The sequence below is a fragment of the Triticum aestivum genome, chromosome 7D, assembly GCF_018294505.1.
Source record: "Triticum aestivum cultivar Chinese Spring chromosome 7D, IWGSC CS RefSeq v2.1, whole genome shotgun sequence".
Classification (NCBI taxonomy): Eukaryota; Viridiplantae; Streptophyta; class Magnoliopsida; order Poales; family Poaceae; genus Triticum; species Triticum aestivum.
The window spans coordinates 604,257,718-604,329,327 of record NC_057814.1 but is presented as its reverse complement, the minus strand read 5'-3'; the positions used below and the strand labels follow the sequence as shown (position 1 = coordinate 604,329,327).

The following is a 71,610-nucleotide window of genomic DNA, read 5'->3' as shown; positions in this document are numbered from 1 at the left end:
CTGCCCTGTCGCTCCGCCACAAAGATCCACTTGCGGGTACTCCTACGAGCCGACCCGACTTTAGTCATCACATGTGTCATGTATATAGTATATAAGTATATACCCGTGATCACCGCCCAGGTGATCACGGCCCGATAGTATAGCACAGCAGACGGACAAGAATGTAGGGCCACTGATGGAAAACTAGCATCCTATACTAAGCATGTAGGATTGCAGGTAAAGGTAACAACAGTAGTAGCAAGGATAGGCTATGCATCAGGATAGGATATCGGAAAGCAGTAACATGCTACACTACTCTAATGCAAGCAGTATAGAGAAGAATAGGCGATATCTGGTGATCAAGGGGGGGGCTTGCCTGGTTGCTCTGGCAAGTAGGAGGGGTCGTCAACTCCGTAGTCGAACTGGGCAGCAGCAGTGTCGGTCTCGTAGTCTACCGGAGAGAAGAGGGGGGAAGAAACAGTAAATACAATGCAAACATAAACATGACGATGCGTGACATGACAATGAGCAGTGCGAGGTGTGTCCTAACGCGACAGTAGGTGGTACCGGCGAAGGGGGGGAACATCCGGGAAAGTATTCCCGCTGTTTCGCGTTTCAGACAGACGGACCGGAGGGGGAAAGTTGCGAGTTCGATAGGTTAGGGAGGTGTGGTGGACGAACGGACTACGTATCCGGATTCGTCTCGTCGTTCTGAGCAACTTTCATGTAGAAAACATTTTCATCCGAGTTACGGTTTAAAAGATATGAATTTTCAAAGATTATTTGAATTTCTGGAATTATTTGAATTTAGCAAAAATGAATTATGACGTCAGCATGAGGTAACGCTGACGTCAGCAGGTCAACAGGTCGGCTGACCAGTCAAACCAGACAGGTGGGCCCAGTGGGAGCCACATGTCATTGACAGGGCACTAACAGAGTTTTATAACTAACTTAAACAAGGTTATTAGCAGGTAGGCCCCACCTGTCATAGTCTAATTATCTAAACTAATTAGTTTTAACTATTAAAACATTTTAATTACCGGATTAAGCGGTGGGGCCCGCACGTCAGTGGCTGGGGCCTGCCCAGTCAACTGGGACCCACGGGGCCCACTGGCAGTGGCACTGAGGTGGCCCCAGGCCAGCCACGTCGGCGGCCGGCATTTAAACGCCGGCGCACGCTCCGGCGACCACCCGAGACGGCGGTGTTGCGCGGAAACGGCGCACAGGGGGCCATTTGGCCCGCGGTTTCTTCCTACGGGATGGGCGCGACGCGACACGTCCGTTGGTGGCCGCGAAAAGCACGGGGATGGCCGGAAATGGCCGCTACCTCGACGGCGGCAGGTGGTGCATTCGAGTGAAGCTCGGTGTCGGCGCTACGGGGCTCGACGGAGTGCGTGGATGGGTGCATCTGGCCCGCACAGACGTGCTGAGCACGAAGCCGGGCTCAGCTGAGCTCGACGACGAGCATGGCCGCGACGGTGAAACGCCTGGCGGCGACCGGAGCTCGGCAACGATGGCAGCTATCTACGGAGCGCTAGGGGGCCAACGAGGAGCAGCAGGGGGAGGAGAAGCTCACCGTGCGGCACTCATGTAGGCCCTCGACGGATTAGTAGCTGCAGATCGGCGCCGGGGAAGAAAGGGATCGCCGGCGACCGAAGTTGAAGACGAGCTCGGTGTGCTCGTTGCAGGGGCTCCGGTCTCCAACGGGCTGCACCAGTCGAAGCAGCGGGCGACGGCGGCCCTTGGAGACACCGTGGGGCGGCGAGGTGGGCACGGTGGCCGTGGCTAGGCCGGAGGCATGGCGGCGGTGGCGTTCGGGCGAGGTGGGGAAGGGGATCGGAGAGGGAGGAGAAGTGGATCTGGGAGGGGGCGTCGAGGGGGGAGTGGGGCAGGGGGCCAGGGGGTGCAGGGCGTCGCCCTTATCCCTGCGCCGACGGGGACGGCGAGAGGGTTCGGCGGCGACCGGCGAGCGAGGTCGCTGGGTCGGGTGAACAGGGAGGAGGGAGGCGACCGGGGGAGGTGGGCCACTGGTTTGGGCCGCCCAGATGACTAAGGCCCAGGGAGGTCAGGGGGGTTCCTTTTCTTCCTCCTTTTGCATTTCTTTCCTTTTTATTTATTTTCTTTTCTTTTTTACATCATTTTAAAATATTTAGGCATTTTCTAAAAATGTGTTTACTTGACCATAATTAATTATGCCTTATTTGGCATCTCCGGAACATTTTTGTTTTAAATTTTGAAAACTTTTGTCGTTTGACTTATTTAGGATTTAAATTTGAAACGGTTTTGAATTAACCCGAGATTAATTATAGCGACAGAGGTGACGTGCCAACATTAACGTGAGATTACTGTAGCTTGATTATCCGGGCGTTACAATGACTCTTGTATAAGGGTAGAAGATAAGAGTAAAATATAGGCCCTTCGCGGAGGGAAGCAGAGGTTGTCATGTGCTTTTATGGTTGGATGCACAAAATCTTAATGCAAAAGAATGTCACTTTATATTGCTGCTTGTGATAAAGAACTTTATTATGCATTCCGTCGCTTTTATTTCTTCCATATCACAAGCTCCTATAAAGCTTATTTTATTCACACTAATAGATCATATATATTTAGAGAGCAATTTTTATTGCTTCCACCGATGACAACTTACTTGAAGGACCTTACTCAATCCATAGGTAGATATGGTGGGCTCTCATGGCAAAACTGGTTTAAGGGATGTTTGGATGCACAAGTAGTATCTCTACTTGGTGCAAAGGATTTAGCTAGCATAAGAGGGAAAACCAAGCTCAACATGTTGGAGGATCCATGAGAATATAACTTCTACTCGGATATAAGCAAACATAACCCATTGTGTTGTCTTCCTTGTCCAACATCAACTTTTTAGCATGTCATATTTTAATGAGTGCTCACAGTCACAAAAGATGTCCAAGATAGTATATTTATATGTGCAACCTCTCTTTCTTTATTACTTCTATTAATTGCCACAATGACCAAAACTATGTTTGTCAACTATCAACAAATTTTATTCATCATACTCTTTATATGTGAAGTCATCACTCTCCATAAGATCATCATATGATCCTGTTATTTCTTTTTATTTCCTTCTTTTATTTTATTCCCTCAAGATCATAGCAAGAAAGCAATGCCCTCAACTCAAAACTACTCTTTATTATATAACTCATGGACTCGATTACATAGATAGATCACAAAGCAAAACTCAAAACTAGATCATACTAAAAACTTTATTCTACTAGATCAAAATATTACCAAAAGGATCGAACTAAAAAAAACGATAAAGGTAAAGGTGTGATGGTGATACGATACGATACCGGGACACCTCCCCCAAGCTTGGCAGTTGCGAAGGGGAGTGCCCATACCCATGTATTTAGATCTCTTTCTTCGGAGGTGATGATGTGATATTCTTGGCGATGATGCCCCTTAGGATGCGGTTATCCTCCTCGAGTTTACTATTTTTCTGCTTAAGATCCATTACTTCCTTGCGAAGTTTACCCGTGACGGCTAGAGCTCCAATCACCCATGGATGTTTCATAGCTGCGGGGCAAAAGCAACGCTCTTTTTCATATTTTCATAAGAGAGAAATCTAGCATTGGGAGGGATGCCCGAATTTGGTATTGCTGAGCTCTGAAGTTCCTCCATCATGGCTCCAGGTTGAAGACGAGAGGTGGCTTCTTGATGCTCCTCCATGGCATCCACCCTTTTCAAGTCAGCCTCCATCTCTTCCTCCGTTGATTGCCCGAAGTGGTCAGCTTCGCTGTTTGCTCTTGGGCCCGGTGTCGGATGAGAGACACGACTCTCCCCTGCCGACTCTTGCGAAGACATCTTGCTCTAAATATCCTGCATAAACAACTCAAAACGAAAACAGGAGATATTGCCGTGGTACGTTGGTCAAAACCTTCGGGAAATTATATTATGAATTTTTACCGACCAAAAGGAGTATTGTGCAAGAAACGGAGTCTGGAGGGTACACGAGGTGGCCACAAGGCATAGGGGCACACCCAGAGGGGTAGGGCGCGCCCCTGCCTTGCCGCTGATAACCCACAAGTATAGGGGATCGCAACAGTTTTCGAGGGTAGAGTATTCAACCCAAATTTATAGATTCGACACAAGGGGAGCCAAAGAATATTTGTAAGTATTAGCAGCTGAGTTGTCAATTCAACCACACCTGGAGATTAATTATCTGTAGCAAAGTGATCAGTAGCAAAGTAGTATGATAGTTTTGATAGTAGTGACAGCAGCAATAGTAACAGTAACAGTGATAGCAGTGATTTTGTAGCAAGTGTAACAATAACAATAGCAGTAGTAACTTAGCAAGAACAATATAGGATAAATTCGTAGGCATTGGATCGGTGATTTGTTGGATGATACTCATCATGTGACAGTTATAACCTAGGGCGATACGGCACTAGCTCCAGTTCATAAATATAATGTAGGCATGTATTCTGTAAATAGTCATACGTGGTTATGGAAAGAACTTGCATGGCATCTTTTGTCCTACCCTCCCATGGCAGCAGGGTCCTATTGGAAACTAAGGGATATTAAGGCCTTCTTTTAATAGAGAACCGGAACAAAGCATTAGCACACAGTGAATACATGAACTCCTCAAACTACGGTCATCACCGGGAGTGGTCCCGACTATCGTCACTCCGGGGTTGCCGGATCATAACACGTGGTAGGTGACTATAACTTGCATCATCGGATCTAGAACATAGATATAATGGTGATAACATAAATGGTTCAGATCTAAAATCATGGCACCCGGGCCCAAAGTGACAAGCATTAAGCATGGCAAAGTCATAGCAACATCAATCTCAGAACATAGTGGATACTAGGGATCAAGCCCTAACAAAACTAACTCGATTACATGATGAATCTCATCCAACTCCTCACCGACCAGCGAGCCTACGAAGGAATTACTCACTCCCGGTGGGGAGCATCATGGAATTGGCGATGGAGAAGGGTTGGTGATGACGAAGAACGAAGATCCCCCTCTTCGGAGCCCCGAACGGACTCCAGATCTGGCCTCCCGATGAAGAACATGAGGTGACGGTGGCTCCGTCTCGTGGATCGCGATAATTTTTTCTCCCTGATTTTTTCTGGAAAAATAGGATTTTATAGTGTCGGTTTCAGGGTTCGCGGGGCCACTAGGTGGGGACAACCCACCTGGGCGAGCGTAGGGGGCAGGCGCGCCCTGGTGGGTTGTGCCCACCCAGGTGCCCCCCTCAGGTGTCTCTTGGCTCTAGAAATTCTCTTTTATTGTATAAAAAAATCCTCGCAAAGTTTCGTTCCATTCCGAGAACTTTTATTTCTGCACAAAAACAACACCATGGTAGTTCTGCTGAAAATGGCGTTAGTCCGGGGTTAGTTTCATTCAAATCATGAAAATTAGAGTCCAAAACAAGAGGAAAAGCGTTAGGAAAAGTAGATACGTTGGAGACGTATCAGCCGCTTCCTCATGCACTCTGCGGACTACTTTAAATTTTCCTAATTTTTTTAATATTCCAGAACGGAGAAAAAATGCCATTGGAAACGTTTTAGAGTCGGTTTTCTTGCCATACCACATACCTATTCCTTTTCGGAGTCTGAAACGTTCTGGAAAGTATCCCTTATGTACTCCTCTGGTGTTATGGTATTAATAATATTTGTCTCAACATTTATGGGAGTACCTGAGATATAATGTTTGGTTCTTTGACCGTTTACCACCTTCGGGTTAGTGCCTTCGGCGTTGTTAATTTTGATGGCACCGAAATGATAAACTTCCTCGATGATGTAAGGACCTTCCCATTTAGAGAGAAGTTTTCCTGCAAAAAATCTTAAAAGAGAGTTGTATAGCAAGACATGGTCACCTACATTAAATTCACGCTTTTGTATTCTTTTGTCATGCCATCTTTTAACCTGTTCTTTAAACAATTTGGCATTTTCATAGGCCTGGGTTCTCCATTCATCAAGTGAGCTAATGTCAAATAGCCTCTTTTCACCAGCAAGTTTGAAATCATAGTTGAGCTCTTTAATAGCCCAATAAGCTTTATGTTCTAGTTCAAGAGGTAAGTGACATGCTTTTCCATAAACCATTTTATACGGAGACATACCCATAGGGTTCTTACAAGCAGTTATATAAGCCCATAACACATCATCAAGTTTCTTAGACCAATTCTTTCTAGATCTATTAACAGTCTTTTGGAAGATCAATTTAATCTCTCTATTGCTTAATTCTACTTGACCACTAGACTGAGGGTGATATGGAGATGCAATTCTATGGTTGACATCATATTTTGCAAGCAATTTACGGAAAGCACCATGAATAAAATGTGAACCACCACCAGTCATTAAATATCTAGGGACTCCAAACCTCGGAAAAATAACTTCTTTATGCATTTTAATAGAAGTGTTATGATCGGCACTACTAGTTGGAATAGCTTCTACCCACTTAGTAACGTAATCAACATCAACTAAAATATCTGTATACCCATTAGAGGAAGGAAAAGGTCCCATATAATCAAAGCCCCAAACATCAAATGGTTCAATAACAAGTGAATAATTCATAGGCATTTCCTGACGTTTACTAATATTTCCAATTCTTTGACATTCATCACAACACAAAACATACTTACGAGCATCCTTGAAGAGAGTAGGCCAATAAAAACCAGATTGCAATACCTTGCGTGCAGTTCTATCTCCAGCATGGTGTTCTCCGTAGGCCTCGGAGTGACACTTGCGTAGGATCTGTTCCTGTTCTTGCTCAGGTACACAACGTCTAATAACACCATCTACTCCTTGTTTATAAAGGTGTGGGTCATCCCAAAAGTAATGTCTTAAATCATAGAATTTTTTTTGCTGGTATGTGAAACTAGGTGGTATAAATTTAGCAACAATGTAATTAGCATAATCGGCATACCATGGAGTATTACGAGAAGCATTTATGATAGCTAATTGCTCATCAGGAAAGCTATCATTAATAGGCAGTGGATCATCAAGAACACTTTCTAACCTAGACAAGTTATCTACTACGGGGTTCTCAGCACCATTTCCATCAATAATATGCAAATCAAATTCTTGTAACAAGAGAACCCATCTAATAAGTCTTGGTTTAGCATCTTTCTTTTCCATAAGATATTTGTAACAGCATGATCAGTGTGAACAGTTACTTTGGAATCAACAATATAAGATCTGAACTTATCACAAGCAAAAACAACTAATTTCTTTGAGCATTGTCTAGAGTTTTACTAGCATAATGAATAACATTCAATTTCTTATCAACTCTTTGCCCTAGAACAATACCAACAGCATAATCACTAGCATCACACATAATTCAAAGGGTAAATTCCAATCAGGTGGTTGAACAATAGGTGCAGAAATCGAGGCTTTCTTAAGTATTTCAAATGCTTCTACACAATCATCAGCAAAAACAAAAGGAACAACTTTTTGCAGGAGATTAGTGAGAGGCCTAGAAATTTTAGAGAAGTCTTTAACAAATCTCCTATAGAAACCAGCATGACCAAGGTAACTTCTTATACCTTTAATATCTTTAGGACACGGCATCTTTTCAATAGCATCTACTTTAGCTTTATCAACTTCAATACCTCTTTTGGAGATTTTATGCCCCAAGACAGTACCTTCATTAACCCTAAAGTGGCGCTTTCCCCAATTCAAGACAACATTAGTTTCTTCACATCTCTGCAAAACTCGATCAAGGTTGCTCAAGCAATCATCAAAAGAAGTTCCATAAGCGGAGAATTCATCCATGAAAACCTCAACAATCTTTTCACAAAAGTCAGAGAATATAGCAGTCATACATCTTTGAAAGGTAGCAGGTGCATTGCATAAACCAAAAGGCATACGTCTATAAGCAAAGGTACCTAAAGGGCAAGTAGAAGTAGTTTTTTCTTTATCCTCTTTTGACACAGTTATTTGAGAAAAAACAGAATAACCATCAAGCAAGCAGAAGTGTGTATGTTTGGACAATCTTTCTAGCATTTGATCAATAAAAGGTAGAGGGTAATGATCTTTACTAGTAGCTTTGTTTAATTTTCTAAAATTAATCACCATTCTATAACCTGTAACAATTCTTTGTGGAATCAATTCATTCTTATCATTAGGAACAACAGTAATACCTCCCTTCTTAGGGACACAATGAACATGACTTTCCCACCTACTATCAGCAATAGACAAATTATACCTGCTTCTAGAAGCTTTAGTATTTCATTTATTACCACTTCTTTCATCTTAGGATTTAACCGGCGTTGGTGATCAACAACTGGTTTAACATCAGGCTCCATATTAATTATGTGCTGACATAGAGTGGGACTAATGCCCTTAAGATCATCAAGAGTATATCCAATAGTGGCACGGTGCTTCTTTAGAGTTTTCAATGATCTCTTTTCTTCATGCTCTCAAAGGTTAGCACTAATAATAACAGGATATATCTTCTTTTCATCGAGATAAGCATATTTCAAAGTATTATGTAATTATTTAAGCTCAAACACGGGATCGCCCTTAGGTGGAGGAGGATCTCCAAGGATTTCAATAGGCAAATTGTGTTTCAAAACATGCATTTGGTTAAAGAATATTTCATCTAATTCCTTTCTTTCATTCATAAACATATCATTTTCATGGTCTAGCAGATATTGTTCTAAAGGGTCGGTAGGACGCACGGCAATAGAAGCAAGACCAATAATTTCATCCTTACTAGGCAATTCTTTCTTATGGGGTTGTCTATGAAATTTGGAGAAATTAAAATCATGAGACACATCCCCAAAACTTACAGTAACAATTTCTTTCTCATAGTCTATCTTAGCATTAACAGTGGTCAAGAAAGGTCTACCAAATATAATGGGACAAAAATCATCTTGTGGGGAACCAAGAACAAGAAAATCAGTAGGATATTTTACTTTCCCTCACAAGACTTCAACATCTCTAACAATCCCAATTGGTGATATAGTATCTCTATTGGCAAGCTTAATAGTCACATCAATATTTTTTATTTCAGAAGGTGCAATATCATTCATAATTTCTTGATATAAGGTAAAAGGAATTGCACTCACACTAGCACCCACACCACATAAGCCATGATAACAATGATCTCCTATTTTAATAGAAACAACAGGCATACCAACAACATGTCTATGTTTATCTTTATCATCGGGTTTGGCAATTCTAGCAGCTTCATCATAGAAATAAATAACATGCCCATCAATATTATCGACCAAGAGATCTTTAACCATAGCAATACTAGGTTCAACTTTAATTTGTTCAGGGGGTGTAGGTGTTCTAGTATAACTCGTACAAACCACAGTTGAAGCTTTAGCATGATCCTTTATCCTAGCAGGGAAAGGTGGTTTCTCAATATAAGCAGTAGGAACAATAGGATCAACATTATAAGTAATGGTTTCTTCTTCAACTTTAATAGGTTCTACTACTTTCACTTCAATGGGAGGATGATATTTAAACCACTTATCCTTAGGGAGATCAACATGAGTAGCAAATGATTCACAGAAAGAAGCTACTATCTCAGAGTCAAGTCCATATTTAGTGCTAAATTCACGAAAAGCATCGGTATCCATAAAAGATTTAACACAATCAAACTTAAGGTTTATACCCGACTCCTTACCTTCGTCGATTTACCAATCTTCAGAGTTGCGTTTAAATCTTTCCAACAAATCCCATTTGAATTCAATAGTCTTCTTCATAAAAGAACCAGCACAAGAAGTTTCGAGCATGGATTGATCATTACGAGAAAGCCGAGCATAAAAATTTTGAATAATAATTTCTCTTGAGGGCTCATGATTGGGGCATGAATATAACATTGACTTAAGCCTCCCCAAGCTTGAGCGATACTTTCTCCTTCATGAGGCAAAAAAATAAATATAATTCCGATCACGATGAACTAGATGCATAGGATAAAACTTCTGATGAAATACCAATTTCAATTGATTGTAGTTCCAAGTCCCAATATCATCGCATAGCCTATACCATGTCAATGCCTTTTCCTTCAAAGATAAAGGGAAGACCTCCTTCTTGACTTCATCCTCAGGCAAGCCTGCAAGCTTAAATAATCCACAAACTTCGTCCACATAGATTCGATGCATATCAAGATGTAATGTTCCGTCTCCTGCATAAGGATTAGCTAGTAGTTTCTCTATCATACCCGAAGGAATTTCATAATAAATATTTTCAGTAGGTGCAGTAGATTGAGGAGCAACTCTTTGATCTTCCGGTCAGGGTGAAGATACCCCGAACAAGCCCCTCAATGGATTATTTTCCATAGTGACAAGTAACAATAAATTTCAGCACACTATATAAATGTTTCCTTACCAAAGGCGCTTCACTCACTGGCAACGGCGCCAAAAAAGAGTCTTGATGACCCACAAGTATAGGGGATCTATCATAGTCCTTTCGATAAGTAAGAGTGTCGAACCCAACGAGGAGCAGAAGGAAATGACAAGCGGTTTTCAGCAAGGTATTCTCTGCAAGCACTGAAATTATCGATAACAGATAGTTTTGTGATAAGATAATTCATAACGGGTAACAAGTAACAAGAGTAACTAAGGTGCGGCAAGGTGGCCCAATCCTTTTTGTAGCAAAGACAAGCCTGTACGAACTCTTCTATAAAGCAAAGCGCTCCCGAGGACACATGGGAATTACCGTCAAGCTAGTTTTCATCATGCTCATATGATTCACGTTCTTTACTTTGATAATTTGATATGTGGGTGGACCGGTGCTTCGATGTTGTCCTTACTTGGACAAGCCTCCCACTTATGATTAACCCCTCTCGCAAGCATCCGCAACTACGAAAGAAGAATTAAGATAAATCTAACCATAGCATGAAACATATGGATCCAAATCAGCGCCTTACGAAGCAACACATAAACTAGGGTTTAAGCTTCTGTCACTCTAGCAACCCATCATCTACTTATTACTTCCCTATGCCTTCCCCTAGGCCCACATCATGGTGAAGTGTCATGTAGTCGACATTCACACTACACCACTAGAGAAAAGACAAGATACATCTCATCAAAATATCGAACGAATACCAAATTCACATGATTACTTAAAACAAGACTTCTCCCATGTCCTCAGGAACAAAGATAACTACTCACAAAGCATATTCTTTTTCAAAATCAAAGGATTATTAATTATCATTAAGGATCTGAACATATGATCTTCCACTGAATAAACCAACTAGCATCAACTACAAGGAGTAATCAACACTACTAGCAACCCACATGTACCAATCTGAGGTTTTGAGACAAAGATTGGATACAAGAGATGAACTAGGGTTTGAGAGGAGATGGTTCTGGTAAAGATGTTGATGGAGATTGACCCCCTCTCGATGAGAGGATCGTTGGCGATGACGATGACGATGATTTCCCCCTCCAAGATGGAAGTTTCCCCGGCAGAACAGCTCCGTCGGAGCCCTAGATTGCTTCTGCCAAGGTTCCGCCTCGAGACGGCGACGCTTTGTCCCGAAAGCCTGTGCCTGATTTTTTTCTAGGTCAAAACCCTTCGTATAGTAGAAGATGGGCATCGGGGGCCTGCCAGGTGGCCCACAAGGCAGGGGGCGCGCCCAGGGGTAGGGCGCGCCCCCACCCTTGTGGATGTCTGGTGGGGCCCCTCTGGTACTTTCTTCGCCCAATATTTTTTATATATTCCAAAATAATTCTCCATAAATTTTCAGGACTTTTGGAGTTGTGCAGAATAGGTCTCTCAGATTTGCTCCTTTTCCAGTCCTAAATTCCAGCTGTCGGCATTCTCCCTCTTCATGTAAACCTTGTAAAATAAGAGAGAAAAGGCATAAGTATTGTGCCATAATGTGTAATAATAGCCCATAATGCAATAAATATCAATATGAAAGCATGATGCAAAATGGACGTATCACATCCAAATAATGGCACGACCGATCCATATGCATCGTGAGGCTATTGTCCAACAAAGGCCCTTACCATCGGGTTAATTACTAATGCCCTTTGAGATCCGGTTTGGATATCAGAAGGCTCCCGTAACTTTTCCCAAGGAGTGACCCTATATTATCAAACCTACAAGAGGATGTGCACTATGACAAAGAGTCAAACAAGTTATTGTTATCGAATGAAATTCCAACTTTTTAACCGGACCTTTAACAACATTTTTGGATTTAAATATTGATATGCAAATAGACATGGGTATGAGTTCTTACTCTCACAGCCTTATATTTATGCTTGGGATCTCATATTGATAATAAACATAGCTCTAGAAGACAACCACTATGATGTGCTTGCTACACGATGAAGTGGGGGATGTGTCCAAAGAACGTCTTGACGTGTCCGTGACGTGCATCAAGAGTCAGTTGTCCAACCAATGACCCTTGCTCTCGCGTGGGGTTACCTTGGTTATTAAGAATTACTTCAGACAAGAGCATTGAGCATATAATGACTATACCTCATTTATCCCCAAGGAATTGTTTTCCGCTATGTACAAACCCCTTCTCTAAGTACTGTTAAATAACATTCCATGCATCCTCGCTTCTTACCTCCTCCTTTGTTGATCTACATGATCCTAGGTACCTTCATGGCCTTAGAATGAGAAGAAAACAAAAAGACAACTCTGTTGCAATCAGACACATACAAATAACGTCAAATGCGCAAAGTCATTCCAACGACCCCATGCACAAATACATATGGTCGCAAGGCATTGCCTCAACACATTGCCTTACCGAATTAATTACTCACACATGGCGATCCGATTGCAAGATGAACTCATTGAACACGACATAAAGATGAATGGTTGATTGATAATATGTATTACAATTGTTGTCGGTTGCGCCACCGATTACAAGTATGACTAACTTGGAGAGAATGGTTGCAGTGATGAACGTGGAGTCGGCTATGGAGATGAAAAGGGAAATGGAGGCATCTAGAATTGGAAGATGGGTTCTGCTTCTCTATTTCGTGAATGGTGGCTCTCCTGTTATGATTCTGGTGTCGACCACTTTATAGAAGTTGATCAGGAAGACGTCCTGGAGTTGGTCACGTGTGGTACAAGCGCAGGTACTAGTGTGTGTTCTCATACCTTGTGCCGTCTTGCGCTCTGGATGGCATGTTTGTGCCTCCAATTTCCTTTCCTTCTTCTCCACACTTCTTGTTTCCTCCTATATGATGATATTGTTCCATATTTGAGCCCATCTCTTGTGGAAACATAATAAACAAATGATTCTACATTTTCTTCCATGCATTCATTAATGGAAATATCAAAGTGATTATCTCAAAAATTCTGGGATTATCTGGTCTAAACAATGGTAGAATGAGCGCAAAATATCGCTCATCAGTTACCTAAGTTATTAAGGATTATTCCAAACCAACGGATTGGGCGTTTAATAACTGCACCTCATAGTACCCAAGGAGTTTCTCCCGGCTACTGTACTGATCCTTATGATTAGCGGCATTTGGCTTCGCTTTCCATGTGCCCTCGCACTTTACCTCCTCCTGGATCGATCTAAGGGATTCCGGGTACCTGCGAAGTCTTAGAATGGGAAAGAGACAAGAGACAAATCTGTTATGAATAAGACATAAGAATATATGCCTTAGTCCATGGCCAGAGGGGATTACTCATGCATCGTAATCATTTTTTAGATGGAAACCGTTGTAGATGGCATTGATATATGAATGATTGTATAGAGTCCTACAATGTCACCATATGAGATGGATCGATTACAAGTTTGCAAAACTACTGGGAGTATGGCTATGGAGATGGAGATGGAGATGGTTGCGACAATGGTGAAATCTAGCATTTCTAGGAATAGTGGTGGTGATCCTATTCTACTCTTCACAATTCTGGGGATTATTCTGTTGTGAATGGGGCTTCAGGACTTTTATAAAGTGTGTCAGGGATGATGTGAAGGAGTTGTTGGTAGGCAGTATGACCACTGGTACGACCGCTCATGCTCGTACCAGATGTCTTCTCCTCCTCTTGATCCTCTGTTACGCCTACAGTTGACTTGACCTGATCTCCACACTTTATATTTCCATGTATAGCTTCATTACCTTCCATTTTGTGGTTCATTTCCTGCATAAACAAATTATGTAAACTGATTTGCAATCTTTTGCACTAGTGAGTCATTAGTGATAAGATTAGAGTGATTTTCTTAGAATGTCGAGGATTATCCGATTTAAACAATGGTTGAATGAGTGTAAAAAGATACAGTCATCAGATACTCATTTCTAGTTGAAGGATATGGCCCAGGGTATTTCCATAGTTATTCATGTAGGCATTATTGTTGAAGTTGGGTCTAGCGACAAAATTGGCATCTACTTCATTTTTAGTTTATTCAACAAGTAGACCTATAGAAATATCATGAGAGGTGATGAGGCATTATTTACAATAAGCTTGGTCATAAGCATATCAACCTTGGCATTTAAGATCTCAACCTCCTCAATAGAATTGAACTTTTTAGTAGTTATAGCCCTTTCATGTTGCCATTAGGCAAATGGTGGGGACAATGTTAGGGAAGTTGGGACTATAGCCCTAAGTCTAGCAACAATAGCCATTGCAATTCCTTCTTACTAAATATACCAAAACACTAGAGTGCATCACTCAAGTTAGATTACTCTAGGCATAATCCGATGCTAGATCGTACATTGCATTGGGCATAGTTTTCCATCATGTTGTCCAAGAGTGTCATGGTCATGTGCCACCCATAGTTGAATCTAGCAAGTTTCTTGATATATGGTCAAGTCTAGCCTAAAAAGTGTGCAACATCATCCATCATGTATTCCATGTGTGGAACAATTTCTAAGCATAGTTTTCATGCATCCTCTCCAACCTTGAGCTAAGTTTCCATTATAAATTTTTCTAAAATTCATGATAAGATTTCTTAGTTGAATTATCTTAGCCGGCCGATAGTACTTTCCAATGAAATATCTTTGCATTTGTTTGAAGAATCAATACTAACTATAGGCAAGGACAACAATCATTCTTTAGCTCTTGACTTTAATGATAAAGGAACAATTTTAACTTGACATAATTAGCTTCAACTTCCTTATATTATTTGCATATCAAAAACTTCTACAAAGATTTCCAAGTGTGAAGTAGTGCCTACATGAAAAGTAACATGAAATTGCTCTTTTATTAATAATTCAATAATGCAGGGCTAATTATTATTTTCAAGGGAATCAACCTTAATTGCAAAAGAAGTGTACTCATGAAATCATCATTACCATTAGTTCTGAAGTCACACAACTTAGTATTCTCAGTAGAAGAGCCTCTAAAACTAGATAATGGAAAATAAATCATGTGCTGAATTTTTGTGTTTTTTGGGTGTATACATAAAGTAGAAAAGTACTCTGGGATAAATAAAATCAACTAAGCAAAGCAAATAACAAGGAAGATGAATAATTGTAATGGGTGCCTACGAGCCTTGCCTAAAAAGTTCAATAGGAAAATAACTAAAGCTTTGTGTTTTCTTCCTGGCAATGGTGCCAGAAAGTTACTTGATGCTACAAGGAAATCAATCTTGCAGAAATTGTTGGGCCCCAAGCATAAGGGTTTGAAGCAAGCACCAAGTATACACTAGTTGACAAACCAAGGTATCAATCCTTAGATACAACTCTCTAGTCTCAACCAGCACCACTATCCCCCAAAACTCTAATGAATTTGTGAATTTCACTAGCTTTACTAACCGCAGCAAGTTATGAGCTTATCGTATGGTTGGAAGTGTTTTATATTTTTATAATAAATAATTACGAATAATAAGTGCATGTAGAATTCAAGTTTTGGTTGTTTTCATGAGGAAGATTGGACCGAGGTTCAAAGGTTCACTAGCAACATCTCTTCAAATAAAGGAGGCATGATACGTCTCCAACATATCTATAATTTTTTATTGTTCCATGCTATATTATATTCTGTTTTGGACATTATTGGGCTTTATTATACACTTTTATATTATTTTTGGGACTAACCTATTAACCGGAGGCCCAGCCCAGAATTGCTGTTTTTTTGCCTATTTCAGAGTTTCGCAGAAAAGGAATATCAAACGGAGTCCAAATGGAATGAAACCTTCGGGAACGTGATTTTCGGAATGAACGTGATCCAGAGGACTTGGACCCTACGTCAAGACATCAACCACTAAGGCACGAGGTAGGAGGCGCGCCCTCCACCCTCATGGGGCCCACGTTGCTCCACCGACGTACTTCTTCCTCCTATATATACCTACGTACCCCCAAACTACCAGATACGGAGCCAAAAACCTAATTCCACCGCCGCAACCTTCTGTACCTGTGAGATACCATCTTGGGGCCTTTTCCGGAGCTCCGCCAGAGGGGGCATCGATCACGGAGGGCTTCTACATCAACACCATAGCCTCTCCGATGATGTGTGAGTAGTTTACCTCAGACCTTCGGGTCCATAGTTATTAGCTAGATGGCTTCTTCTCTCTTTTTGGATCTCAATACCATGTTCTCCCCCTCTCTTGTGGAGATCTATTCGATGTAATCTTCTTTTGCGGTGTGTTTGTTGAGACCGATGAATTGTGGGTTTATGATCAAGTTTATCTATGAACAATATTTGAATCTTCTCTGAATTCTTTTATGTATGATTGGTTATCTTTGCAAGTCTCCTCGAATTATCAGTTTGGTTTGGCCTACTAGATTGATCTTTCTTGCAATAGGAGAAGTGCTTAGCTTTGGGTTCAATCTTGCGGTGTCCTTTCCCAGTGACAGTAGGGGCAGCAAGGCACGTATTGTATTGTTCCCATCGAGGATAACAAGATGGGGTTTATATCATATTGCATGAGTTTATCCCTCTACATCATGTCATCTTACTTAAAGCGTTACTCTGTTCTTTTGAACTTAATACTCTAGATGCATGCTGGATAGTGGTCGATGTGTGGACTAATAGTAGTAGATGCAGGCAGGAGTCGGTCTACTTGTCGCGGACGTGATGCCTATATACATGATCATACCTAGATATTCTCATAAATATGCTCAATTCTGTCAATTGCTCAACAGTAATTTGTTCACCCACCGTAATACTTATGCTCATGAGAGAAGCCACTAGTGAAACCTATGGCCCCCGGGTCTATTTTCCATCATATTAATCTTCCAACACTTAGCTATTTCTTTTGCCGTTTATTTTGCTTTCTTTACTTTGCATCTTTATCATAAAAATACCAAAAATATTATCTTATCATATCTATCAGATCTCACTTTCGTAAGTGACCGTGAAGGGATTGACAACCCCTTTATTGCATTGGTTGCGAGGATTTTATTTGTTTGTGTAGGTGCGAGGGACTCGTGTGTGGCCTCCTACTGGATTGATACCTTGGTTCTCAAAAACTGAGGGAAATACTTACGCTGCTTTACTGCATCACCCTGTCCTCTTCAAGGGAAAACCAACGCAGTGCTCAAGAGGTAGCAAGGCACATAAAGATAAGCATAGGTATTTGTAATGAACGATAAAATGATTGATGGCAAATAATAGCATATGTTGTGATGGCTTTACATAGCCACTACGTCATGTATCTATGGACCGCCATCCATCTGCATCTATAGGTAATACTCCACCCAGAGACGGAAATTCATCATGCATCTTGAAGTACTAACTAATGAAACATAGCATTGCATTGAGTAATATGATATACGACAGTAGATAATAATATTCCTCTCACTCAACGCTTATCATCGTGGAAACAAGTCAACTATCCTTAGTGAGGTAAATCTGTGTAATAGAACATGCCTGGAATTAGGTCCTCGCGCAGCCGCCTCGTCCCCAAAAAACCCCTAGGATTCTCTGCCTCCCGTCGGCACCGCCGCTGGTCCGCCTCATCTCCGGTGGCCTTTGGGCCATGGAGGCGTGGTGAATCCCGGCCCTTCCCGGCGGGAGGGCACTGGTTTGGGATGTTCCTTGTAGTTTTGTTAGGGTTTGTGTCCTGCTCAGGAAGACAAGACGACGACGGATCCATGGATATGGAATAAAATTCTCCCCGCCTAGCTCTTGTCCCAGTGGTACATCTAGCATCGTTGATGGGCGTGTAGAGGTGTGTCTACAGCGGATCTATCCTTGGTGAATTTGCTCGGATCTAGTGGTAGTTCATCTACGTTCATTTGTCTTCAGGTTGTATTCTTTGATCTACGTTACTCTTCAGCAGTGACGTTTGTTGTTCTAGTGTGTTGGTCCTATGGGGCCTTAGCACAACGACTTCCCGACTATCTACTACAACAAGTTTTGCCTGGCTCCAGAGAGGGAGGGGTGATTACGGCAGCGTGCCTTCGTCTTGCTTCAGTGCTTTTCATCGTCACTAAGTGGTCTACGGATCTGAAGTAAATTTTTATTATTTCTGTTGTTTGTTGTACTGCCATGATTGAAGATGAATAGATCAGAAGTTTTCCCCAAAAAAAGAGGTAAATATGTGTAAGCTTTTTTGCTCTTGCCATCACCAGAAGTACTTCGCTTATAAAGACATACTCCATCTAATGCACATCACTCCCACTATTGTTATTTCATCTAAACTGGCCAATGATTAGTCTAAAGAATCAAAGAGCAATATATATATATAATCAGACCATACAATACTAATTCATTATGTTGCAATAGATCACTAGAACAATTTCATCATATGGATCACAATCATATTAGGAAGCTATTGTGATCATTGTGTTCAGGCATGGCCGAGAAGACGCTACATAGCTACTCCTACGAACCCATAGTCCAAGGTCGAACTACTCACACATCATCATGGCAGCAATGTAGATCAGTGTTGATGGAGACAGAGATGAATCCCCCTCCGAGAGAGTATTGTATCAGGATATGAAGATAATTTCTGCCTCAATGTCATGAACATACGGTGAAGTAAAAATGCATGATAAATACGATGGAGGTTAGGAGGTATTTATAAGCATCGCACAGAAGGGTGGGCAATGGAGGGCGCCTGATACCTCCTTTTATTGATTCGGTAATGGAACAGAAATGTGTATCTCGCACCTATTTCCCCAGAGGTGACTGATACGTCTCCAACATATCTATAATTTTTGATTGTTCCATGCTATTATATTATCTGCTTTGGATGTTTATGGGCTTTATTAAACACTTTTATATTATTTTTGGGACTAACCTATTAACCCAGAGCCCAGTGCCAGTTCCTATTTTTTCCCTTGTTTCAGTGTTTCGCAGAAAGGAATATCAAACGGAGTCCAAACGGAATGAAACTTTCGGGAAAGTTATTTTTGGAAAGAAAGCAATCCGGGAGACTTGGAGTGCACGTCAGAGGATCAATGAGGAAGGCACGAGGCAGGGGGGCGCGCCCACCCCCCCTGGGCGCGCCCTCCACCCTCGTGGGCCCCTCGTGGCTCCCCTGACGTATTTCTTCCTCCTATATATATACCAATATACCCTAAAACGATCGGAGAACAGAATAGATCGGGAGTTCCGCCGCCGCAAGCCTTTGTAGCCACCAAAAACCAATCGGGACCCTGTTCCGGCACCCTGCCGGAGGGGGCCGGGATCCCTCACCGGTGGCCATCTTCATCATCCCGGCGCTCTCCATGACGAGGAGGGAGTAGTTCACCCTCGGGGCTGAGGGTATGTACCAGTAGCTATGTGTCTGGTCTCTCTCTCTCGTGTTCTTGATTTGGCACGATCTTGATGTATCGCGAGCTTTGCTATTATAGTTGGATCTTATGTTTCTTCTCCCCCTCTACTTTCTTGTAATGGATTGAATTTTCCCTTTGAAGTTATCTTATCGGATTGAGTCTTTAATGATTTGAGAACACTTGATGTATGTCTTGCCGTGCGTATCTGTGGTGACAATGGGATATCACGTGATTCACTTGATGTATGTTCTGGTGATCAACTTGTGGGTTCCGCCCATGAACCTATGCATAGGGGTTGGCACACGTTTTCGTCTTGATTCTCCGGTAGAAACTTTGGGGCACTCTTTGAAGTACTTTGTGTTGGTTGAATAGATGAATCTGAGATTGTGTGATGCATATCGTATAATCATACCCACGGATACTTGAGGTGACATTGGAGTATCTAGGTGACATTAGGGTTTTGGTTGATTTGTGTCTTAAGTTGTTATTCTAGTACGAACTCTAGGGCTGTTTGTGACACTTATAGGAATAGCCCAACGGATTGATTGGAAAGAATAACTTTGAGGTGGTTTCGTACCCTACCATAATCTCTTCGTTTGTTCTCCGCTATTAGTGACTTTGGAGTGACTCTTTGTTGCATGTTGAGGGATAGTTATGTGATCCAATTATGTTATTATTGTTGAGAGAACTTGCACTAGTGAAAGTATGAACCCTAGGCCTTGTTTACTAGCATTGCAATACCGTTTACGCTCACTTTTACCACTTGTTACCTTGCTGTTTTTATATTTTCAGATTACAAAAACCTATATCTACCATCCATATTGCACTTGTATCACCATCTCTTCGCCGAACTAGTGCACCTATACAATTTACCATTGTATTGGGCGTGTTGTGGACACAAGAGACTCTTTGTTATTTGGTTGTAGGGTTGCTTGAGAGAGACCATCTTCATCCTACGCCTCCCACGGATTGATAAACCTTAGGTCATCCACTTGAGGGAAATTTGCTACTGTCCTACAAACCTCTGCACTTGGAGGCCCAACAACGTCGACAAGAAGAAGGTTGTGTAGTAGACATCAGTGACCCTGAGTTATCGAACCCAAGAGAGGAAGATTTCCTTGAAGCGATGGTCTCTAGCAAGCTTTTGTCAAAGTGTCAAATTCACTTTTGACCGGATCAACAAGCAAATAGTGAATTAAACACTTATAATAAAAAGAGGTACGTGTATGAGGTATTAATGCTTACAACCTTGTATTTGCACTGGGATCAAATAGAGATGTGCTTGTTATGGATCGAAGTGGGGGATGTGTTCAAATAACATCTTGACCGACACGAGTCCTGCATCAAGAATCAGTTGTCCTACCGCAGACCCTATCCGTCGCGTGGGGTTACCTCGATAATTAAGATAATGAAATCAGACATACTAACCTAATTGTACTTTTAGTAAAACTGCACCAAACTTTTATTTTCACATTCTTTATTATCTAGCAAACTTATCCCATTACACCTACAAAGTAGTTTTATTCTTATTCTAGGTAAAGAGAACGTTAAGTGTGCGTAGAGTTGTATCAGTGGTCGATAGAACTTGAAGGGAATATTAATTCTACCTTTAGCTCCTCGTTGGGTTCGACACTCTTACTTATCGAAAGAGGCTACAATTGATCCCCTATACTTTTGGTTTATCATGTTCCTACATAGGTCCACCATGACAAAGAGAGAGGACATCATTTTAGTCATCCTTAGGATGGCTGCAGGGCGTCTGACTCAACCTCTAGGTCCACCTCAAAGGGAATCCAACATGAACCCCAAGGCATTTGTGGGCCCTTTTACAAGATGACTTGTTCTCTAAGCTTTTGGATGCTCTCACCTCCTCAACCGCTCAACATTCTAGCTAGATTTTCCTTTTCAACATGCCTGGCCTGATATCGGAAGGACCAGGGTCTGGCAATGACATGATTCAATGCCCTTCATAACTTGCTTGAGGTTGATGCCAATTTCCATGAGGCGTTCATATTCGAGTTTCAATTCGACCACTTAGATCTGGCGCCTCCATTGGGCTTCTAGTCGGCGCGCTCGGTCTCTATTTGGCGGGCCTCGAATTAGGCAGGCCACATTACTATATTGGAAAATGGAGTTTGTGGAACCGCCCGATATAACCACTTGACCAGGAGCTCACTCTGATGAGGTCCTTAGGCCACCAAGACAGTCGAGAGTTTTTTAGGAGGTCATGGCGGTTCACGCCACGACAGGTGGATACTGAACACAAGAAGTGAGAACCCTTGCTTTCCCTCCAAATCTTCTATATCTAAATAGCTAGCCCCCACTAACCTATTTCTCTCAACATGCAAGCATGCCACATCATCATTGAACATGGATGGAAAAGGCCCACCTTAACATGCACCCATGCATAAGTAAAAGCTACCTCAACATGCAAACATGCGTGATAATTTCAATTTATTCATATTTAATACCAAATATTTATAACTATATAGTATTATTACACAACAAATCATTTGTATTTTTAATTTTAGTTCTCCTATTATTTCAAATATTCATGTTCCATACAACCAAATATCATTAAAATATATTGCAAAATATTCCCGCAACAACGTTCAGAGTTTCATCTAGTTGTAACAACTCATATCTACTTGTCCGTTGCCGCAAATGTTTCCTTTCGAGAGGCTGGATTTTTTTTTCTGGATATGAGTGGACGCAAAGTTGCACCCATGCATAAGTAAAAGCTACCTCAACATGCAAACATGCGTGAGAATTTCAATTTATTCATATTTAATTCCAAATATTTATAACTATATAGTATTATTACACAACAAATCATTTGTATTTTTAATTTTAGTTCTCCTATTATTTCAAATATTCATGTTCCATACAACCAAATATCATTAAAATATATTGCAAAATATTCCCGCAACAATGTTCAGAGTTTCATCTAGTTGTAACAACTCATATCTACTCGTCCGTTCCCGCAAATGTTTCCTTTCGAGAGGCTGGTTTTTTTTCTGGATATGAGTGGAAGCAAAGTTGCACCCATGCATAAGTAAAAGCTACCTCAACATGCAAACATGCGTGAGAATTTCAATTTATTCATATTTAATACCAAATATTTATAACTATATAGTATTATTACACAACAAATCATTTGTATTTTTAATCTTAGTTCTCCTATTATTTCAAATATTCATGTTCCATACAACCAAATATCATTAAAATATATTGCAAAATATTCCCACAACAACGTTCAGAGTTTCATCTAGTTGTAACAACTCATATCTACTCGTCCGTTGCCGCAAATGTTTCCTTTCGAGAGGCTGGGTTTTTTTTTCTGGATATGACTGGAAGCAAAGTTGCCAGTAAGTAAAGGATTAAGGAAATAAATCAAAAAAATGATGCGTAAGTGTTTTCCCGATATTCAGATAGTTGGTGCTATCCTACTGCTCATTGGTGGAGGTTTGAACACAATGTCCTAAGGCTTGCTACCACATATTTGAAAGCCTCGACAATGTCGCCCACAAAGAACTCACAAAGCGTATGCCCACCTATACCACCATGGCTTTTAGCACAGGGGTCAAACCCTCACTCTTGGCGATCTCTATTCTTCACAAACTTCTTGGTTACTTCATGCCTTCAAGGTTCCCAAGCACACCTAGCCTATCTAGGAGGCACACATCATTCAGAAGTAAGAAGATAGATGTTGCTTGGTGATGAATTCCTTGATTGTTCTTTAAAAGGTTATCTCATCCACACTCAAACTCTCACATGATGGATCCTTTTTTTTGGAGAGGTTGGGTGTTCAAAGGATAGGCTTGGGTAACAAAGCGGAGAAGAGTTCAAAGGCTTTGCATAAGGGTTGGTGTTGAATGCCCTTCGAAACTCAGAACAAGACTTGATAGATCTTGAGTGGAAAGACAGATAAATCTGATTGTTTCACATTTCTTCCATACAACCCATAGGTTATGGTCCCTTGGAGGAATCAAACCAAACTAAACGTGGTAAGTTTTTAAATACTCAGAGGGCCCGACTGAATCGCGTTTGGTGGGCCCAAACGGTTATAGATACATGGATTGTGCTATTGGATGCCTTTCGGAGTGTCTGGGTGAATCTCACTCGGAGGGACCTAGTAACACGTTGAGTTCAAGTTGGCTGACTCGGAGGTTCTGGACAAAACTCACTCGGAAGAACCGAACATGAGTTAGTGGTTTCTATAGCATCCTCAGATGATCGAATAGCTCTTGGATCATGTTAGTAGGCTACCTCTCTTAAAGGTAGTCAGTGGCTCCACATGGAATGGAGTTGGAGAGTCGGAACAGTTCAAGACACGATGAGATAGGCTAGGAAGAATGAGATGGAGGGGGTTTGGAGATTGATCTCTAAGCAATTTGCAAGAAAAGCTTCGCCTCACAATCTCGACATCCCCATTTGATAGTATAAGTATACCTAAGGACTCAAGTGATCTTTGATCACTAAAAGTTATGAAATTGTCCTTAACCATGCCAACACTTGATCCTTTAATACTGAGGGGCTCAAAAACCATCTTCGAAGCATACTATATTTTTTGGACGTAAGTTGATCATCATGTAGAGAAAATGTTTGTAATGGATCATTAAAACCCAATAGGGAGTCAAGCGGTTAGACATAGGTTGAGGCCCTGAAGGTGGGTAACAACCTTTACTTCTTGTGTTCTGGCCTTCTTATATTCTCTCAAAGTCTAGTGAATGGCTAAACTAATATCAGTGAGTATGGTGATGTTGTGCTTTTTTGGGTAGAAGTTGTTCTTCTATGGCCTCCAATTTCTTTTATAGGGCCCTTGTCTTCCAACTATAGGTCTCTTTTGATCTGGTTTCGTAGTTTGTATAACACCCCCCCCCCCCCCCTCACTATGGATACATTCGTCTCGTTTAAACTCCACATTCCTTGTGATGTAAATCCACTCTAGATCGATAAAATCTTAGGAAAATGTCTAAATTTAGCTAAATTCACACTGGTTATCTTAGGAAAATGTCTAAATTTAGCTAAATTCACTATGGATATCTTTGGAAAATATCTAAATTTAGCTACTTATAAACCATACGCACACGGATTTTCCGAACACATTACCGGAGCATGACCGCCAGTGGATTTTCCGCTACTCGGATAAAAACCGCGAGGGCAGCTCTGTGAAATTGTTGGAAGTAAATTAATTCATTAGAAAAGGAGAAGTATAAATAGTAGAAGGCAGCCAGTAGCCATTATTCAAAAGGCGGCATTGTTCTCTCTTTGCACCGATCGATCACACTTAGTGGCCCCACGTCAAAAGTAGTGGGGATTGAACCCAAGGGTCATCCCTAAGCCCCTCCCCTTCGTCTCCCCGCAGTATAAATATGACGCCGCGCCCCTCATCGGAGCAGCAGCAGAAGCAGATAGCCATTGAGAAGGCGGAAGAGGCGAGCATGGCCGGGAAGGTGGGCATGGAGAGGGCGGCGGTGGAGGTCACCGTGAGGGAGCTGGACGTGGAGCGGGACCTGCCGGCGGTGGAGGAGCTGGAGCGGCGGTGCGAGGTCGGCCTCTCCGGCGACCAGGCCGACGGCGGCAAGAAGAAGAAGAAGAAGAAGAGCATGTCGCTGTGCGTGGAGCAGATCGGCGACCCGCTGGCCAGGGTCCGCCACGCGCCGGAGCACGTCATGCTGGTACGTACGTAGCAGTAATTATTAACTAACTAATCGCCTTCCTTGATCATGATCCTTAGATTAATGCAGGCATGCTTGACCCCTGCTATAGCTAGTAGCACTATAGCTAGCTCGTCGTATATAATTGGCTCGTGATCGATGTGCATGCGGTGTAATTAAGATCGGTAACTACTCGCTAAGTAAATAACTAACTTGTGATCGATCGATCCATGGATGTCTTGTGCGTACAGGTTGCTGAGTGCGGGGAGGAGATGGTCGGTGTCATCAAGGCCTGCATCAAGATGGTCAGCCGCGGCGGCAGCATCGGGTCGTCTTCTTCCTCCGGCTCGGTGGGGAAGCAGCCGGCGGCGGCGTACGTGAAGGTGGCCTTCATCCTCGGCCTCAGGGTCTCTCCCTCCCACAGGTACTTTTGCTTACCTCTTTTCACACGGCCATGGCAGCCGGCCGGCACGCTTGCGCAATGCATGCGCCGTTTTTTATTTCTTGCTTGCTTACAAGTGCGCTTTCTCTTCTTGCCTAATCGCAACTGGTAGAAGTTTCCTCTTTTGAGCAATGGCGTGCTGACGGCGGCTGCGTTTTGTTTTGGGTTGTGTTATAGGCGGCTGGGGATCGCGACGGCGCTGGTGAAGGCGGCGGAGGAGTGGAGCGGTAAGCGGGGCGCGGCGCACGCGACCATGGCGACCACGGTGTCCAACAAGGCGTCGCTGGCGCTCTTCACCGGCCGGTTCGGGTACAAGCAGTTCCGTCGGCCGGTGCTCCTGGGCCGCCCGGTGCACGCGCGGTGGCTGCCGGTCACGAGCCGGCACCGCGTGCTCCAGCTGCCGCCGACGCTGGCGGCCGCGGCCTACGCGCGCCTCCTCCCGGCGCGGGACACCGAGTTCCTCCCCGCCGACCTGCCGGCGCTCCTCGCCCACAAGCTCACCCTCGGCACCTTCGTGGCCATCGTGAGCTCCGAAGGCCGCACAGCAGGGGCCGGCGCGCCGTCGCCGTCGTTCGCCGTGCTGAGCGTGTGGGACCAGACCCGCTCGCTCCGCCTGCGCGTGGACGGCGCGCCGGCGCTGCTCCGGCACTCCCTGGCCGCGGTCCGGGCGCTGGACCGCGCCGCGCCGTGGCTGCGCGTGCCCTCCGTGCCGGACATCTTCCGCCCCTTCGGCGCCTACCTCATCTACGGCGTCCGCATGTCCGGGCCGGAGGGCCCGGCCCTGCTCCGCACGCTCTGCAGCCACGCCCACAACATGGCCCGCAACAACCCGGCCTGCGGCGTCGTCGCCGCCGACCTCAGCCCCGACGACCCGGCCGCCGCCGCCATCCCGAGCTGGCGCCGCTTCTCCTGCGACGAGGACGTCTGGTGCATCAAGAACCTCTCCGACAGCAATGCCACCTCCTCCTCCTCCTCCGACTGGCCGGCATCGGCGCCGCCGGGCAGCGTGCTCTTCGTCGACCCCCGCGAGTTCTGACGTAGCCGCCGCAATGCCATTGGCATGCACGGCGCAGGCAGGAGCAGGCAGAGTCGTCCTCTGCCCAATTTTGACAGACATGTACAGTGCACCCGGTGGCAATTACCCTGCCTTTGCCACCGGTGGCATCAACTCCCCCAGGCTTAATTCAGTCGTGCTACTCAAGTAGAAATTTTAAAACTAGCTTAAACTTGATTTATTTAGTTTGTTTTCCAAGCAGCCAGGATGAACAATGCATCGCTAGCTACCTTGTTTATGTTAAATTGTTCATGGTGCATACATGGCAGAATGAGTCAATATTTTCATCTTAAAACCGCACCGCGCAGTTGCAATTTTTCCCCAATGAAAAATTAAAAGGCAGCGCTCCTGTCAATTCCTCGAAGCAACGGTGATCGAATACAATGTGTAGTGAGCCAATAAGAAAGATATCTTCCTACAATCACCTCCAAACTACTGGGCTGGCTCATTTTTCATCTCAAACTTTTTTTTACTCACTTAAACCCCTAAATTACCGTATCCACAAACTCTTATTTCCTCGACAATTTCACTATCGCATAAACAGCTTCTGGAATTCAAAACTTTGAAACAATTTTATTGTCGCGCATGCATGATTCAAAAATATGAATTGGTATGATGATCAGTGCATAAAAATAACCTATAACCTATTTACCGCACCAGTGCATAAAGATAACCTATTTACCGCACCAGTGCGATTTTCCTTGAAACCAAAATGTAAAATGCATGTAATTCGTTCTGTATAATATTTAAAAACTTCTAAACTTTATTGTGGTACTTCCTAGAAAACTAGTCCGGAGTCCAACGAATTTGAAAACAAAAGCAAGCCAAGTCATTGGACTACTCAGATTGTGCCTCTGCATAAGAACAACACAGGATTGCATCCTGCACTAGTGGACACTTCACTAGAGATAATGCACCCAATTAACTAACCAATTAACCATTTGGGTTCTGTGATGAGCTACACAGGACAGTGACATACCAAGATGCCCATCATATACTCACCTCACAGGAAATCTAATCTAAGAACATCAAAAAGACACATTCAACTACGCGCTAATTAATCAACAGTTTTAGGGAAAAACAAGCAGGATTCACCCGACTAATTTAACATATGACATCAGACAAATCTACCTTTGACTAATCAACCAGACCACTTGAAAGAGGTGATGCTGGACTTGACTGGCCACTAGGCCGGTCCAAGTCCCATCTAGTAGTAGTAATTAAGTGATTCCAGCTACTAGTAACAATTAAGAAACTTAACCACCCCTCCTACCTACCTGGTCTTGCACACATTCATATATCCCAGTTGCAAGAGGCAGATCTTCTTTAATCCTGCGCAAGATCAAACAAATATTCCAAGATCACGCGGAAATCTCAGCGCCGCGCCAATGACAAGCTCCATCAACTTTCAGTTCATGGAGGAGATGATGATGATGATGCCATGATGATGGTGGCCTGATGGTGATGATCTGATCAATGCCTGGTCCACTTGGACAAGAACCAATGAGCCAAGTGCTCCTCGTATGGATCCTAATATGGAATAGTATTATTGAGGAGCTCACTCACCTGCAGGATGGTCCATCCTATGTCCATGCATGGACCTGTCTATGGCAAAAGCAGGTGAAAATTACTTGGGTTTAGGGGAAATGCTTAAGGAATTGCCGCGATTAATGGTCCTGGGCTTCCAGCCAATCGATGAACCTAGGCGAAAGATAATTTGGTTAACATATATAACAATGGAGGCTTTTATAAAGTGGAAGTGTTTTTGCACAAAGTTGCAGCCATTCAGGAGCAAGGAGGAGAGTAAGAAATGTCATGTTCATGTGCTAGGGTTCTTTCTTCCATCTTTGGTCCCCAACAAATTACAAAACCCAGGAGGGGCCTACATGGCCACCTCACCAGCAATTAAGCGGGCGGTGCGGAAATTAGAAGCCGGGGGTTAAGGGTATGAAACGTGGGAATTTGAAACCATCTCTTGTGATTCTTTACTTGTTGACATCTTCCCTGAAAGGAGGTTAGAGGAACTGAATTAGCATGTAGAAATATGATGGTGGGACAACAGCTATGGGAAAGGGGCAGCAATCTTATAGACAGATCAGTATGTCATTCACTCAGTGTCATAGAATCCTCTCTTTTTACAGCATTCTCATAGAATCCTTCTAGCTTTGCCTAACAGAACAAATAGGTTAAGACTATATGTGTAAAGAGCTGGCATGCACCTAGGACTAATAAACATAAATAATATTGCAATTAAATAAAAGAAAAATAGAACTGATGATCTTGTCAAAAAAGAACGCCAGAGACATAAATCGCCTTCTACAATCAGGTTGCGGGTGCGTGAAGAATGAACCGACCAAAGAAAGGGCAAAATTCCTAATAGAATATCAAAGATATGTTGGAAGGAATATTAAAAAGACAAAACAAAAGGAATATTTGAACCCTTTTTAATGTGACATAGTTTTCCTTATGCTCTTTCAAAAGAGAAATCTAATGTCATTACCAGACAGGAACATCTTAAACGAAAATTTTCTAGACCAGCAGGAGGAACATTCCTTTCTGTTATGCAGTGTTTTTAAAAGGAAGGCACTCCAGCTGCTGCATCAGAAATGCACTAGGGAGCTAAACTGACAAGAGATCTATGTCTGCACTCAAATGATTTCTTCAGGTGCGTTGAACAAGAATCTGTGGAGGTTGCAAGAACTGTGAAAAGGTGGCTGAACCACACCACTTGCACAGTAAATGTATTGTCCCAATGAGGAATCAGATGCACAGATCACACTTGCAGGGCACTGTTCAAAGCAGCAGTTCTAATGTCTCATCTCACCGTATATTATATACAACTTGTTATAGAACAAAAACTGTAACAGACTGGATTCTTATGTGATGATGGTGCCAATGGACACTTATCAGTGGATAGGCATGAAATAATGTCTCTGTTTCTTTTATTTTTTTAGGGAAAAATAACATCTCTGTTAAATGAGAGGCATCAGATGCACAGATTCCTGTCCAAAGTTGTTGTTGGTTCTAACTGTTTATAAATGACTACCATCTTAGAATTGGATTCACAACTGTGGAATCCTATTTGATGATGCCAATAGATGCTTTGCACAGGATAGTCATAGAAAAAGCCTTTAGTTCTCTGTAAACCGATCTCAACTTACCAACCTTAAAAACCTTATACGTTATGATCAACTGATCTCATTGCTATACTATTGGTGATCACATGGAGTTGCTACAATCAACCATAAGAATGAGATCTTGTTAAGAAAAGGTTGTAGAAGATATGATTCAGAGCAACCAGAAATCAGATGACAACAGATAAGCATATAGTTCAAACAATTCCATCCAAGTACAGGTGACAGCTGACTTCACAAATGCGTCAATTACATGGCACTTCAATCAACCGGCAAATTCACAGATCTAGGTCTGCAACAAGTTTTGGTAGAAATGGCCTATACGGCCCACGTCGACTTTGCATCTACTGACCGCCCCTCAGAGCAAGCACAAGATGGAGCACTGAACCACCTTCAATGTTGTAGTCCTTAGCAGTTTTGTCATCAGCGAGTTGCTTCCCAGCATAGATGAGCCTACACATGAGACAGATTTATTAAGATAAAGTGATTGCTAATGAATGTGAAGCTTGAAACACAAGCTTAAATGTAGATTTTTCAGCATCATTCATAATTAGGGGCATCAAGACTACCTCTGTTGAACAGGTGGAATACCCTCTTTCTCCTCAACACGTTCCTTGATTCTATCGATTGTGTCAGTGGGCTCAATATCAATCTCGATTTCCTTCCCAGTAAGTGTCTTCACCTTGATCATAGTTCCACCCCTGAGCCTCAGGACCAAATGGAGCGTCGACTCTTTCTGAATGTTGTAATCAGCTAATGTTCGCCCATCTTCCAACTGCTTTCCAGCAAAAATTAGCCTTTGCTGATCTGGGGGAATGCCCTCCTTGTCCTGAAGTAAATAAACCATGTGTGTCAGTCACTCAGTTGTATCTTTGTTATGAGGAACTCTGTTGTATTTTAGTGATGCAGTTCCAGACAATGGCTCTGTATAAAGGATAAGCAGGAGCACAAAAACAACTCTCCATTCAAGTTTGATTCAACACTTGGCATCAAGATCTTTATACAAAGAAACTCAATAGCAAATACAGTACTTCATAACAAAAGATAAAAACAACGAGAAGTTACGAAAATAGCTCAGTCAGCGGTCATCACTCAAATTACTTGTATTCTCCCCTACTCGCTTCCCACACGTTTCTCCCGTGCACGCCCCCCCCCCCCCCCCTCCCCCTGCCCTGTTTCGATTTTTTTCCTCCCAGCAGTTTTACGTAGCCCCCACACTTGTTGGCTTACCAAATAACATCCTGTTTTCTTGGGCAAGTCAATAAGTATTGATTAAATTGGAAGATTAAGTCAATTTTTTGTACATAATCATATATATCGATAAAATGGCAGGTAATCAAATATGGACAGCCACCGTGGCAATGAACATGCAATTACCTAGTGCTGGTGTAAAAGACACGAGTGTATGAATAAGCTAAGGCTGTGCATTTATAGCATATCAAAGGGCAAAAATACAAAGTTGATCTCTTGTCCCAAAATATACGATATGTAAACAAGCCAAGCACGAGCAAATACGACTAGAGAGCTTGGCTCGAGCTGGATTCACTCTGCAAGCCTCAAGAAAAGCTCGAGCTCGGCTCGCCAAGCCTGAAACTGAGCGTGAGCTCAGCTTGTCTATGGTCAAGCGTGAGCTCGGCTGGTGCAAGATCAAGTTAAATTTGTGAACAGCCTTCATGCTTGCTCAAGAATTTTGCATATGCATCAACAAGGCTTGTGTTGAACAGTCGAGAAAACAGTTCTTCAGAGACACTGCCTAGCCAACACCTTGTGTTCAATCACTTTCGCTAACCGTCATCTCAGATTCAGTCAGTTTGATTGATCACTATTGGTGTATGGATTATCAAAACTACTTTAGCATCCGAAAACCGGCACCTACTGGCAATCATATAGACACATCCTAAGGCCGGCCATGCTCTCCCCAAAAAGGACTAGAGTCCAGGGCCATATTAGCACATAGTTGGTTCCCCCAATTTCTTTGATGGCTACGTCGCTACAACATCGCACCACGGTTAGCACGAGCACACAATTCACAGCGCAGCAGAGCAATGGGAGCGGGCAGGTCACAAACACCAAGCACCAAAGGCTAATTCTGCTTGCAAGGCGCCAAAATCGATGGTCACCGCGTGTAACGCCCCCGTCGTAGACGAAGATCCCCAGAAACCATCTGCCGCGGAATCACCCCAATCCTACCCCACCCCCCGGGGCGGATTAAATCTAGCTGCGCTGGCGATCTAAGGAGGCGTGATTCGCCGCTGACTGGGTGCGTGGGCGAAAAGGGGAAGGGAGAGGGGCGGGGGGAATCGGACCTGGATCTTGGCCTTGACGTTGTCGATGGTGTCGCTGCTCTCGACCTCGAGCGTGATGGTCTTGCCGGTCAGCGTCTTCACGAAGATCTGCATCTTCGGACCCACTCCCTCTCTCCGCTCTCCGCTCTCCGCCTCTCCGCGAGGTCGATGGATCCGCTAGGGTTTTGCGCGGAGACGGAGCGGAGGTTTAGGTCGCTCGCTCGCTGATGATTGATTGATTGGGGACGACGACGACGATGATTGATTGAGGGAGGGTGCGGCCGTCTGCTTTCGCGTATATAGGCCCCGCTAAGCCCAGGTCGGGCGGGCATGGGCCGGGCCGACTGGGTAGAGAGGCCGGTCACGACAAAGGACATGTTTAGGGAGTGAAAAACGAGCGCCACCAGTGATGGCCAGCCCAGCAGGGACGTGAACGTTGGTCGTCTCCCTGACGTCACGCTAATTTCATTTTTTTTCCTTTTTATTTACTAGGACAATGGCCGTGCGTTGCAACGAGATATAAATATTCTGGTAATACCATACTTGCTGATTACCTGACCAGATTAATGTGAATGTGTAAATAAATGTTTGCCAAATCCTGCCCATGCACACACACAAAATCCTAACAGTGATTTACTTTCATAAGAAATTTTATAGGTAAATTTTAGTGAAATTAGTTCAGAACGTAAGTACAATAAGATGGTTGATTATTATATAGAGGAAAGATTGGATTGAATGCATGGTGGCAAGAAAAGTTAAACAGCGAACCTTATATTATTTTTAAGTAGTATAAGTAGAGATATAGGTTTGCTTTTTAAATGAATATATTTGGAAAACATATTTAACTTTTAAAGAAATAGTGATTTTGATTTTTTGGAAGCAGTATAAGTAACTTTTAAAGAAATCCGTGGGGACCTCGGATCTTCAGGACCTCTATATTCGTCAATGCCTAGTGACCATCATAGCTTTGTGAGAATAAACTTCCTCTCATTCTTTTGGGAGCGCCATGAGGTTAGAGAGTTTCCTGTCCTCGCGGACTCTACTATTCAGATCTGATGAGTTTACGTTGCCGTGTCAGACTTTTTTGTTGGTTTAATTCTTTGTGGAGGTGAAATCTTTCATCGACACCATGGTGAAATATAGTGATTCGACGACCTGCACTTCTAGGGGATCATCCCGGCCCAAGTACGTTCATCGCTCTAAGGCTTCCCATCTTTTTAGATGGACGACTCAAGGCGCTTTCAAAAACCATTATTGGCAATGTCCGTGTGGGTGAAAGAGTGACAACATCATTGCTCCCAGTCAAATTGCAGCCTCTTTAACAAAGTCTTTGGAGCATTTCTTTGAGCAGAGATTGATACCGCGAAGAAGGAGTTTATAAGAGATTTCATTGTAATTCTTAGTCATAGGAGTTACTTTGTATTTCTTGGATTTTAGGTCCAAAACAGTGTATCTGTAGTTGTTATGAGTATTAATAAAGTTGCAGGTGTTTTCTAAGAAAACCGTTAAAAAACAGGAAAACCAAATTATATGGAAGAAAAGAATCAAAGAAAACTAATGAAAATGAAAGAAAACCATAGAATAATAAAACAAAAAGCAAAGAGAACCCAACCCAAACAATGAAAAAGGACAAAAGAAAACCAACCCAACAAATTAAAAAAGGATAAACAAAACACAGGGAAAAAATCCTGACAGTGATTTACTTTCATAAGAATTTTTATAGGTAAATTATAGTGAAATTAGTTCAGAACGTAAGTACAATAAGATGGTTGATTATTATATAGAGGAAAGGTTGGATGAATGCGTGGTGGCAAGAAAAGTTAAACAACGAACCTTATATTATTTTTAAGTAGTATAAGTAGAGATGTAGGTTTGCTTTTTAAATGAATATATTTGGAAAACATATTTAACTTTTAAAGAAATAGTGATTTTGATTTTTTTTTTAACCAAAGTAGGAAAGACATTGTTGCCATGAAAATGTTCCAAACAATGGAAAAAAATTCCTGCAATTGAGAAAATGTATATGCCCTTTTTACAAAATGTGTATACAATGCAAAAAAATGTTTTGTACCATTAAAATTTGCAAGTGGAAATATAAATAAATGCTCGCGCGTTGCAAAAAATATGTGTGTGACATCCAAAAAGTGTTTATGTAATGTAAGGAAATGTTCAAGTAGTTTTAGAAAAACAATTATTACCATAAAAAATCCGCATGTATTTAAAAAAGTATTGACTATGTATTCAAAAAGTGTTCCAAACATGTATTAAAAGAAAAATGTACACAATGTTTTTAAAATATTTCAGCATGTATCAATTTTTTTACGTGTACACTATATATATATATATATATATATATATATATATATATATATATATATATATATATATATATATATATATATATATATATATATATAGGCAACATATTTGGTGAATCCTACCTAGTTCGTGTATCCGTGTAGCCGTTCCGTTTCAACCCCACGATCTCAATCCCGAGCATCACGTGCAGCCTAGGGACTAATTACGTTTAGACGCCCGCTTTGTAATCTAACAACCATCTTACTTCACAGAAAACCTCCAAAACCTTTTACCCAAGAGTAGCCCGACTGCTTCTGCGCGTCTTCCGCCGCCGCCGCCGTCGTATGCTCCGATTTCCGTCGACTCGATCCCGACGTCGTCCGGCGCCCGTGACAAAGCAAACCAAGCGGATGCCTCGACGGCGGGTCCATGACGAACTGACGTTGTTCGGCGCCGGCGACGAACCGGCCTAGGCGGTCGTCTCGGAGGCAAGGCCATGACGAACGGTCGTCTCGGAGGAAGGCTGTAACAGATGAACTTGTGCAAGTACTGTCCTGTAGCATTCGGCTGACTGACATGCACATTACTAGTGCAAAAGCCCGTAGCAGTAAACTGTATCAAATTTTGCAGCATAAGGAATGGCAATGGCAGGTTCAAATCAGAGGCTTTGCTTGAGCTTTTTCCTGTTAGTTTGCTTGGCATTTGGTAAAAAAAGAGTCCTCTTTGCTGTTGCCAAGAAGGCTAGTGACTTATTGAGTTATGCGTTAGTAAAACAGGCGACCATTTCAGTAAAGCTTTGAAGTACAGAAGAGGCCTGCGATGGCTATGCAGTCTTGCGATCAAAGCTATAAGCAAAAGTCACCATCATAAGTTTTCTGAACACCTACAAACTTCATTATGTGCTACTGGACAATGCAAGTCTGATCAAAAAAATGGGAGGAAATAAACGTGCAGTATTGCCACAGTAAAAGTTTTAATATTATAAAAAGAAATTTAATCATGCTTGCATAGCTAGTAAAAATGTCTGAAATTGATAAATATGTTTGATATTCTGTAGCAATTTGACAAGCATTAAACTTGTCAGAAATCAAGTCAACTTTAATTTGACACGACGCAAATTCTCATCCATTACATAATTCACTGCATCAGAGTGTGCATGATAATATAGATAAAATCATTCTTTGCTTGGACTATATCAGGAGGCACCATTTGGCTGCATATCTTGCAAAGTCACACTCCCTCCTTTTTTGCTTGGACAATTACGACTATCATGAAATACCATTTGCTTGCACGTCTTGCACAAGCGTGCGACCTTTGCCTTGCCTTCTTTGTCCTTATTTTTCTGAACCCCCTCCTTGATCTCCTTTCCTCGCTTTATTCTTTTGCATCTCCCCACGGTACGAACATCAGTCGGCGGATGAATATGAACTTCGGTGGGAATATTGCAACCAATAAAAGCCTCATATTCCTCTTGCCTAGTGCTTTGGGTGGCTTCAGGGATCATTTGGCCCAAAGGCGCCTCAATGTTCATCACACTTGATGTTAAGAAGTCCAATGCTTCATCTGGATGTTTTGCCTTTTGAATAAGCTCTTCCATCTTATCTCGTACAACTGAAATCTTCTTTCTTGTGGCCGCATCAAGTGAATCCATGGGCTTTTCTTCTAGTAGGTTCCCCTGTTCATCATAAACATTCTCCCTGCAAAACAAAAGAATGTTGCTAGTCATATGATTATGGAATAACAATAAGAAATTGGTTGGCATGCATTACTGTTTTTACCTTTTGCACCTTTTCTGCCATCTTTTCATAATGTAGTAGCTAGGAAGCTCATTTTGGTTTTCAATCCTCAAAACTTGGATAATACGGCGACATGGAATACCGAGTGACTCAAATAACTTGCACGAACAATTTGCTATCATGCTTCCAATGTCATAGCAAACCTCCCTAATCTTACCAGACCGACCTCCCAGGGTCACATTTTTTACCCCCACACCTTGTGTAATATTCTGAACACAACAATGGTCTCTAGCAGCAATAACTTGTAGCTGAAATTTCTCGAACACCTCATATGTGAATACCTCACTACCTTGTTTCTCCATTGTCCATGGCGTAAATAGTTGTGGGGTGGTATGTATGCTTCTGTTGTCTGCCATTAATTCTTCCTCACGTTGACATTCTAAAGCTGTGTCAAACCTAAGCCAAAACTCAACAAAAGCAAGCCTTCGATGAATGAAGCGGTTAAAAAAGGAATTTGCACTTTCTGATCTTGAAGTGGTTCGGAGAATGCCCGCTAGAGATATATCCATAAAGTACGCCGGTATCCATTTATCTCGAATGCTAAACCTTTTACTCAACCACTCATTTTCCTCCAACCCAAAATCTGTAATGATGGAATTCCATTGTGACTCAAACTCTATTGAAGTTTCCGAACCCCAAACACATGAGTTCAATCTCGTCCAAAATTCAGAATCTTCTCTAATCACAGGTCCAACTTTTTCAGGAACCTTTTGCATTATATGCCACATGCACAACCTATGAACGGTTGTTGGAAGAACTTCGTCAATACCATTCTTGATGCTAGTGGCTTCATCGGTTATAATGAGTCTAGGTGCTATCCCTCCCATTGCAATTAAGAAGGTCTCAAATAACCAAATGTATGACTCATCCTTCTCATTTGATAAGAATGCAGCAGCGAAAAATACACTTTGTAAGTGATGATTAACCCCAGTAAATGGTGCAAATATCATGTTGTACTGATTAGTGGTGTATGTAGAATCAAAGGATATGACATCACCAAAGTGACTATAGTTCTTCCTGCCCGTGGCATCCGCCCAAAACACACGCATTAGCTTCCCCTCATCATTCACATCAAAATCATAGAAAAATGCTGAATTCACTTCCTGCTTTCTAGCTAATTGGGCCACAAACATTTGAGCATCTGCATCTCTAATTTTATACCTGAGTGCTTGGTAGTAATTCTGCAAGTCCCTCTTTGAGCAGCCAACATTCGGAATTCCGCCCTCGCTAACTTGCATGAGCCTATATGCTTGAGAGGTTCCAATGCTTGCCTTATGACATGTGTATAAAGTATTCTTTGCCCTCTCACTAACTGTACGATTCGATCTGATCAAATGACGCTTATCAGGTGATACAAGACCATGAACGTGGTGCTCAACCCATGAGTCTATCTTGTAGGTGTTATCCCCACAAAGTCTAACAAAGATATGGGCATCACAACCGCATCGCGTATTTGTCTGCTTACGCCTCTTCTTCAAGGGGTCATCTATCTCCTTACTATCTTTTGACTTGAATCCTTCCCTATTACACATGAAACGCTTAGTCCGGACCACCTTATTATCAATCTTTTTCTGTTGTCCGATTCGAACACCAAAACCTGATTCATGTGCATATGCCTTGTAGAATTTCTCTACTGCCTCGAGTCCTTCAAATGCCATACCCACTTTAGGCTTCAAGTGCTCATCACATTCAGGTGTAAAAGATGAAGACTGCAATGTCAGGAATAAACCAGAATAAGCACTTCATGCATAGTTTCAGTTGTTAGTGCAAACTAAACTTACAAAGAGGGGTACGTCAGTGTTCTTTTGGGGTGTACTAAGTCCTCCATGGCTCATATGCATTTGAACGTTATTGATTGGATCGATACTGCTGCACACATGGCCACATGATTAGCCTTTCAACCTACACTCACACGTGTATACACACAGACTGAATTTGTGTGTAGTTTTACCTGAAACTTTTGATGCCCTCCGTGTCGCTGATTGCAAATGACATCGTTGTACTTGCTAGTTGCTCAACGGTAGTTGCCGCTGCAGCAAAGTATTACCAGTTATAGGGGAGATAGGTCTACGTAGAGAAGTACATGCACAACAGACTGATGCGTACGGCGTTTGCCGATGGTTGTCAGGTTCATGTTAACGTGGGATCAGACAAGCATGTACAAGACTGGGACGGTACCTGCCTCTCGTGGGTGCCGGACGACGTCGGGATCGAGTCGACGGAAATCGGAGCACACGACGGCGGCGGCGGCGGAAGACGCGCAGAAGCAGTCGGGCTACTCTTGGGTAAAAGGTTTTGGAGGTTTTCTGTGAAGTAAGATGGTTGTTAGATTACAAAGCGGGCGTCTAAACGTAATTAGTCCCTAAGCTGCACGTGATGCTCGGGATTAAGATCGTGGGGTTGAAACGGGACGGCTACACGGATACACGAACTAGGTAGGATTCACCTGATATAAAACTTTGTGTTAAAAAAAGAAAAAATCTACAAAGAAAACAAAAAAGAAATGGCGAGAACTGAAGACCAAGAAAAAACAAAGAAAGCCAGCATATAACAAAGGAAAAATAAATAAATAAACAAAACCTAGTGATCCTGCAATCCTGCTCCAATCAATCGAAGGCAGAGGGTTTCTCGTGCCACGGTTGTCATCGCCATCTAAGAAATTTTGGTCCCCTCGCCTGCAACTGCCACCTTGCCGTTGAGGGGGGGGGGGGGATCTTCAAGACCTCTATATTCGTCAATGCCTAGTGACCATCATAGCTTTGTGAGAATAAACTTCCTCTCGTTCTTTTGGGAGCGCCATGAGGTTAGAGAGTTTTCTGTCCTCGCGGACTCTACTATTCAGATCTGATGAGTTTATGTTGCCGTGTCAGACTTTTTTGTTGGTTTAATTCTTTGTGGAGGTGAAATCTTTCATCGACACCATGGTGAAGATATATTGATTCGACGACCTGCACTTCTAGGGGATCATCCCGGCCCAAGTACGTTCATCGCTCTAAGGCTTCCCATCTTTTTAGATGGACGACTCAAGGCGCTTTCAAAAACCATTATTGGCAATGTCCGTGTGGGTGAAAGAGTGACAACATCGTTGCTCCCAGTCAAATTGCAGCCTCTTTAACGAAGTCTTTGGAGTATTTCTTTGAGCAGAGATTGATACCGCGAAGAAGGTGTTTATAAGAGATTTCATTGTAATTCTTAGTCATAGGAGTTACTTTGTATTTCTTGGATTTTAGGTCCAAAACAGTGTATCTGTAATTGTTATGAGTATTAATAAAGTTGCAGGTGTTTTCTAAGAAAACCGTTAAAAAACAGGAAAACCAAATTATATGGAAGAAAAGAATCAAAGAAAACTAATGAAAATGAAAGAAAACCATAGAATAATAAAACAAAAAGCAAAGAGAACCCAACCCAAACAATGAAAAAGGACAAAAGAAAACCAACCCAACAAATTAAAAAAGGATAAACAAAACACAGGGAAAAAATCCTGACAGTGATTTACTTTCATAAGAATTTTTATAGGTAAATTATAGTGAAATTAGTTCAGAACGTAAGTACAATAAGATGGTTGATTATTATATAGAGGAAAGGTTGGATGAATGCGTGGTGGCAAGAAAAGTTAAACAACGAACCTTATATTATTTTTAAGTAGTATAAGTAGAGATGTAGGTTTGCTTTTTAAATGAATATATTTGGAAAACATATTTAACTTTTAAAGAAATAGTGATTTTGATTTTTTTTAACCAAAGTAGAAAAGACATTGTTGCCATGAAAATGTTCCAAACAATGGAAAAAAAATTCCTGCAATTGAAAAAATGTATATGCCCTTTTTTAAAATGTGTATACAATGTAAAAAAATGTTTTGTACCATTAAAATTTGCAAGTGGAAATATAAATAAATGCTCGCGCGTTGCAAAAAAGATGTGTGTGACATACAAAAAGTGTTTATGTGATTTAAGGAAATGTTCAAGTAGTTTTAGAAAAAAAGATATTACCAATAAAAAATCCACATGTATTTAAAAAAGTATTGACTATGTATTCAAAAAGTGTTCCAAACATGTATTAAAAGAAAAATGTACACAGTGTTTTTAAAAGATTTTCAGCATGTATCAATTTTTTTAGGTGTACAGTAAAAAAATATTGTGTGCTAAAAGTGTAGATTTGTGTTAAAAAAGAAAAAATCTACAAAGAAAACAAAAAAGAAATGGCGAAGAACTGAAGACCAAGAAAAAACAAAGAAACCCAGCGTATAACAAAGGAAAAATAAATAAAAAACAAACAAACCCGGTGATCCTGCAATCCTGCCCCAATCAATCGAAGGCAGAGGGTTTCTCGTGCCGCCATTGTCATCGCCATCTAAGAAATTTTGGTCCCCTCGCCTGCAACTGCCACCTTGGCATTGAGAGGTGGTGGTGGTGGGGGGGGGGGGACCTCGGATCTTCAAGACCTCTATGTTCTTCGTCAATGCCTAGTGATCATCATAGTTTTGTGAGAATAAACTTCGTCTCGTTCTTTTGGGAGCGCCATGAGGTTAGAGAGTTTTCTATCCTCGCGGATTCGGCTATTAAGATCTGATGAGTTTATGTTGCCGTGTCAAGCTTTTCTGTTGGTTTAATTCTTTGTGGAGGTGAAATCTTTTATCGACACCATGGTGAAGATATAGTGATTCGACGGCCTGCACTTCTAGGGGATCATCCGGGCCCAAGTATGTTCATCGATCTAAGGCTTCCCATCTTTTTAGATGGACGACTCAGGCGCTTTCAAAAACCATTATTGGCAATGTTCGTGCGGGTGAAAGAGTGACAACATCGTTGCTCCAGTCAAATTGCAACCTCTTTACCGAAGTATTTGGAGTATTACTTTGAGCAAAGATTGATACCGCGAAGAAGGTGTTTATAAAAGATTTCATTGTAATTTTTAATCATAGGAGTTACTTTGTATTTCTTGGATTTTAGGTCCAAAACAGTGTGGCTGTAATTGTTATGAGTGTTAATAAAGTTACATGTGTTTCTAAGAAAACCGTTAAAAAAGAGGAAAACCAAATTATATGGAAGAAAAGAATCAAAGAAAACTAATGAAAATGAAAGAAAACCATAGAATAATAAAACAAAAAGCAAAGAGAACCCAACCAAAACAATGAAAAACGGACAAAAGAAAACCAACCCAATAAACTAAAAAAGGATAAAGAAAACACAGGAAAAAACCGGCACAAACTGCTACAGTAGTGGTCGGCCATGTCATGCCACGCCTAAAAAAAAGCTCCTGCAGGGAAAAAAGTCAACAATCCGAAAGATGCGCCATGTGCTCTGAGAATATGCTGGGCGTAGAAGAACCTGCCACGTTTTCTCCAAAAAGAGAAGAAAAGAAAAAGAAGAACCTATCACTTTTCGAAATGAAAGAGTGCAAGGAAGAAATGAGATGCACAGCGCCGGCATGTGTTGGCTTTGCTTTTTGGTTTTTGCTTGAGGAGAACGGCATCTTCCAAAAATGTACAGTATTGTAGACCTTATTTGAAATTTTGCCGACTTCGAAGGCTGAAGGAAGAAATCGAGTCACAAAGTAAAATGGCACAATTGATCAAATTTGAAGAAAACGAGTTTTTCAATAAATTCAATCAAACTTTACAGTGTTTGATTTGAGACAAGAATTTAGGGAACCACGGGAGGATGACTTGGCACCCTTGGATTCTCTCCGGGCCCCACTTCCCACTGTGCAGCTCCGTTCACACCCCGCGCTGCCGCCGCACACACACAGAGAGAGAGAGAGAGAGAGCGCGCGCGCGCCATGGCTCCTCCGCCTCGTCGCCGCCGGCGCCTCCTCCTCCTGCCCCCGCTCCTCCTCGCCGTCGCCGCGCTGTGGGGAGCGCCGCCGGCCGCGGGCGCCGCGGAGTCGTGCAGGGCGTGGCTGGTGCAGTCCATCCCCACCGACATGCCCCACCTCCGCCGCGTCCCGGGGGTCCTCGCCACAGGTACCCACCGCCCCGCCCTCCCCCAAGTCAGCGCGGCCGTTCTCGCCGTGGATCCACGCGGTTTGGCTCCCGGGGCTTCGGTTCCTCGATTACCACGCCATTCCTCATCGACGTGTAGGATAAGGCATTTCGAACGGTGTAAAAATGTCAGAGTTCTGTAAGATGGCATTTTGTTTCAGCTTGCTGTGAATGCAAATGCGTACTGAATTAATAACCCACCTATTCCATGGATGGGTTCGCCTGTCCGGTCAATCCGCCGTGCCCCATTGCAATTTCTGTTTGCAACAGGGATTTTGGCTGTTATTGCCAGTGTGAGTGGTGTTGTTTGGTTTCAGGTTAGCTCGGCGCTTCTCGCCGCGCGGTAGTATGCGTGTTGTTGACATCACGTGTGCGTGTGTTTTCGTCATGATTGATCCTGGTCCGACTTCATACGAAAATTTTGTGGAGGAATGGAATGGATTTTATCTGTTTCTGTTATTATACTTGCTTTATTGATAGTTTGATGCAGATTGGCTGACTTTTGTTCTTGCTGCTGATCCGCAGCGGACGTGCTCCAGTGGCTCTCGGGGAACACGACGGAGAGCCTTGACATCCTTGCGCAATACTGGCAGTTCATAGCACACCCGAAGAACCCGAAATCAGGGGAGTACGGGTTCTCCGAGAGCGAGATGGCGAAGTTTGGGGCTGACGAGGGGCGCCGGGTTTACAAGGCACTGGAGAAAGCGGCAGATCGTAAGGTCAAAATCAGGCAAGGGTTGATGTCAAATTTTCCAGTCTTACGTGTTAGTATCATTACAGTGATTTTTGTGCCATAGGAAGTTAGTTGTCCTGATTATATCAGTGAATAGCAACACTGGTACATGCCATGACAGTGATTATGCTGGATGGCACTGTGCAGTTAGCTGCCATGGAAGCATTCAAGCGAAAGGAGTTAAAGAACGATAAGAAGGAAACTTAGTAGGTGTGTGCAGAAGTCTAATTCATTTTGTTAACGACGGTATCATCTTTGCAGGATCGCGCAGCACGCCGGATTTGCTCCTGATTTCGACCAAGAGAGTGCTAACCTCGCTGCAGGAAGGCCAAATGTTCAGAATGTAACCGTACTTTTTGAGGATTGGTGGGGATCCGGCGTTCTGCATGCAAAAGTCTGGATATCCGACAAAAAGGATGTGTATATTGGATCTGCAAACAATGATTGGAAGTCCCTTACCCAGGTACACTGGAAAGCAAACTCTGTATTTACATTGTAGTAGTTTCCAAAATGGTTTTGAATCTGTTTGATACTAGTTTGACTTACTGCAGGTGAAGGAGCTGGGGATTTATTTCGTTGGTTGTCCACAGATAGCAAAAACTGTTGAGGTGTATTTTCAAAATCTTTGGACACTTTCAACACTCAATTCAACTACTTACACCAAAATTGCCTGGGATAAGAAGTGGCAGACTTTTAGAAAGGTGCCATGCTGGTCACATTTCCTACAACCTGAACAAAGATGCAGGTTTGTAGCCTTATTGGTAATTGATAATCAGTTACTACCCAGTATAAAAATAAACTATCTCCTACGTACATGACATCATTTAATCGATAACTTCCTGGCAGTTGTACTTTGTATGTTGTGTACCTGTGCTAACATTTTGGTCAAACTGCTGACAGCATTTAGCTGTGTTCCTTTTATGTTCACCATTGATAATGTGCATACTGTTGCTTGATGTTAAACGGATACAATATTTACTGTTATTTACTTGAAGGCATGTTATGGTTTCATAAATTTCCTAAACATTATTAGTAGGCATAAGTACTCTAATTCTTCTGACAGTTTCCCTGGGCTGAATAATTGAAATATCCTCCTAATATGCACCAGGTCACCTCTGCCACTTTCTGTCGATGTCCCGTATGTTGACGGCTATCCATCACTTGCCAATCCTGAACTGCTTGATGTTTTAATTGAAACCCCTGGGCTCAAGAGATCCACTAAAGAACACCACTTGAGCTATCTTTCGTTTGCTCCACCTGAGGTAATGTCACATATTTTGTTCTTTTTAAAGTGAAAGGAAATAGCTTTCATTAGCTCTATGATTCATTTGGCATTAACAATCCATTTCCAGTTCACGTGGCATTTTATCATGCTATGTGAAATTAAAACACGTGGATCACTTTTCCAAGGAATAATCTAGTAAGTTGTAACACATGTTCTGATGCTGATTCAAGCTGTTCATGTTTTCCAGCTGTTGTTTGATAAGTTCCAGGCAGATGAGCAAGGTTGGGTCGACACCATCAAATCTGTCAATTCTGGGGGAATGGTGAGGATAAGTACTATGGACTGGCTTGGACAATCACAGTATGCTTCTGAAACTGTGTTCTGGCCATCTTTGTCATCAGCGATATCAGAGGTATTTAAAGCTGCATTTGTTATGCCAATTATGCGGGCAACACAGGGCCTCCTGTAGTTTCAGTAAAATCGGGATACTTGGATATAATGCTACCTATTCTGCAAGGTGACATTTAATATACAGGATCAAATTTGTATATTGACTGAATTTTTCTGGCACTATCATGACTACATGAGCACCATTATCAGTACTATCCAGTTGGCAATTTGCCATAGCTTCAACACCAGAACTTTGTGGAATTGTACCTTACATCGCTCTAGTTAGCCTGGTGACATTTTTTTTCATTCAAAAAAAAAAAACTCCTGGACAGTTTATCCCTGTACTTGTCAATGCTGAATTCATCCACTAACTGAATATAAACTGATGATTGATAGGTAATATTCTCCAAGAATGCAACCGTGAGGCTGCTCGTAGCCTACTGGACACACTTCATCCCGAGCACCGAGAAGTACTTGAAGAGCCTCCTGTACTCAAACATCCTCTGCGCATCCTCCAAATACAACCACTGCGGCGGCAAGGTCGAGGTCAAGTACTACTTGGTTCCCGGGTACAACGAGACCGGACCTGCCTTGGCTCACGGCGCCCCGACAGGGAACCGTTACCCCGACTTCACCCGGGTGAACCATGGCAAGTACGCCGTCAGCGATGTGAGGGCGAACATCGGCACCAGCAACCTCATCTGGGACTACTTCTACACAACGGCTGGAGTGAGCTTCGGAACGTACGACCCCTCCATCGTCTCGCAGCTGCAAGACGTCTTCGATGCGGATTGGGATTCTCCCTACACTATGCCCGTTAAACCTCTGGAGGCGTCCAGGTGAAGAGATCAGTTCGTTTTCTTTGCTTAGTCAGGTAATCATATTTCTCTTATTAATTTGCTTAGTAGTACATTGTAATACCTTGTAGTTGTTGCCCCATAGCAAGTTGTGGCTGTGAGCTTCACATATGTTGCTTCTGAATGAATGGCTGTGAACTTGTTCAACCTGCTTGTGTCCTCTTATATTCAGTAGTACTATATAACAAGGGAAAAAAACTCAATGAGTAAATAAAAAAAGATAAGTAGAAGAAAAAAGTCAAGTGTGTCAACTGCTTTGCTGAACGACCATTGGACTCTACCTATATGATAGTACGATGGGGACTTGATTCTGTGTAATCTAATAATAGCCTTAACTAGAAAATTTCAACGACAACACCTTCAATGTTCCTTTCGTGTGATACATCATGCACTAATTTTATGCTTTGAATTTGACCTTGACAACTAACTACTCCCCCAGTAGACCCATTCCCTATTTCATGATGCTCCTCATGGCTCCTCCCTCCCAGGCACCACGGCAAGCCATGGGCTCTCGCCGTCGTCCGACCACCGCCCTAGTCCTGGCGTCATTGCTATGCCTCTACCACGCGCTGCGCGGGGCCTTCTCGCTCTCCTTCAGCCTCGACTTCTCCGACGCCGGTGCCGGTTCGTCGATCATCGTGGGTGGCGACGCACTCATCAGACCACCAACTCTCCAGCTGACGAAAAACAGCCGGGCGTCGTACCGGCACAAGGTGCCGCTCTGGAACGGCGCCACCGGCGAGGTGGCTAGCTTCGCCACCGCCTTCTCATTCCGGATCACCCCGGACAAGGACAGCCCGCCGCAGCAGCCAGGCGATAGGATGGCCTTCTTCCTCGGCCATTTCCCTTCCGTGGACGTCCCGCGCAGCAGCAGCAGCGGCCTCCGCCTCGGCCCGGCCATCGTGGCGGTGGAGTTCGACACTTTCCTCAATCATGTCCGCATCGACATCAGCTCCGCCAACTCCACGGCCTCCGCGCACACGACGGCGACATGGCCGAGCAAGAACCTCACGACGTCCAGTGTCATGGAGGCCACCGTGAAATACCACAGCGACTCCAGGATGCTGGCCGTTGCTCTCCTCATCGACGGTGCCCTGTACCAGGTCAATGCAACCGTTGATCTGCGCAGAAATCTGCCGGAGGAGGTCGCGGTCGGCTTCTCCGCCGCCGCCTTTGCCGGGATGCACGGGATACTGTTGTGGTCGTTCGGTTCCACTCTGCCGGAGTCCAAGCAGGAGGCATCTCCTCAGCCTGCTGAACCTCCTCTCCCAACCAGCAGCTACGACCACAAGAAGATAGCATTGGTCCTACTATTCTTAGGAACGATCACGACGAGGTGTGTCCGAATCGGATTTCAGTTTCGGTTCAAGGCATCACCGGGGCGTGTTACCTTGGCTGTCCTAGCATAGTACAGTAGGAGTATTTTACATGCATGTAAAGAACCGCTGTAAAAATGCCCGCGGGAAATAGAGAGAGAAACAAAAGAGTTTTATTTTGAAGTTATACATCACCCTCGGCATACTGAATTGTGTGGATCACGGCTTTTGGCATGCCATAAGCATTAATCATTTGATGCCAACTTGGGAGGATGCGATTTGAATAATTTGTGAGCTTTTATGATGCATCATTAATCAATGGGTGACCACTGCAATTGATACTGCATCATGACAAGTACTAAACCCTTGCAGTATGGTTATAGTATGAACCAAAAAATGCATCTTTGAGTAACATATCTTCTCAGATCTAAACCAAGTCGTGTTCGATAAATCCTCTACCAATCTATAGCGTAACAGCACATGACAAACATTTCAAAAGCAAAATTTTCGCAACGGATGATCAGCTTGCATAAGGGTTTGAGGAGAAAAGCACAGTTGATGTGGAAGAAAACGCAAGTAGGGTCAAGCAAAACACTGTCCTCGTCTTCCTTCCCTAATCCTAGGCGGCTAGGGCAAACTCTCTCCTCCAAACGCCGCTGCGGCAAGCCTGTGGATTCGCCTCTCCTTTGCCCGCTGCTGCGGCGGCCGGTGGCGGGGAGGGGAATCCCAGTGTCTCCGGTCCGATTAGTAGTTTAGGTTAGGGTTTCTAGTCGTGGGTGCGGTGCTCGGTCAGATGGCGGCACTACTTCTTCGAGTTTGTCTTCCGGGCTTTGATCCTCCTCGAGTTCGTCCGTCTGGATGTAGTCGATGGAGCTCCGGCGTAGATTCCTCCCATCTCTTTTGGGGCGGTGAGGTTAGGTTTCTCGTCTTGTGGCGAGATTTGGTGCCAGGTGCTTCAGATCTATGAAAAGATTCAATGGTGACGACTGCGGCTCCAGGGCGCTGGCCCTTAGGTGCACGTGCACGAAGACTTCCCGGCTGTCATCAACAAGGTTAAACCGGCTCCGGTAGGGGAGCGGCGACAACGGTGCGTCGAGGGCTCGTTCTGGTGGCAGTAGTGGTTGTTTAGGGATCTTGAAATCTCAATGTAACTTTTATTATGTTTGAGATACTTTGTACTTCTGCTGAACTTTGATAATAGATCTAGATCATTTTCGCAAAAAAAAGGGTCAATCAAAACAAAATAACTGACATTTTGCACTATAAACTGAAAACCGTTTCACCTACCAGTGATGATGGCGATTGAGCGAGAAGGAAGAGCTTGGAGTCGAGCGGGGCTACTAAAGTTAGCAAGTGACATTTTCCTCGGCGGATTGGCTAGGTGGTCTAGCATGAGAGAGAGTAGCATCCCGTGTTAGGCCTTTTTCTTTAATACTCCCTCCGTCTTATAATATAAGAGTGTTTTTTTACGCTCGTAGGAAGTATATGATATGATTCGAGAAAAAAAAAAGCATCCACCGGTCAGTGCCAGTGTGCCACTATCACTGCAAACGAAAGAGGCGTCCCTTCCTTGAAAATCCAAACGGAAGAGGTGTTCCTGAATCCTTAGCCACAATTTAGATTAATTGCTGCTCTGTTCGTTTCTTATATTCACAATGGAAATTAAAGTGTTCCAATTACAATCGTTAGAACTCTGAATTCCATCCTACTACCGTACTACGTCTCTTCCATCCACAATCAAACAGGGGAAATGCAGAGAGTGGCATTTCACAAATTAATTTACAGTACTGCTGCCTCTGCCATGGCAAGAATCATGCAGGCGCCGCTTCAGAGGTCTGCGAACCAGTCGTCCTCGTCGTCGTCGTTGAGGTAGCGGCGGTAGCGGTCGAGGTCCTCGTCGGCGAGGCCGTAGCGGCGGCGCCAGTACTCGAGCCTCGCCTCCGCCTCCCGCATGTTGCTCATCACCCTCTGGTACGCCGCGTTGATCCGCTCGAAGTCCACGCTGTCGCTATTTTCTTGGCGCACGACGTCCGGGTGGTACTGCAGCGCGAGACGGTGGAATGCCCTCTTGATCTCTCCCCTGGTGGCCCCCGGCGCCAGCCTCAGCGCCCGGTAGTGGTCATCCTCCAGCGCCCCGCCCGTATGCCTCGCCGGCGCCGCCCCGCGCGCGCTCCCGCATCTCACCGACGACGACGCCGTCCCACACCGCCGCGCCGGCGCCACTGACGCCGACGGGACGCGCAGGTTGAGCACCACTCCTCCGGCAGCCATGGCTGATGCCTGATGGCTGTACCCACACGCGCCAAAGGTGAAATGAATGGATCGGAACAAGTGGGGATGGAGCTGTGGGATCTTTGGATCTCCCGATGTGTTCGCGCTGTTGACCGCGTGGTGGAGCTGGAATGGTTGGGGCTTGGAACGGATGAGGCTGCCGCGTGGTGGCGCGTGGGATTTATAGGGTGGAGGAGGAGGCGGTCGGCTCGCCGGAAGGAGCGGCGCGTCCGGGCTACGCACGGTTGCTTTGCCGGAGTTTCCCACGTTGCCATTGCTCGCACGTTTTGGCACGGAGAAAACTTGGCGAGGGGGAGACACCGCGGCGTCACTATCCGTTCCGTTTCTTTTATTTTTAACCCCCGTTTTGACTGGATTGAGATGCCCCGTAGGAAGGGAGCTGTTTTTGGCTGTTCCAGGGAAAAGGAAAATAATGCTTTCACGTGAAGTTTTTGAAGTGAAAGATGTGTTTCTCAGTTTTCAGCACTCAACAATTGACCAAGTAGTATATACATACATACATATTATAAAGGACATGGAGTTTCTCTGTTCCCACCTTCCCGGTTGCTTGTGCACCTCGATGAATACAATTCAAAAAAATACTCCCTCCGTCTCATAATATAAGAGTATTTTTAACACTAATGTAGTGTCAAAAACACTCTTATATTAAGGAAATAATTCTCATCAACCGACGGATTTCAGCACACATCCACCGCCTTCCCTGTGCGCCACGTGTCCACGTGGGCCTGCACCACTGCTCTCCTTTTCTTTCTTATCTCCAACGAACAAACCACATCCACATCTTCTTCCCCAACCTCGTCCCTTACCTCCAGATCACTTTCATGAATGTGCATCAACCCAAATGTCGCTCCTCCTCTGCCCACACCCGTCCTCTTCTCCTTCCTCCTCTTTTCTCTCTTTCCCCTGTGAGGCATGTCGCCGTCGCCCTAGAGGTGCACCGGCATGGACATCCATGGCTGCTGCCTCCACGAGGTCAACCGCAAACTTCAGTACCATGCGCAACAATAGTTCCAACAACGCGGTTGTTGCAATGGCGGTTACGACGCGGTAACTTTTTTTGTAACATGGTCTTTGTTGCAAAAATAAATTGCAACATGGGTCTTGTGGCAGGACTACAGAGAAGAGGCTGGAAATGGTGCTGTAAATTTTACAACAAGGGTCTTGTTGCAGAAAAACAGAGAAGAAGCAGGAGATGTTGTAGTAAATTTGGCAAGAGGGGTCTTTTTGCAGGAATGAGGTTTGCAACAAGTGTCTTGTTGCGGGAAAAGAAGAAGATTTTTTTTGGCAACAAGGGTCTTGTTGTAGAATGAGTTTGCAACAAGGGCCTTGTTGCAGGAAAATAGAAAAGGAGGAACGGATGGCTCGCGTCATTCAACCAGACGGCTCGCGAGGCGTAAAAAGATCCGCCAGTGGACGCGTAGCATGCCCCCTTATATTATGGGACGGAAGGAGTAGTAAACAAAATCTCAAAATACTGATTTTTTTAGGAAACATTATGGATCAGTCGGCGGATCGCTCACTCGTGTCCGCTGCCTTCCCAGCTTGCCACGCGTCCCATGTGGGGGCATATCAACCGTTCTTCTCTTCCTTATCCCAACAACCACGCATTCTTCCGTTCACTCTCCCATCCCCTACCTCTATCTCTCCATACCCTGCCTTTTTCCATGGATCTCATCCCCATCTCTTCTCAAACAAGCACGCTGCTCCAACCCCATCACATCCGCGGCGGCCACCAGCGCCCTTCCTCTGCTGCAAAAACGGGGGTGCTGCAGAGACCATAGGGTGCTCTCTCCGTTGCAGCCATCAACGTTTTTGCAAGTTTTCGCAACAACAGTCTTGTTGCAGGAATACATAGAAGAGGATGGCGATGTTGGGTCATGTTGCAATGGGGATTTTGCAATAATGGCCTTGTTGCAGAAAAATAGAGATGAAGAGATTTTGCAACAAGGGTCTTGTTGCAGGAAAATAGAGAAGAAGAAGTTTTGCAGCATGGGTCTTTTTGTAGAAAATGAGAGAAAATAAGATTTTGCAATAGAGATCTTGTTGCAGAAATTTGGAGAAGAAAATATTTTGTACCATGGGTCTTGTTACAGAAAATTAGATAAGAGGATGTTTTGCAACACGAGCATTGTTGCAGAAAATGAGAGAAAAAGAACAGACGGCTCGCCTCTTACAATCAGACGGCTCACGAGGCGGCGAATCTTTTAAAAAGATCCACTGGCACATGCGTAGCATGGCCCTTTTTTTTACAAGACACAAGTCGGAGTGTTCTACCACCGTGCAAAATTTTGTGATGGCATACCATTGGCTCAGGGGCAAAAAAAAAAAATCGGTACTTAAAAAAGCTCTTTTTTGAAGCATTTTTGGCTGCTAGTTTTGTTTTTTTCCTACCCAAAGCGTCACGAACGTGATCACTTCACGGAAATTAAAACGTTAGGGAGAACTCCCGGAGAACACTCATGAATGTTTGTCAACAAAAAAAACAGATTTTTTAAATAGTTTTGGGATTTACTGTTCACCCGGCTGCATTTACACCAGGGAGCATAATGGATTAATGGTACTTTTGATATCACAAACCTAAACTCTAAACTGGATGATTTACTTCTTTATTTTGTAAAACCGGATAAATACAACTCTCCCCCGTCTGGTGCATCATAACTTCTCGTGCATATAGCTCTGATTTAATATTTTAGAAGTTCCAAATTTTAAAAATATATGCAATATAGAAAAAACATCAATATGTGATATAAAGAGTTCAAGTCAAAATTTAAAATATAACTGAAAATAAAAATGACAAATCGGCATCAATGCTGATAATGGGCCAATACAAAGCCCAACTTACACTGGATACTATGTAGTGCAGAATATTTATCTTTTTATCATCGTGTCTTATGATTTTTCATTTGATTTTTTGCCACATGCTAGATACAAGTGTTACCTATGGGACTGTTTTCCTTTTAGAATTTTCCAGAACTTTAAAGGTTCAAATTGACGTCATGATGGCTACATTATTTCCACACCAAATAAGAAAGTTGAAAAAATAAAGGTCAGATTTTTTTAAGTCCAAGGAAAATGTATTTCCTTTTATTTTTTGTAAATATTGAAAATGTAATGAAAATTTAAAACTATGGGAAAGATAAACATCTGACCAAAATAGTTGATTCCAATTATGTGAGAAGTTCTAGAAAACCCCAAAAAGATCTCTCAAATCATGAAGTGAGAATTATGTCGATAAAAATGTTGGTGATGTTGATTAAGGAAAAACTTGATTTAAAGAAAACAACAACAAAATGATGTCTCTCTCAAGTATCATGAAATTTCCTTACTTTTTTATGTCATAACTGTTTGGATGATATAATGTTTTTTCAAAATACATGGTTTTTTTGTGGGAGGGGCGGAGGGGCAACTGTATATTGTTCTTACATATATATTTAAATTGTCTTATTGGACGTATCCCCGTATCATGTATCTGATGTGTATCCAAGTATCCACCCAACGTAGCTCACAACACAGTTACCTAAAATGTACATAGATTAGGAAAATCACTGATATAGGAGCAGAACGAAAATGCTAGACCTACTTGTGATTTACTGAATTGCTTTGAAACCCTCCTAACAAAAATGCTACACCTACTTGTGATTTACTGAATTTCTGGTCTAACATATCAAGGAGCAATTGGTCTCCGTATTAAATTTGCATTATACAAAACATATGTTGTCTGCTCGTGCTATTTTATGCTCGCAGATCTATTCAGCTGAAGAGTTTTTGCTGGCGTTTTTTATTGCGTCGTTTCCAACGATCTTCCGAGTCACCGCTTTGCTGGCCCTGCAGCACTAAAACCACCAGCTGATATCACCAGATCCGCTCATTCGCTAGTTCCACTCCGCTACGCTGGACCCGTCGCGTTTAACCCGCCATTGTCAGGGGAACGCCAGCTTCAAGCACGTCCGCATGCGTCCAAAAAATAAATCAGGTGTTATTTTTCCTATATATATTTTTTTAGTATACTTTAATTACTCTGAGCACAACTACTCTGCTCTACGGTATTTTTTATATGCAAGAGAATTATTTATTACAAAGTGGCATTATACCGCGGTGATGGAGGCGCGCCGACATCGTTCGGCACAGGTGGTTGTTGTTATTTAACGGACTCCCACACCGGCTTACAATGCCGTGGCCGTCTCTCGCGACCGCACCGGCTTACAACACCGCAGACAACTCACCTGTCCGTTCCCGCGGCCGATTCTCCCGCCCGTGCCGGCTTACAACACCACGTCCGACTCATCTGTCCGTGCCGCCTCTGATGCTATGGTTGTCTTTACCACCGTCCGTCCCTCACGGTCTGGTCTACATCAACACACCGGGCCGCACCTGTGTGCACAAGTTGCTTAACGAGCGCGTGCAAGTCGCTGCTCCTGCTATCCGGTCTATTACGACAACTCTGAAGAAGGTCATGATATAGTGTCAGCCTCTGCCCCCAGCAGATGGCTCATTGGGTAGGCATGCAAATCACCGCCACTACGTTTTGGTTAAACAACCAGCTGGGATGAACCGCTGGCCGGATTACTGACACAATTCATGCGGGGTCATTTATAACCCGCCATGGTCGACCTCAAGTTTCCATGGATTCACATCGCATTATCAACGTCAAGGATATATAATGAGTGTTGCGAAGATTGTTAACTCGCCACCTTGCTTCCAGCTTTAACATATTACAGCGTTCTGCTGTTCAGCTATATGCCGATTTATATCGCGCTCAATATGGAGAAATCTCAAGCCAACTCCTCGAGTCGCCTTGAGACTCGGGGGCTACAATAATATGACTCAGCAAATGTTGCCGGTTTTCGGTGAATTCAAGAACCCTAGGACATTGGAGGGAAAGATAACCCGGTCCCGGAGGCTACTACCATATTGATGAAAGTATAAAGGCCGTCAGAAAATTTCCGGTTCAAAATGAAGAATGCCGGTTTAAAATCCGGTTCAAGGGAAATCTGTTCTCCCACAAAGCTCTGAAGCTCTCAAATCCGGTTTAAGAATTTCCGGTACAAAAAGAATTAATCTCTCGCAAGTTCGAGTTTAAAGGCCGTCAGAAAATTTTCGGCTGAAAATGAAGATTTCGGTTTAAAATCCGGTTCAAGGGAAAGATGTCTCCCACAAAGCTTTGAAGCTCTCAATATCCAGTTTAACATCCGGTTCAAGAAGAAATATTTCTCGCAAAGTTCGAGTTCTCAGAAAAGTTAAAGGGACCAAAGAGAGTCTGTTGCAAAAGCACAACCCAAACATAGGCCCCCCCCCTGAGCACAACTCAAAATATTACCTGGGGGCTCTTTGTTGCACAACAACAAAGAGTTTTAACCCTTGTAATAGGCTATCAAGCCAGACTTGGAAGCCAGGTGTATTCACCTAAAACCCCGGGTTATCCTGCCTTCTTTAAGTAAGTCACCCCGCCCAGGTAATCCTGGTATGACCCCCCAAACATTTGGCAAGTCAATCTTATACAGACCCTGAACTTGTCAAAGTTAAAATGACGATTGGTTAATGTGAAGTCCATCTTAAAAGGCTTTGTAAAATGGTTTAACTCAGTGGCCTGGCAGCCCATGAAAAGCCTTGATTTTGGGCCTGGCAGCCTATGAAAAGCCTCGAATTCTTGCATGTTTTTCTTTTGAAGTCTTTCTTTTGGTGGTTTATTTTGATGAGGTTTATACTAATCTGGTGTTTACTGACCCGGTCTGGCTTTTGACTATAAGTCGCCAGTATGATTATAAATCACCGGCGTTTATTAACCCGGCCTGGCTTTGGACTATAAGTCGCCAGTATGATGATAAATTATCCGGTGTTTATTAACCCGGCCTGGCTTGGGACTATAAGTCGCCAGTATATATTTGGCTTGTGCCATTGGAATCACGCGCTCATAAATCATTGGATTATATTATTCAAATCTTCAAATATCCAACATGGCTGGATTTTATTATGGTTATCAATAACCAGTATTATGATCAAGGTTTTCAAAGTCGCTTTAGCGCAATGGTTATCATATTATCAATGGATATGATTTATTCTACAATTGAAGGAATAGTCCCGAGTCGCTGCAGGCTTACGACCCGGCACTTGGGGGCTACATTATTCAAGTTGAGGTTACATCAAATATGCAAGTCTCATGTCATTGCAAGCATGCACCATGACACTTGGGGGCTAATGCAAAGTCATTTTTTACTCATCTTATTGAAGACCCGACTCATCACATTATAATGAGCTGGCCCTTGGGGGCTACCAATTGCTCCTGTCAACAATTCAAGCATGATCATATTTATAAAGTCCCTGCTCATTATTGCATAATGACCCGGCCCTTGGGGGCTACACTGGTTGAAGTTTTTTGAGCATCAGGCAATTACAAGTCCCAGGTTGCTGCAAGCATGACAACCCGGCACTTGGGGGCTACATAATATGGAGTATTCAGTTTTTACTAGTGACTGGGATGAACAACATGGATTTCTTCAAAAGTGGCAGTATTTATATTGAAGCAAGTCTTAAGCCATCACTTTGTTCTGCTCAAGACTTGGGGGCTACAGGTAATATGGATATAAGGGAGAAAAATCTTCAAATTCTCAGTTATGAGCAAACCAGATTGACCCGGTGTCTGCAATAATTATGACCCTGCGTCGGTAATAATTATGACTCGGTGCCATCAATATTTACAAACCGGCAATTTTGGTAATATTAAACCGGCAAGTTCTACATCTTCAAACCGGTTGAATATCAGATGAGTATTTCAAGACCAATATTTCTTAAGCCAGCGCTTTGGAAGCCGGCTCAAGTGGATTATTCTTCACAATATTTCTCTGTGAGAAACCAATGTCAGCAAATTGAGTATGAAGCTGGCTTATTGACCCGGGTTTTCTAGAAGAAGGAAATGACAAGGAATTAAGGATGATCAGGTGCCGGTTTACAAGAAATCTTAACCCGGAGCATAATCTGTCAAATTTGTTCTTGTGTTTGTTTTACAGGATCAGCTTAACATGGATAAATCCAAATTAAACTAGGGGCTAATGTTGGGGATATACCCCGCGGTATGACCCGGCCGGAAATATAACCCGGTTGACACTTGGCGATTCACTGGCGACCCGCCCTGACCAGACGGTTTACAAGCAACCCGCCTGAACATTATGACTCACTGGTAACCTGGCGGGCGGGACAGACAGATGACAAGACCCAAGGCCCAGAAGGCCGTTTTATTTCAATGGTGGGCCGGTTTAAGAGGAAAGGCGTGAGGAATATTTCCCTTACAAGGAGTCAAGACCCGGACTCGTATCCGGTTTGTATTAGAAGGTAGACTATGTAAGGGAACGTAGCAATAATTCAAAATTTTCCTACGTGTCACCAAGATCAATCTAGGAGATGCTAGCAACGAGGGAGAGGGAGTGCATCTTCATACCCTTGAAGATCGCTAAGTGGAAGCGTTACAAGAACGCGGTTGATGGAGTCGTACTCGCGGCGATTCAAATCGCGGAAGATCCGATCTAGCGCCGAACGGACGGCGCCTCCGCGTTCAACACACGTACAGCCCGGTGATGTCTCCTCCTTCTTGATCCAGCAAGGGGAGAGGAGAGCTTGAGGGAGAACTCCAGCATCACGACGACATGGTGGCAATGGAGCTCGTGGTTCTCCGGCAGAGCTTCGCTAAGCACTACGGAGGAGGAGGAGGAGTTGGAGGAGGAGAGGGCTGCGCCAGGCCAGGGGTGCGGCTGCCCTCTCTCTCCCTCACTATATATAGGGGGAAGGGGGGTGGAGGAGGCGCCCTAGGGTTCCCTAGGGGAGGAGCGGCGGCCACAGGGGAAACCCTAGATGGGTTTAGGCGCCCCCACCCCTGGGAAACTTGCCCCCCAAGCCGGGAGGGGTGGCTGCCCTAGGGGTGGCGCCCCCACCTCTCTTGGTTACGTGAGAGGGGTTGGGAGGGGCGCACAGCCCCTTAGTGGGCTGGTTTGCCCCTTCCCCTTGGCCCATAAGGCCCCCCCAACGCTTGCCGGGGCCTCCGAAACCCCTTTCGGACATGTTGGCCATAGCCTGGTACCCCCGGAACAATTCCGGACTCCAATACCCTTCGTCCAATATACTGATCTTCACCTCCGGACCATTCCGGAGCTCCTCGTCATGTTCGGGATCTCATCCGGGACTCCGAACAACCTTCGGTAACCACATACTATTTCCCATAACAACTCTAGCGTCACCGAACCTTAAGTGTGTAGACCCTATGGGTTCGGGAACCATGCAGACATGACCGAGACACCTCTCCGGCCAATAACCAATAGCGGGATCTGGATACCCATATTGGCTCCCACATGTTCCACGATGATCTCATCGGATGAACCACGATGTCGGGGATTCAATCAATCCCGTATACAATTCCCTTTGTCTATCGGTATGTTACTTGCCCGAGATTCGATCGTCGGTATCCCTATACCTTGTTCAATCTCGTTACCGGCAAGTCTCTTTACTCGTTCCGTAACGCATGATCCCGTGACTAACTCCTTAGTCACATTGAGCTCATTATGATGATGCATTACCGAGTGGGCCCAGAGATACCTCTGCGTCATACGGAGTGACAAATCCCAGTCTCGATTCGTGCCAACCCAACAGACACTTTCGGAGATACCTGTAGTGCACCTTTATAGCCACCCAGTTACGTTGTGACGTTTGGTACACCCAAAGCATTCCTACGGTATCCGGGAGTTGCACAATCTCATGGTCTAAGGAAACGACACTTGACATTAGAAAAGCTCTTAGCAAACGAACTACACGATCTTGTGCTATGCTTAGGATTGGGTCTTGTCCATCACATCATTCTCCTAATGATGTGATCCCGTTATCAATGACATACAATGTCCATGGTCAGGAAACCATAACCATCTATTGATCAACGAGCTAGTCAACTAGAGGCTTACTAGGGACATGTTGTGGTCTATGTATTCACACATGTATTACGGTTTCCAGTTAATACAATTATAGCATGAACAATAGACAATTATCATGAACAAGGAAATACAATAATAACCATTTTATTATTGCCTCTAGGGCATATTTCCAACAGTCTCCCACTTGCACTAGAGTCAATAATCTAGTTCACATCACCATGTGATTAACACTCAAATTTCACATCGCCATGTGACTAATACCCAAGAGTTTACTAGAGTCAATAATCTAGTTCACATCACCATGTGATTAACACTCAGTGAGTTCTAGGGTTTGATCATGTTATGCTTACGAGGGAGGTTTTAGTCAATGGGTCTGCAACATTCAGATCCGTGTGTGCTTTACAAATTTATATGTCATCTTGTAGATGCAGCTACCACGCGCTACTTGGAGCTATTCCAAATAACCGCTCTACTATACGAATCCGGTTTACTACTCAGAGTCATCCGGATTAGTGTCAAAGTTTGCATCGACGTAACCCTTTACGACGAACTCCTTTTCCACCTCCATAATCGAGAAAATTCCTTAGTCCACTAGATACTAAGGATAAGTTCGACCGCTGTCATGTGATCCATTCCTGGATCACTATTGTACCCCTTGACTAACTCATGGCAAGGCACACTTCAGGTGCGGTACACAGCATAGCATACTGTAGAGCCTACGTCTAAAGCATAGGGGACGACCTTCGTCCTTTCTCTCTCTTCTGCCGTGGTCAAGTCTTGAGTCTTACTCTATACTCACACCTTGTAACACAGCCAAGAACTCATTCTTTGCTGATCTATTTTGAACTCCTTCAAAATCTTGTCATGGATGTATTCATTTGAAAGTACTATTAAGCGTTTTTGATCTATCCTTATAGATCTTGATGCTCAATGTTCAAGTAGCTTTGTCCAGGTTTTCCATTGAAAAACACTTTTCAATTAACCCTGTATGCTTTCCAGAAATTCTACATCATTTCTGATCAACAATATGTTAACAACATATACTCATCAAAAATTCTATAGTGCTCCCACTCACTTGTTTGGAAATACAAGTTTCTCATAAACTTTGTAAAAACCCAAAATCTTTGATCATCTCATCAAAGCGTACATTCCAACTCCGAGATGCTTACTCAGTCCTTAGAAGGATTGCTGGAGCTTTGCATACTTGTTAGCATCTTTCAGGATTGACAAAACCTTCTGGTTGTATCACATACAACCTTTCCTCAAGAAAATCGTCGAGGAAACAATGTTTTTGACATCCTATCTGCAAGATTTCATAAATAATGCAGTAACTGCTAATATAATTCCAACAGACTCTTAGCATCGCTACGAGTGAGAAAATCTCATCGTAGTCAACTCCTTGAACTTGTCGGAAAACATCTTAACGACAAGTCGAGCTTTCTTAATGGTGACACTTACCATCATTGTCTGTCTTCCTTTTAAAATCCATCTGCACCCAACAACCTTACGACCATCAAGTAGTTCTTCCAAAGTCTATACTTTGTTTTTATACATGGATCCTCTCTCGGATTTTATGGCCTCGAGCCATTCGTCGGAATCTGGGCCCACCATCACTTCTCCATAGCTCGTAGGTTCATTGTTGTCTAGCAACATGACTTCCAAGACAGGATTACGTATCACTCTGAAGTAGTACGCATCCTTGTTGTCCTACGAGGTTTGGTAGTGACTTGATCCAAAGTTTCATGATCACTATCATAAGCTTCCACTTCAATTGGTGTAGGTGCCACAGGAACAACTTCTTGTGCCCTGCTACACACTAGTTGAAGTGACGGTTCAATAACCTCATCAAGTCTCCACCATCCTCCCACTCAATTCTTTTGAGAGAAACTTTTCCTTGAGAAAGGATCCGTTTCTAGAAACAATCACTTTTGCTTCCAGATCTAAAATAGAAGGTATACCCAACTGTTTTGGGTATTCTATGAAGATGCATTTATCCGCTTTGGGTTCGAGCTTATCAGCCTGAAACTTTTTCACATAAGTGTCGCAGCCCCAAACTTTTAAGAAACGACAGCTTAGGTTTCTCTAAACCATAGTTCATACGGTGTCGTCTCAACGGAATTGCGTGGTGCCCTATTTAAAGTGAATGCGGTTGTCTCTAATGCCTAACCCATAAACGATAGTGGTAATTCGATAAGACACATCATGGTATGCACCATATCCAATAGGGTGCAGTTATGATGTTCGGACACACCATCACACTATGGTGTTCCAGGCGGTATTAGTTGTGAAACAATTTCCACAATGTCTTAATTCTGTGCCAAACTCGTAACTCAGATATTCATCTCTATGATCATATCATAGACATTTTATCCTCTTGTCACGACGATCTTCAACTTCACTCTGAAATTACTTGAACCTTTCAATAATTCAGACTTGTGTTTCATCAAGTAAATATTCTTAGCATCTACTCAAATCATCTGTGAAGTAAGAACATAACGATATCCACTGCGTGCCTCAGCACTCATTGGACTGCACACATCAAAATGTATTACTTCCAACAAGTTGCTTTCTTGTTCCATCTTACTGAAAACGAGGCCTTTCAATCATCTTGCCCATGTGGTATGATTTGCATGTCTCAAGTGATTCAAAATCAAGTGAGTCCAAACGATCCATCTGTATGGAGTTTCTTCATGCATATCTACCAATAGACATGGTTCGCATGTCTCAATCTTTTCAAAAACGAGTGAGTCCAAAGATCCATCAACATGGAGCTTCTTCATGCGTTTTATACCAATATGACTCAAATGGCAGTGCCACAAGTATGTGGTACTATCATTACTATTTTATATCTTTTGGCATGAGTGTATCACTACGATCGAGATTCAATAAACCATTCATTTTAGGTGCAAGACCATTGAAGGTATTATTCAAATAAACAGAGCAACCATTATTCTCCTTAAATGAATAACTATATTGCGATAAACATAATCCAATCATGTCTATGCTCAACGCGAACACCAAATAACAATTATTTAGGTTTAACACCAATCCCGATGGTAGAGGGAGGGTACGATGTTTGATACATCAACCTTGGAAACACTTCCAACACATATCGTCATCTCACCTTTAGCTAGTCTCCGTTTATTCCGTAGCCTTTTATTTTGAGTTACCAACACTTAGCAACCGAACCGGTATCTAATACCCTGGTGCTACTAGGAGTACTAGTAAAGTACACATTAATATAATGTATATCCAATATACTTCTGTCGACCTTGCCTGCCTTCTCATCTACCAAGTATCTAGGGTAGTTCTGCTTCAGTGACCGTTCCCCTCATTACAGAAGCACTTAGTCTTGGGTTTGGGTTCAACCTTGGGTTTCTTCACTAGAGCAGCAACTGATTTGCCGTTTCATGAAGTATCCCTTCTTTCCCTTGCCCTTCTTGAAATAGTGGTTTTACTAACCATCAATAATTGATGCTCCTACTTCATTTCTACTTTCGCGGTGTCAAACATCGCGAGTTGCTCAAGGATCATCATGTCTATCCCTGATATCTTATAGTTCATCACGAAGCTCTAATAGCTTGGTGGCAGTGACTATGGAGAACCATCACTATCTCATCTGGAAGATTAACTCCCACTCGATTCAAGCGATTGTAGTACTCAGACAATATGAGCACATGCTCAACGATTGAGCTTTTCTCCCTTAGTTTGCAGGCTTAAGAAACTTGTCAGAGGTCTCATACCTCTTGACGTGGGCACTAGTCTGAAATCCCGATTTCAGTCTTTGGAACATCTCATATGTTCTGCGACATTTCAAAAACGTCTTTGGCGCCTCAATTCTAAACCGTTAGCATTACGCACTGAACTATCACGTAGTCATCAAAACGTGTATGTCAGCTGTTCGCAACATCCACAGACGACGCTCGAGGTTCAGCACACCGAGCGGTGCATTAAGGACATAAGCCTTCTGCGCAGCAATGAGGATAATCCTCAGTTTACGGACCCAGTCCACATAATTTCTACTATCAACTTTCAACTAAATTTTCTCTAGGAACATATCTTAAACAGTAGAACCAAAGCGTAAGCTATGACATAATTTGCAAAGACCTTTTGACTATGTTCATGATAATTAAGTTCATCTAATCAAATTATTTAATGAACTCCCACTTAGATAGACATCCCTCTAGTCATCTAAGTGATACATGATCCGAATCGACTAGACCGTGTCTGATCATCACGTGAGACGGACTAGTCATCAACAGTGAACATCTCCATGTTGATCGTATCTACTATACGACTCATGTTCGACCTTTCGGTCTCTTGTGTTCCGAGGCTATGTCTGTACATGCTAGGCTCGTCAAGTCAACCTAAGTGTTTCGCATGTGTAAATCTGGCTTACACCCGTTGTATGCGAATGCTAGAATCTATCACACCCGATCATCACGTGGTGCTTCGAAACAATGAACCTTCGCAACGGTGCACAGTTAGGGGGAACACATCTCTTGAAATTTTAGTGAGGGATCATCTTATTTATGCTACCGTCGTTCTAAGCAAATAAGATGTAAACATGACAAACATCACATGCAAATCATAAAGTGACATGATATGGCCAATTTCATCTTGCGCCTTTTGATCTCCATCTTCGAGGCACGACATGATCACCTTCGTCATCGGCATGACACCATGATCTCCATCATCGTGTCTTCATGAAGTTGTCTCGCCAACTATTACTTCTACTACTATGGCTAACGGTTAGCAATAAAGTGAAGTAATTACATGGCGATTTTCATTGACACGCAGGCCATACAATAAATTAAGACAACTCCTATGGCTCCTGCCGGTTGTCATACTCATCGACATGCAAGTCGTGATTCCTATTACCGGAACATGATCAATCTAATACATCACATATATCATTCATCACATCCTTTTGGCCATATCATATCACATAGCATACCCTGCAAAAACAAGTTAGACGTCCTCTAATTGTTGTTGCATGTTTTACGTGGCTGCTATGGGTTTCTAGCAAGAACGTTTCTTACCTACGCAAAAGCCACAACGGTGATATGCCAATTGCTATTTACCCTTCATAAGGACCCTTTTTATCGAATCCGATCCAACTAAAGTGGGAGAGACAGCCACCCGCTAGCCACCTTATGCATCAAGTGCATGTCAGTCGGTGGAACCTGTCTCACGTAAGAGTACGTGTAAGGTCGGTCCTGTAGGGGAACGTAGCAGAAATTCAAAATTTTCTACGCATCACCAAGATCAATCTATGGAGTAATCTAGCAACGAGGGGAAGGGGAGTGCATCTACATACCATTGTAGATTGCGATGCGGAAGCGTTGCAAGAACGCGGATGAGGGAGTCGTACTCGTAGCGATTCAGATCGCGGTTGATTCCGATCTAAGCACCGAAGAACGGTGCCTCCGCGTTCAACACACGTGCAGCCCGGTGACGTCTCCCACGCCTTGATCCAGCAAGGAGAGAGGGAGAGGTTGGGGAAGACTCCATCCAGCAGCAGCACGATGGCGTGGTGGTGGTGGAGGAGCGTGGCAACCCGCAGGGCTTCGCCAAGCACCGCGGAAGAGGAGGAACAGGGGTAGGGCTGCGCCGAAAGAGAGACGTTCTCGTGTCTATGGCAGCCCCAAACCTCAACTATATATAGGGGGACTCCGAACAACATTCGGTAACCACGTACATACTTTCCCTATAACCCTAGCGTCATCGAACCTTAAGTGTGTAGACCCTACGGGTTCGGGAACCATGCAGACATGACCGAGACGTTCTCCGGTCAATAACCAACAGCGGGATCTGGATACCCATGTTGGCTCCCACATGTTCCACGATGATCTCATCGGATGAACCACGATGTCGGGGATTCAATCAATCCCGTATACAATTCCCTTTGTCTATCGGTATGTTACTTGCCCGAGATTCGATCGTCGGTATCCCGATACCTTGTTCAATCTCGTTACCGGCAAGTCTCTTTACTCGTTCCGTAACTCACATCATCCCGTGATCAACTCCTTGGTCACATTGTGCACATTATGATGATGTCCTACCGAGTGGGCCCAGAGATACCTCTCCGTTTACACGGAGTGACAAATCCCAGTCTCGATTCGTGCCAACCCAACAGACACTTTCGGAGATACCTGTAGTGCACCTTTATAGCCACCCAGTTACGTTCTGACGTTTGGTACACCCAAAGCATTCCTACGGTATCCGGGAGTTGCACAATCTCATGGTCTAAGGAAGTGATACTTGACATTAGAAAAGCTCTGAGCAAACGAACTACACGATCTTGTGCTAGGCTTAGGATTGGGTCTTGTCCATCACATCATTCTCCTAATGATGTGATCCCGTTATCAACGACATCCAATGTCCATGGTCAGGAAACCGTAACCATCTATTGATCAACGAACTAGTCAACTAGAGGCTTACTAGGGACATGGTGTTGTCTATGTATCCACACATGTGTCTGAGTTTCCTATCAATACAATTCTAGCATGGATAATAAACGATTATCATGAACAAGGAAATATAATAATAACCTATTTATTATTGCCTCTAGGGCATATTTCCAACAGTCTCCCACTTGCACTAGAGTCAATAATCTAGTTCACATCACCATGTGATTAACACTGACAGGTCACATCACCATGTGACCAACATCCAAAGAGTTTACTAGAGTCAACAATCTAGTTCACATCACTATGTGATTAACACTCAGTGAGTTCTGGTTTGATCATGTTATGCTTGTGAGAGAGGTTATTAGTCAACGGGTCTGAACCTTTCAGATCCGTGTGTGCTTTACGAATATGTATGTCATCTTGTGGATGCTACCACGCGCTACTTGGAGCCATTTCAAGTAATTGCTCTACTATACGAATCCGGTTTACTACTCAGAGTCATCCGGATTAAGGTCAAAGTTCGCATCGACGTAACCCTTTACGACGAACTCCTTTTCACCTCCATAATCGAGAAAATCCTTAGTCCACTGGATACTAAGGATAAGTTCGACCGCTGTCATGTGATCCATTCCCGGATCACTATTGTACCCCTTGACCAACTCATGGCAAGGCACACTTCATGTGCGGTACACAGCATAGCATACTGTAGAGCCTACGTCTGAAGCATAGGGGACGACCTTCGTCCTTTCTCTCTCTTCTGCTGTGGTCAGGTCTTGAGTCTTACTCAATACTCACACCTTGTAACACAGCCAAGAACTCCTTCTTTGTTGATCTATTTTGAACTCTTTCAAAATCATGTCAAGGTGTGTGTTCTTTGAAAGTATCATCGGGCGTTTTGATCTATCTCTATAGATCTTGATGCCCAATATGTAAGCAGCTTTATCCAGGTCTTCCTTTGAAAAAAACTCCTTTCAAACAACCCGTTATGCTTTCCAGAAATTCTACATCATTTCGGATCAACAATATGTCATTCACATATACTTATCAGAAATGTTGTAGCGCTCCCACTCACTTTATTGTAAATACAAGTTTCTAACAAACTTTGTATAAACCCAAAAACTTTGATCACTCCATCAAAGCGTACATTCTGACTCCGAGATGCTTGCTCTAGTCCATGGAAGGATCGCTGGAGCTAGGATACCTTTTAGCATCCTTAGGATCGACAAAACCTTTCTGATTGTATCACATACAACCTTTCCTTACGAAAACTGGTAAGGAAACTTGTTTTGACATCCATCTGCCAGATTTCATAAATGCAGCTAATGCTAACATGATTCCGACGGACTTAAGCATCGCTACGGATGAGAAAATCTCATCGTAGTCAACTCCTTGAACTTGTGGAAATACTCTTTGCCACAAGTCGAGCTTCATAGACAGTAACATTACCGTCCACGTCCGTCTTCTTCTCCATTTATCTCGGATTTCATGGCTTCTAACCATTTGTCGGAATATGGGCCCACCATCGCTTCTCCATAGCTCGTAGGTTCAGTATTGTCCAACAACATGATATCTCAGACAGGATCACGTACCACTCTGAAGTAGCACGCATCCTCGTCGTCCTACAAGGTTTGGTAGTGACTTGATCCGAAGATTCATGATCACTATCATAAGCTTCCACTTCAATTGGTGTAGGTGCCACAGGAACAACTTCTTGTGCCCTGCTACACACTAGTTGAAGTGACGGTTCAATAACCTTATCAAGTCTCTACCATCCTCCCACTCAATTCTTTCGAGAGAAACTTTTCCTCGAGAAAGGACTTGTTTCTAGAAGCAATTACTTTTGCTTCCAGATCTGAAATCGGAGGTATACCCAACTGTTTTGGGTATTCTTATGAAGATGTATTTATCCGCTTTGGGTTCGAGCTTATCAGCCTGAAACTTTTTCACATAAGCTTCGCAGCCCCAAACTTTTAAGAAACGACAACTTAGGTTTCTCTAAACAGTGTTGTCTCAACGGAGTTGCGTGGTGCCCTTTTTAAAGTGAATGCGGTTATCTCTAATGCCTAACCCATAAACGATAGTGGTAATTCGATAAGAGACATCATGGTATGCACCATATCCAATAGGGTGCAGTTATGATGTTCGGACACACCATCACACTATGGTGTTCCAGGCGGTATTAATTGTGAAACATCTTCCACAATGTCTCAATTGTGCGCCAAACTTGTATCTCAGATACTCATCTCTATGATCATATCACAGACATTTTATCCTCTTGTCACGACGATCTTCAACTTCACTCTGAAATTACTTGAACCTTTCAATAATTCAGACTAGTGTTTCATCAAGTAAATACATTCAGCATCTACTCAAATCATCTGTGAAGTAAGAACATAACGATATCCACTGCATGCCTCAGCACTCATTGGACTGCGTACATAAAAAATGTATTACTTCCAATAAGTTGCTCTCTTGTTCCATCTCAATGAAAACGAGGACTTTCAGTCATTTTGCCCATGTGGTATGATTTGCATGTCTCAAGTGATTCATAATCAAGTGAGTCCAAACGATCCATCTGCATGGAGTTTCTTCATGCATATATACCAATAGACATGGTTCGCATGTCTCAATCTTTTAAAAAACGAGTGAGTCGAAAGATCCATCTACATGGAGCTTCTTCATGCGTTCTACACCAATATGACTCAAGTGGCAGTGCCACAAGTATGTGGTACTATCATTACTATCTTATAACTTTTGGCATGAACATGTGTATCACTACGATCGAGATTCATTTTAGGTGCAAGACCATTGAAGGTATTATTCAAATAAACAGAGTAACCATTATTCTCCTTAAATGAATAACTGTATTGCGATAAACATAATCCAATCATGTTTATGCTCAACGCAAACTCCAATCTCGATGGTAGAGGGAGCATGCGATGCTTGATCACATCAACCTTGGAAACACTTCCAACACACATCGTCATCTCACCTTCAGCTAGTCTCCATTTATTCCGCAGCTTTTATTTCGAGTTACTAACACTTAGCAACCGAACCGGTATCTAATACCCTAGTGCTGCTAGGAGTACTAGTAAAGTACACATTCATATAACGTATATCCATTATACTTCTGTCGACCTTGCATGCCTTCTCATCTACCAAGTATCTAGGGTAGTACTGCTTCAGTGACCGTTCCCCTCATTACAGAAGCACTTAGTCTCGGGTTTAGGTTCAACCTTGGGATTCTTCACTAGAGCAGCAAATGATTTGCTGTTTCATGAAGTATCCCTTTGCCCTTGCCCTTCTAGAAACTAGTGGTTTTACTAACCATCAACAATTGATGCTCCTTCTTGATTTCTACCTTCGCGGTGTCAAACATCGCGAATAGCTCAAGGATCATCATATCTATCCCTGATATGTTATAGTTCATCACGAAGCTCTAATAGCTTGGTGGTAGTGACTATGGAGAACCATCACTATCTCATCTGGAAGATTAACTCCCACTCGATTCAAGCGATTGTGGCACTCAGACAATCTGAGCACATGCTCAACGATTGAGCTTTTCTCCCTTAGTTTGCAGGCTTAAGAAACTTGTCAGAGGTATCATACCTCTTGACGTGGGCACTAGTCTGAAATCCCAATTTCAGTCTTCAGAACATCTCATATGTTCTGCGACGTCTGAAAACCGTCTTTGGTGCCACAATTCTAAACCGTTAGCATTACGCACTGAACTATCACGTAGTTATCAAAACGTGTATGTCAGATGTTTCGCAACATCTACAGACAACACTGAGGTTCAGCACACCGAGCGGTGCATTAAGGACATAAGCCTTCTGTGCAGCAATGAGGACAATCCTCAGTTTACGGACCCAGTCCGCATAATTACTACTACCAACTTTCAACTAAATTTTCTCTAGGACATATCTTAAACAGTAGAACTAAAGCGTAAGATATGACATAATTTGCAAAGACCTTTTGACTATGTTCATGATAATGAAGTTCATCTAATTATTGAACTCCCACTCAGATAGACATCCCTCTAGTCATCTAAGTGATACATGATCCGAGTCAAACTAGGCCGTGTCCGATCATCACGTGAGACGGACTAGTCATCATCGGTGAACATCTCCATGTTGATCGTATCTTCTATACGACTCATGTTCGACCTTTCGATCTCTTGTATTCCGAGGCCATGTCTGTACATGCTAGGCTCGTCAAGTCAACCTAAGTGTTTCGCATGTGTTCCGAGGCCATGTCTGTACATGCTAGGCTCGTCAACACCCGTTGTATTCGAACGTTAGAATCTATCACACCCAATCATCACGTGGTGCTTCGAAACAACGAACCTTCGCAACGGTGCACAGTTAGGGGGAACACGTCTCTTGAAATTTTAGTGAGGGATCATCTTATTTATGCTACCGTCGTTCTAAGAAAATAAGATGCATAACATGATAAACATCACATGCAATCAAATAGTGACATGATATGGCCAATATCATCTTGCTCCTTTGATCTCCATCTTCGAGGCACCATGATCATCTTCGTCACCGGCATGACACCATGATCTCCATCATTGTGTCTTCATGAAGTTGTCACGCCAACGATTACTTCTACTTCTATGGCTAACGCGCTTAGCAATAAAGTAAAGTAATTTACATGGCGTTATTCAATGACACGCAGGTCATACAAAAAATAAAGACAACTCCTATGGCTCCTGCCGGTTGTCATACTCATCGACATGCAAGTCGTGATTCCTATTACAAGATATGATCAATCTCATACATCACATATATCATTCATCACATCTTCTGGCCATATCACATCACATAGCACATGCTGCAAAAACAAGTTAGACGTCCTCTAATTGTTGTTGCAAGTTTTTACGTGGCTTGTATAGGTTTCTAGCAAGAACGTTTCTTACCTACGTAAGACCACAACGTGATATGCCAATTTCTATTTACCCTTCATAAGGACCCTTTTCATCGAATCCGTTCCGACTAAAGTGGGAGAGACAGACACCCGCTAGCCACCTTATGCAACTAGTGCATGTCAGTCGGTGGAACCTATCTCACGTAAGCGTACGTGTAAGGTCGGTCCGGGCCGCTTCATCCCACAATACCGCCGAAACAAGATAAGACTAGTAGCGGCAAGAAGATTGACAAAATCGACGCCCACAACTACTTTGTGTTCTACTCGTGCATAGAAACTATGCATAGACCTAGCTCATGATGCCACTGTAGGGGAACGTAGCAGAAATTCAAAATTTTCTACGCATCACCAAGATCAATCTATGGAGTAATCTAGCAACGAGGGGAAGGGGAGTGCATCTACATACCATTGTAGATTGCGATGCGGAAGCGTTGCAAGAACGCGGATGAGGGAGTCGTACTCGTAGCGATTCAGATCGCGGTTGATTCCGATCTAAGCACCGAAGAACGGTGCCTCCGCGTTCAACACACGTGCAGCCCGGTGACGTCTCCCACGCCTTGATCCAGCAAGGAGAGAGGGAGAGGTTGGGGAAGACTCCATCCAGCAGCAGCACGACGGCGTGGTGGTGGTGGAGGAGCGTGGCAACCCGCAGGGCTTCGCCAAGCACCGTGGGAGAGGAGGAACAGGGGTAGGGCTGCGCCGAAAGAGAGACGTTCTCGTGTCTATGGCAGCCCCAAACCTCAACTATATATAGGGGGGGGGGGCTGCGCCCCCTCTAGGGTTTCCACCCCCAAGGGCTGGCGGCCAGCCCTAGATCCCATCTAAGGGGGGCGGCCAAGGGGAGGAGAGGGGGGGGGGGCGCCACTAGGGTGGGCCTTAAGGCCCATCTGGACCTAGGGTTTGCCCCCTCCCACTCTCCCATGCGCTTGGGCCTTGGTGGGGGGGCGCACCAGCCCACCTAGGGCTGGTCCCCTCCCACACTTGGCCCACGCAGCCTTCTGGGGCTGGTGGCCCCACTTGGTGGACCCCCGGGACCCTCCCGGTGGTCCCGGTACATTACCGATATCACCCGAAACTTTTTCGGTGACCAAAACAGGACTTCCCATATATAAATCTTTACCTCCGGACCATTCCGGAACTCCTCGTGACGTCCGGGATCTCATCCGGGACTCCGAACAACATTCGGTAACCACGTACATACTTTCCCTATAACCCTAGCGTCATCGAACCTTAAGTGTGTAGACCCTACGGGTTCGGGAACCATGCAGACATGACCGAGACGTTCTCCGGTCAATAACCAACAGCGGGATCTGGATACCCATGTTGGCTCCCACATATTCCACGATGATCTCATCGGATGAACCATGATGTCGGGGATTCAATCAATCCCGTATACAATTCCCTTTGTCTATCGGTATGTCACTTGCCCGAGATTCGATCGTCGGTATCCCGATACCTTGTTCAATCTCGTTACCGGCAAGTCTCTTTACTCGTTCTGTAACTCACATCATCCCGTGATCAACTCCTTGGTCACATTGTGCACATTATGATGATGTCCTACCGAGTGGGCCCAGAGATACCTCTCCGTTTACACGGAGTGACAAATCCCAGTCTCGATTCGTGCCAACCCAACAGACACTTTCGGAGATACCTGTAGTGCACCTTTATGGCCACCCAGTTACGTTGTGACGTTTGGTACACCCAAAGCATTCCTACGGTATCCGGGAGTTGCACAATCTCATGGTCTAAGGAAGTGATACTTGACATTAGAAAAGCTCTGAGCAAACGAACTACACGATCTTGTGCTAGGCTTAGGATTGGGTCTTGTCCATCACATCATTCTCCTAATGATGTGATCCCGTTATCAACGACATCCAATGTCCTTGGTCAGGAAACCGTAACCATCTATTGATCAACGAGCTAGTCAACTAGAGGCTTACTAGGGACATGGTGTTGTCTATGTATCCACACATGTGTCTGAGTTTCCTATCAATACAATTCTAGCATGGATAATAAACGATTATCATGAACAAGGAAATATAATAATAGCCTATTTATTATTGCCTCTAGGGCATATTTCCAACAGGTCCGGGCCGCTTCATCCCACAATGCCGCCGAATCAAGATAAGACTAGTAACGGTAAGCAAATTGAACAAATCATCGCCCACAACTACTTTGTGTTCTACTCGTGCATAGAATCTACGCATAGACCTAGCTCATGATGCCACTGTAAGGGAATGTAGAAATAATTCAAAATTTTCCTACGTGTCACCAAGATCAATCTAGGAGATGCTAGCAACGAGAGAGAGGGAGTGCATCTTCATACCCTTGAAGATCGCTAAGCGGA

At 43.4% G+C, this 71,610-nt stretch overlaps 5 protein-coding genes across 6 annotated transcripts; 2 read left to right on the top strand and 3 right to left on the bottom strand.

The window, feature by feature from the left end:
* Positions 1-24,912: 24,912 nt before the first annotated feature.
* Positions 24,913-26,900, top strand: LOC123165964 (probable N-acetyltransferase HLS1). Its single transcript, XM_044583727.1, has 3 exons — positions 24,913-25,231; positions 25,462-25,634; positions 25,830-26,900. Exons 1-3 carry the CDS (start codon positions 24,926-24,928, stop codon positions 26,686-26,688), a joined length of 1,338 nt encoding a protein of 445 aa, XP_044439662.1. The 5' UTR covers positions 24,913-24,925; the 3' UTR covers positions 26,689-26,900.
* Positions 26,901-30,010: 3,110 nt separating this feature from the next.
* LOC123167506 (ubiquitin-NEDD8-like protein RUB2) lies at positions 30,011-32,427 on the bottom strand. Its single transcript, XM_044585341.1, has 3 exons — positions 32,147-32,427; positions 30,410-30,669; positions 30,011-30,293 (listed from the first exon to the last, which is right to left on the bottom strand). The coding sequence occupies exons 1-3, from the start codon at positions 32,237-32,239 to the stop codon at positions 30,185-30,187; spliced, it is 462 nt and encodes a 153-aa protein (XP_044441276.1). The 5' UTR covers positions 32,240-32,427; the 3' UTR covers positions 30,011-30,184.
* Positions 32,428-35,521: 3,094 nt separating this feature from the next.
* On the bottom strand, positions 35,522-38,296 carry LOC123169729 (protein FAR1-RELATED SEQUENCE 5-like). The gene is made up of 4 exons (XM_044587596.1): positions 38,171-38,296; positions 38,001-38,085; positions 36,202-37,928; positions 35,522-36,120 (listed from the first exon to the last, which is right to left on the bottom strand). The coding sequence occupies exons 1-4, from the start codon at positions 38,212-38,214 to the stop codon at positions 35,619-35,621; spliced, it is 2,358 nt and encodes a 785-aa protein (XP_044443531.1). The 5' UTR covers positions 38,215-38,296; the 3' UTR covers positions 35,522-35,618.
* A 3,609-nt stretch (positions 38,297-41,905) lies between these two features.
* On the top strand, positions 41,906-46,077 carry LOC123166778 (phospholipase D Z). Of its 2 annotated transcripts, XM_044584578.1 has the most exons (8): positions 41,906-42,181; positions 42,725-42,929; positions 43,194-43,395; positions 43,484-43,677; positions 44,041-44,194; positions 44,405-44,569; positions 44,944-45,421; positions 45,893-46,077. In XM_044584578.1, the coding sequence occupies exons 1-7, from the start codon at positions 41,998-42,000 to the stop codon at positions 45,388-45,390; spliced, it is 1,551 nt and encodes a 516-aa protein (XP_044440513.1). In that variant the 5' UTR covers positions 41,906-41,997; the 3' UTR covers positions 45,391-45,421; positions 45,893-46,077. The 2 variants fall into 2 exon arrangements, with proteins under 2 accessions (XP_044440513.1, XP_044440512.1); XM_044584577.1 differs by lacking the exon at positions 45,893-46,077 and having other exon boundaries at positions 44,944-45,551.
* A 2,241-nt stretch (positions 46,078-48,318) lies between these two features.
* Positions 48,319-49,174, bottom strand: LOC123167949 (chaperone protein dnaJ 8, chloroplastic). Its single transcript, XM_044585805.1, has one exon. The coding sequence runs from the start codon at positions 48,989-48,991 to the stop codon at positions 48,548-48,550; it is 444 nt and encodes a 147-aa protein (XP_044441740.1). The 5' UTR covers positions 48,992-49,174; the 3' UTR covers positions 48,319-48,547.
* Positions 49,175-71,610: the final 22,436 nt, after the last annotated feature.

Coding starts and splice junctions, on each gene's coding strand:
- LOC123165964 (XM_044583727.1), top strand. CDS start 24,926: ATGACGCCGCGCCCCTCATCGGAGCAGCAGCAGAAGCAGATAGCCATT. Junction 25,232..25,461: donor CGCCGGAGCACGTCATGCTG/GTACGTACGTAG, acceptor TTGTGCGTACAG/GTTGCTGAGTGCGGGGAGGA. Junction 25,635..25,829: donor AGGGTCTCTCCCTCCCACAG/GTACTTTTGCTT, acceptor GTTGTGTTATAG/GCGGCTGGGGATCGCGACGG.
- LOC123167949 (XM_044585805.1), bottom strand. CDS start 48,991: ATGGCTGCCGGAGGAGTGGTGCTCAACCTGCGCGTCCCGTCGGCGTCA.
- LOC123167506 (XM_044585341.1), bottom strand. CDS start 32,239: ATGCAGATCTTCGTGAAGACGCTGACCGGCAAGACCATCACGCTCGAG. Junction 30,670..32,146: donor ACGTCAAGGCCAAGATCCAG/GTCCGATTCCCC, acceptor TATTTACTTCAG/GACAAGGAGGGCATTCCCCC. Junction 30,294..30,409: donor ATTCCACCTGTTCAACAGAG/GTAGTCTTGATG, acceptor TCTCATGTGTAG/GCTCATCTATGCTGGGAAGC.
- LOC123169729 (XM_044587596.1), bottom strand. CDS start 38,214: ATGTCATTTGCAATCAGCGACACGGAGGGCATCAAAAGTTTCAG. Junction 38,086..38,170: donor GAGGGCATCAAAAGTTTCAG/GTAAAACTACAC, acceptor TGTGTGCAGCAG/TATCGATCCAATCAATAACG. Junction 37,929..38,000: donor ACACTGACGTACCCCTCTTT/GTAAGTTTAGTT, acceptor CTGACATTGCAG/TCTTCATCTTTTACACCTGA.
- LOC123166778 (XM_044584578.1), top strand. CDS start 41,998: ATGGCTCCTCCGCCTCGTCGCCGCCGGCGCCTCCTCCTCCTGCCCCCG. Junction 43,678..44,040: donor CAACCTGAACAAAGATGCAG/GTTTGTAGCCTT, acceptor AATATGCACCAG/GTCACCTCTGCCACTTTCTG. Junction 44,570..44,943: donor TGTCATCAGCGATATCAGAG/GTATTTAAAGCT, acceptor GATGATTGATAG/GTAATATTCTCCAAGAATGC.